At 37.2% G+C, this 72,089-nt stretch overlaps 5 protein-coding genes and 1 pseudogene across 5 annotated transcripts; 3 read left to right on the forward strand and 3 right to left on the reverse strand.

Moving 5' to 3' along the window:
- Positions 1–25,096: 25,096 nt before the first annotated feature.
- On the reverse strand, positions 25,097–25,692 carry LOC113275962 ((-)-alpha-terpineol synthase-like). Its single transcript, XM_026525551.1, has 2 exons — positions 25,465–25,692; positions 25,097–25,384 (listed from the first exon to the last, which is right to left on the reverse strand). The coding sequence occupies exons 1-2, from the start codon at positions 25,690–25,692 to the stop codon at positions 25,097–25,099; spliced, it is 516 nt and encodes a 171-aa protein (XP_026381336.1).
- Positions 25,693–26,335: 643 nt separating this feature from the next.
- LOC113275971 (myrcene synthase, chloroplastic-like) lies at positions 26,336–28,070 on the reverse strand. Its single transcript, XM_026525562.1, has 3 exons — positions 28,059–28,070; positions 26,810–27,074; positions 26,336–26,721 (listed from the first exon to the last, which is right to left on the reverse strand). The coding sequence occupies exons 1-3, from the start codon at positions 28,068–28,070 to the stop codon at positions 26,336–26,338; spliced, it is 663 nt and encodes a 220-aa protein (XP_026381347.1).
- A 7,537-nt stretch (positions 28,071–35,607) lies between these two features.
- LOC113340049 lies at positions 35,608–36,432 on the forward strand. Its single transcript, XM_026585264.1, has 2 exons — positions 35,608–35,805; positions 35,926–36,432. The coding sequence occupies exons 1-2, from the start codon at positions 35,729–35,731 to the stop codon at positions 36,197–36,199; spliced, it is 351 nt and encodes a 116-aa protein (XP_026441049.1). The 5' UTR covers positions 35,608–35,728; the 3' UTR covers positions 36,200–36,432.
- Positions 36,433–38,326: 1,894 nt separating this feature from the next.
- On the reverse strand, positions 38,327–46,282 carry LOC113275976 (annotated as a pseudogene).
- Positions 46,283–48,716: 2,434 nt separating this feature from the next.
- LOC113275983 lies at positions 48,717–50,814 on the forward strand. The gene is made up of 2 exons (XM_026525579.1): positions 48,717–50,307; positions 50,489–50,814. The coding sequence occupies exons 1-2, from the start codon at positions 48,717–48,719 to the stop codon at positions 50,812–50,814; spliced, it is 1,917 nt and encodes a 638-aa protein (XP_026381364.1).
- Positions 50,815–61,735: 10,921 nt separating this feature from the next.
- On the forward strand, positions 61,736–63,834 carry LOC113340057 (E3 ubiquitin-protein ligase WAVH1-like). Its single transcript, XM_026585276.1, has 4 exons — positions 61,736–61,913; positions 62,051–62,589; positions 62,702–63,048; positions 63,138–63,834. Exons 1-4 carry the CDS (start codon positions 61,877–61,879, stop codon positions 63,631–63,633), a joined length of 1,419 nt encoding a protein of 472 aa, XP_026441061.1. The 5' UTR covers positions 61,736–61,876; the 3' UTR covers positions 63,634–63,834.
- Positions 63,835–72,089: the final 8,255 nt, after the last annotated feature.

Here is a 72,089-nt window from a genome sequence, read left to right on the forward strand (position 1 = left end):
GTGAATACCTATACGAATACCAAATTATCTCAAATGGAGTATTATAGTTACCGCATATTTGAACGTCGTTCAGAATATTCCACCATATTAAGAGCCGGAAAACTATTTCAAGAATTTTTGGTTGATGCATGGGACGCTACAGAACAGAGTAAACTTGCATGGCTCAGATTCCACCAACCGATTTTGCGTTCGAATTGTTACAGTTGCATCGCAGATATGACAAATGATGATTTGAATCCAGGGGATAGAGGTAATCCTTTTATTTTACCATCTTCACATACTGGGAGCGGAAGGCATATGCATGAGATATATCAGGATTCATGGCGATTACACGTTTTCATCACCATCCCGATATTTTTCTTACAATGAGCTAATCCTAATTGGCCGGAAATAAGAAATGCACTTTTTCCACGTCAAACTGCACTTGATCGTCCTGATCTGGTGGCTCGAGTTTTTTAGCTTAAAAGAAAAGCTCTAATGAAAGAAATAAAGGAAAAAAAGGTTTTCGGTACAGTTGTTGCCCATGTTTATACCATCGAGTTTCAGAAACGAGGATTACCGCACACGCATTGTCTTATATTTTTAAAAGATTCCGAAAAAATTCGTACGTCAGACATGGTTGATAAATTTATTTCCGCTGAATTTCCGGATGAGAAAAATGACCCCATATTATTTGACACGGTCAGCAAGTGTATGGTTCACGGTCCATGTGGAGATCGAGATCCGGATGCACCTTGTATGGCAAAAGGAAAATGTACCAAAGGATATCCAAAGAATTACACAGACACAACAACTTTGGATAAGGGTGGGTATCCAAGTTATCGTCGGCGTCGGGGTGGAAGAGAAGTAACGGTCAGAAATAACAAAAGATGTTGTTCCCTGTAATCCACATCTATCAAGAATGTTCAATTGCCACATCAATGTGGAAATATGTGCGGGCATAAGAGCGGTTAAATATATTAACAAATATATTTTCAAAGGTGGTGATCGAACTACGATGGTATTGGGAGAACATGACGAGATTCAACAGTACATTGATGCGAGGTACATTGGACCAGCCGAGGCAGTATGGAGTTTATTGGAGTACCAGTTACATGATGATAATCCTAGTGTACAGCGGTTATCCGTGCATCTACCAAATAAGCAACGAGTTGTGTATAATTCAAAGCGATCAATGAGCTCTGTTATACAAACAACACAGGAACATAAGACCACTTTGATGGGTTATTTTGAGTATTATGCTAAAAATCCAACAGCTCCGGCCTATACTTATCAAGAGTTCCCGCAGCACTTTGTATGGAAAAAAGAAACTAAAGAGTGGAAAATCAGACAACAATTTTTTTTAATTGGAAGAATGTATTTTTTTAGCCCTAATGCTGGCGAGTTGTACTACTTACGTATGTTACTCACAAATGTAAGAGGTGCCCAGTCTTTTGACGGGTTAAGGACTGTAACTAATGGAGAAGCGTGCACGGTCCATGATACGTTCAAAGAAGTATGCATTGCACTGAGAATATTAGCAAATGATGGAGAATCGAAAAAATGCCTTCAAGAAGCGGTGGTTATGCAAACTGGAAATCAGCTGAGGAAACTGTTCTACATTATCCTATCAGAATGCAATCCAACAAAACCGGAGCTTTTATGGGCGAAATATGGAATGAACATATGTGATGATCTTCAACATAGATTACGATCGATGTTTAATATCCCAAATCCAACTGATGAACATGCTATGGATTACGGATTATACCTGTTGGATCAACTGCTTCGACAATCTAGAAAAAAACTAGAGAACTATATGTCAATGCCACGAACAAGACATGATTGGGGTCAAATAACGGGTAACAAATATATTTGGGACCATCGACAACTTCAATTTGCAGTAAGGGAATCTGTGCTCAATACGGATATTGAGAGATTGAATGTCGAACAACGGACGGCGTACAATACAATAGTGGATTCTGTGAATAACCGCGATGGTCGAATGTTTTTTCTGAATGGAAGTGCGGGTACGGGGAAAACTTTTTTGTACAACACAATAGCAAGAAGTTTTCGTAGAGATGGAAACATAGTTTAACTGTTGCTTCATCGGGTATTGCTTCATTACTTCTTGATGGAGGTCGCACAGCCCATTCGACTTTTAAGATACCATTTAATGTCCAAGAAGATAGTAATATTGGGATTAGTAAGGACTCCGAGTACGCCCAACTACTTAAAGAAGTCAGATTGGTCATATGGGATGAAGTTTCAATGCAACATAGATTTTTTATGGAGGCGGTTGACCGTCTACTACGAGATATTCGTAGTGATGACAGACATTTTGAAGGTGTAACAGTTGTTTTGGGTGGAGATTTTCGACAGACTTTACCGGTGGTCTCGAACGCAGGTCGTGAACAAACTGTTGGAGCATCTATAAGAAGTTCATTTATTTGGGATTATATTAATGTCTTGACACTAAACCAAAATATGCGATTGGAACAACAACCAGAAAATTTGGAATTTGCTAACTTCTTACTAGAGGTAATAAACCAACTATATCTTTTTAACGTTTATACAAAGTAAAAATATACATATCGTAGGTGTAATAATTTTAATTTTGTTTCGTTCATATGGTAGATCAGGACGAACTCTAAAGAAGTTGTTAACCTACCATCGACAATGAACAAATGTCAAAACATGCATGAGATGATATCTTCAGTGTACCTGCTCCTGGGAAAGGATGGACCAATGTCAACAGAACACTTAACCGAGAGAATTATTTTATCTTCAAGTAATGAAGATGTCCATAAGATTAATCTGGAGGCATTAGTAAATTTGCAGGGTGAGGCTTATACATATCTTGCTGCTGACAAGATGATTCTGGATGACCACGGAAGGGATTCAAGGTTCACAACCGAATTTCTCAACAATTTGAATCCACCAGCATCAACTCCATTTAAGCTAGACATTAAAGTTGGATGTCCGGTTATGTTATTGAGAAATCTTGCACCAAAAGAAGGTCTGTGTAATGGTACTAGACTGGTGGTCACGAGGTGTGGACGATATGTGATTGAAGCTAAAATCATAACAGGGGAAAAGGTTGGTGAGATAGTATTCATCCCAAGAATAACTTTTCAACCTTCACCTTCGGAGCTAGACATACAAATGGAAAGACGCAATTTCCCATACGTGTTGCATATGCAATGACGATTAACAAATCACAGGGACAATCGGTGAAGTATATGGGCACCGATTTACGCACTCCAGTATTTAGCCATGATCAACTTTATGTGGCATTGTCTAGGTGTACTGCTGCTAGGAGAATAACTTTATTGATGCCAAATGAGTCGAATGAGTGTTTTAATCTGGAAACCAAAAATGTAGTGTATCCCGAAATTTTATTGTAATATCAAATTACTTCCTACTTCTTAAATATTTCAAAGTATGATACATGTAATTTTTAGTATTGTTTAATATTTCGCATCATCAACAATATCCCACCAGCCAAATGGAATTGGATATGAAAAAACGTGATCGACTCATTAAGTCCAAAGCGCCGAAGGCGCACGAGAGGTTAAGCCCATGCCGAAATCAGACAAACTTACACCAAGATTAAAATGTAACCACGAATTATATCATGTTAGGTGGAAACTGCTACGAATAAAATGTAATGGTTACCAAACTGCTATACTATATCGATGGATTAAAATGTAACCACAAACTGGATAATTTCAAGTATCGAAGGAATTGACCTTTATTGTTACCAAACGTTTACACTTTCTTGGTTTTGTAAAGTACCCAGCGTGATGTATTATGTATCCTTTGGCACTATCGCATACCACATGAGTATTTATAGTTTTCTATTGCCAATCCAATACCTTCAATACAACCGTGCATTACATTTCACTTCGCAAATGGTTCTATGCATGAGTATGCATGCAATGAGAGGTTGAGCCCATGCCAAAACTCTATATCAATATATGTCGCTATGAACTTATAAAGCCAAAAGCGCGGCCAAATCTTAAAATACGCAGCGCCGAAGGAGCACGAGAGGTTGAGCCCAGGCCGAAGGCCTGGGTGATACCCTGGTTTCTGATATGGAGCAGTTGACAGCTTTTGAATGTGAGGATTTGGTGTAACAAGAATCATCGACTTGAATATGAGACCAACATCATAAAAAGACACGTTGCTACACCGGGTCCCATTGAAGATTGAGCCAATCGTGGATTGTGCTGCGTCTGTTAAAATTACTCGTGTAACACCGTAGCAGCACCTTTTAATCTCCCAACTGATTTTGTGCTCGTTTCTCAAATACGCGTTAGAAGATAAAAATGCTTTTATGCAGACGATATACTCTCCCAAGATACGTGGCGCAGTTCCACTTGACCTTCCACTTTTATTGCCTGTGAAATTTGCATGCGAACGAAGAAAGAGAGGCGTCTAGAGTCTTTAAAAGCGATAAAAAGCGATATGACACTTCTCCACTATTGTTGGAGGATTCGAAGGCTATAAAAAGCGATATGACACTTCTCCTTCGAAAGTACTCTTCTTTTTGATTAATTTCCAAGGAGGAGAAACATCTTCTTCCAGCAAGTTTTCATTTGTTGCGAGAGTAGAAAAATATAGATAGAGCTAGCTTTTTACTGCGAGGTTTATTTTAAATTCATCTTCTTTATTTATTTCCAGTACTCTTTAATCATGAGTAGTTAAACTTTTAATTGATTAGGGATGATTTCAAAGTCATGAACCATGAAGCATTATTTTCTTGAACCACGTTTATTTCAAGTTTTATTTTATTGTTGATTATCTTTATTATTATTGATATCTAAGAATATTGAGAGGTTATTTAAAGTGATCAATTAAATTAACCAATCAATATTTCTTCTACTAGTTTAGGATTGTGTGATACGTGTAATTGTCACATTAATTCTTTACACAAGTTGTAAATCGCAAGAGCTGACAGAGGAATTTTGTTAAGCAATTGTGTGTAAAGATAACACTAGTAAGCAGGCCGAGCCTATGCGTCTGATGCTAGGATCAACCTGATTCACAGAGTGTAAAGCATTCAACTAATTTACACCTTGAGAGCTTATTCTTGGTGGGTTGGTTGGATATAATCTGGTAGTCGAGCGCTTCCGTATCCAGTGGCAGTAGGAATCCGGGGAATAGCAGAGCTTATTGTTATTCTACGGTTGGTAAAAAATATAAATTTAATAAGAGATAAAATTGCATTTAATTAAGCTTCGGTTCAGTGACAGCGAATGATTCCCTAATCATCTTTCTCTTTATTAATATAAACCAATATTTATTATTTTCGTTTTATAAGTTACTTTTATTAAAATCTAAAACCCCCCTTTTCAGTTACCTTTAACAGCTAAAAGCTCCCTGCTCTTCGTGGGAACGAACTCCTTGCCATTATATTACCAGTTAATTGTGTGGAAAGTTTGAATTAATTTGTTGCGTAAACGACGCACACCATACGATATTTAGAAGTTTACTTGGGTTGCAAGTATAACTGGTTTTAGAGTTTGTTTACGTGAGTATTTTCTAGAAGAGTCTTTGTTAGAGTTTGAATATGTTAGTAAAGTGTTTATTACTTGAGAGTCAAGTTTGTAAACATATATATAGGCTGTTAAGCCGTGAGTCTTTTACACATCAATTAAGAGAAATTTGTCTGAGTTTAGTTTCGTGTTCTTTCATTAAGTCTTTGATATCAGATTTTCTACATCTGGTATCAGAGCACTGGTATCAAATTCCAGGACTGTGGGTATGAGTTATTGAGTTTAAGAAGATGACAAGTTTAAGTTCAACTAAGGTACTTGTGTTTGAAGGTAAAAACTTTGAACACTCGAGATTGCAGATAGAGAATATTTTCATATACCAAGAAGTATGGGATATCGTGAAAGATGGTTATGCAGAACCAGCAGAAGGAGTTGTAGTTGAAGGAGTTGCGCTGACTCTATTAACTGAAAACAGGAAGAAGAATTCTAAAGCTACCTATATTCTTCATCAAGGTATTCATGAATCTCTCATGGATAGAGTTATTTACATTAAAGATGTGAAAAGAGCATGGGATAGATTGATAATCTATTAAACAGGATCTGACAAGGTCAAGAAGGTTAGATTGCAAACTTTGAAAAGAAAATATGAATTATTGCAGATGGAGACAACTGAAACAATATCAGAGTTTTTCTCAAAGACACTGAATCTTGTCAATGAGATGAAATCTAATGGTGATACTGTAGAGGATTCATCCATTGTAGAAAAAATATTAAGAAGCTTGCCTGAGAAGTTTGAATCAAAGGTTACTGCTATAGAGGAATGCAACACAGTTGCAACCATGACTCTTAATGAGTTGTTGAGTTCATTACAAGCTTATGAACAAAGATTGTTAGAGAAAACAACAGCTGCAAAACAAGTTGAAGAGGCACTTCAGAGTCAAGTTAGTTGGAGAAACAATAAAGGAAAATCTAATGCTGGAGGTTCTCAAGGAGGATACAATAGAGGAAGATCAAATAATGGGAGTTGTAGGAATCCATTTGATAGATCAAAGATACATTGTTATAATTGTGGATATTTTGGAAACATGGCTACTGAGTGTCCAAAACCAAGAAAGACAGTTGCTGATAACTATAAAGCGAATTTCAAAGCTAATATTGCTGAGAGTCAAGAAGAAGAAGAAACAGAAGAGCATAAGACTGAAAACATGTTACTAGCATGTCATACAGCAGAAAAACAACCTCAATGGTACTTGGATACAGGTTCCAGCAATCATATGTGTGGTAGGAAATATTTTTTTGAAAGCTCAGATGAGTCTGTAAGATCCACAGTGAAGTTTGGAAATAGTTCAACAATTCCAGTTATGGGAAAATGAAGAATAAGAATTTTTCTCAAGAATGGTTCTAAAGCATACATCATGGATGTATTTTATGTTCCAGGTTTACATCAAAATTTGCTAATTATGGGTCAATTGTCTGAAAGAGGATATTCTATGAATATTTACAATGGTTTATGCTTCATCAGAGACAGAAGAAGAAGATTGATAGCAAGGGTAAAGATGACTAAAAACATACTATTTCCTTTGAACATTCAACATCAAAAGGAAATATGTTACAGTAGCAGTGTTCATAATGATACTTGGTTATGGCACAAGAGAATGGGACATGTGAACTTTAACAGTTTGCAAATTTTAGCAAAGAAGGAGATGGTGTCAGAATTACCTTTCATTAAAATTCCAGAATCAAGATGTGAGAATTGTATCTTTGGCAAAAAACATAGAGATCAATTTCCAGTTAACAAAGAAAGAAGAGCTGAACAACAGTTAGAGATCATTCATAGTGATTTGTGTGATCCTATAGAAGTTACATCACAGGTAATAACTAATTCATAACTTTCATTGATGACTTTAGTAGGAAAGCATGGGCATATTTACTTAAACAAAAGAGTGATGCTTTTCATGCATTTAGAAGTTTCAAAGCATATGCTGAGAAACAAATTGGTAAAAACATCAAGATATTAAGAACTGATAGAGCAACATAATATACTGTTGTTGATAGTTTCATGGAAGCACATGGTATTCTACATCAGCTAACAACAAGATATACACCTCAACAGAATGGTGTAGCTGAAAGAAAGAACAGAACCATAATGGAGATGGCAAGAACTATAAGAAGAACAAAAGATTTACCAAAGAATTTCTGGGGTTATGCAGTTGATACAGCAGTGTATCTACTTAACAGATGTCCTACAAATAGTTTGAATAACAAGACACCAGAAGAAACATGGAGAGGAGTAAGACCAAGTGTAAGACATCTAAGAATTTTTGGGTGCGTTCCATATGAACATGTGCCAAAAGAATTGAGAAAGAAGTTGGATGATAAGAGTGAAAAATGTATTCTTGTTGGTTACAGTTCAGTGACTAAAGGATACAAGCTATATAACCCAGAAACTAGAAAGATAGTTATAAGTAGAGATGTGATATTTGATGAAGATTCACAATGGAATTGGAATAATGGATCAACAAATAATGTTGATCCTCATAACAATGGATAAACAAGGGATGTTGATCCACATAATAGTGGATCAACAAGGAATGTTGATCCACCTGCTACTGTCAGAACAATTCTAATTGTAGTTGAGGAAGAAGTGCAAGTTCAAGACAATATTGAAGAAGCAAGAACTGAAGCAATAACACAATAAGAAAATACAATACCAAGAAGAAAATATATCATACCTTCAGGTTGAATGATTATGTTATATCAACAGATGATGAAGATATTGACGATGAAGTGGTGAATTTTGCTTATGGAGAAGCTTCTAAAGAACAAGGTTGTATTCAATCCATGAATAAAGAATTGAATTCAATTGAGAAGAATAACACTTTGGAATTGACAACACTCCCGCCAGGAAAGAAACCTATTGGTGTTAAGTGGGTTTACAAAACAAAATACAAGTCAAATGGTGAAATAGAAAGACTGAAAGCAAGGTTAGTTGCTAAGGGTTATAGACAGAGACAAGGACTTGATTATTCAGAAGTATTTGCACCAGTTGCAAGACTTGATACATTAAGGATGATCATTGCTTTAGCTGCACAAAAGCATTGGAAGATGTTTCAGATGGATGTGAAGTCAGCAGTCTTGAATGGAGTATTGGAAGAAGAAGTTTATGTAGAGCAACCAGCTAGCTACATTATGAAGGGGAATGAGAATGAAGTATACAAGATAAACAAAGCTTTGTATGGTTTAAAACAAGCACCAAGAGCTTGGTATACAAGAATAGATTTTTATTTCCTCAAGAAAGGTTTTACAAGATGTCCACATGATCATACTTTGTATTTGAAAGATGATGGTCTTGGAAATCATTTTATAGTGTGTTTATATGTGGATGATCTCATATTTACTGGAAATAGTTCTGATATGATCAATGAATTCAGGGAGGATATGGTGAAGGAGTTTGAGATGACAGATCTTGGTTTGATGTCTTACTTTCTTGGTATTGAAGTACAACAAACAGAGAGAGGAATTTTTATTAATCAACAAAGGTATGCTGAAGGAATTTTGAAGCGTTTCAAGATGTATAATTGTAATCCAATTTTAACACCAGTAGAAGAGAGACTGAAGTTGACAAAAGATAGATCAGGAGAGCTTGTGAATTCAACAGACTTTAAATGTCTTGTTGGATGTTTAAGATATTTGACTGCTACAAGACCTGATATCATGTATGCAGTTGGGTTGGTTAGCAGGTTTACGGAATCTCCTAGACAATCACATTTACAAGCTGCAAAACGTATTCTGAAGTATGTAAAAGGAACAACAAGTATGGTAATCTTTTATGCCGTCTTAGAAGATCCAAAGTTGGTTGGTTTCACTGATAGTGATTGGGATGGAGATACAGAAGGTAGAAAAAGTACATCAGGTTATGGTTTTCAGTTGGGAACTGGTTTTTTCTCTTGGTCATCTAAGAAGCAGCAAGTTGTTGCATTATCTACAACAGAAGCTGAGTATATAGATGCCAGCAACTGTGCTACACAGGCTGTATGGTTGATAATGATGCTGAAGTCATTATTTCAAGAACAAAAGACACCAACAACAATAGTTTGTGATAACAAGTCTACAAGACTAAGAATCCAGTACTTCATGGAAGAAGTAAGCATATTATATCAAATATCATTACATCAGAGAGCTTGTAAGCAATAAGGAGATATCTGTTGAGTTTGTCGAGAGTGAAAAGCAAGTGACAGATATTTTCACCAAGTCTTTGAAGTCTAACACTTTCATTTACTTGCGTGGAAAGTTGGGGATGATTAGCAAAGAGTATCTTAGTTTAAGGGAGGATGTTGAAGAATAAACCAAGATACTATGAAGAAGACAGAAAGGATCAACAAGAGTTGTTGATACAGTAGTGTGGATCAACTATGAGAGTTGACATAGTATGGTTGGATCAACTGGTACAATTGATATGAAGTAAATGGATCAACAAGAGTTGTTGACGCATGGTACGATATTTAGAAGTTTACTTGGGTTGCAAGTATAACTGGTTTTAGAGTTTGTTTACGTGAGTATTTTCTTGAAAAGTCTTTGTTAGAGTTTGAATATGTTAGGAAAGTGTTTATTACTTGAGAGTCAAGTTTGTAAACATATAAACAGGTTGTTTAGCCGTGAGTCTTTTACACATCAATTAAGAAAAGTTTGTTTGAGTTTAGTTTTGTGTTCTTTCATTAAGTCTTTGATATCAGATTTTCTACATCACTCAAAAATACCATTTCATTTCTTTCTAAATCACGAGAAGAGAGTATCATCATCGTTTTTTTTATTTATTGTCAACTTGTCACCACCGCAATTTATTTTTCTCACGGACAAAAAAACCCTCCATAAGCAGAGCAGAGCCTAAGAATTCGCAAGGCCGTTGCCGAGTCACGGGCCTATCAATATGATTGAAGGGTGATTTTTGCTTTGTCTCTTGATAATCTTCTACGGAGTTTAGTAATTCACATTTCCGAGAAATAGAGGAAAACCAGATAATACCCATGACGATCACAACGATAGCTATGTGCGAGCAACTCTTGAACCGATTGAAGGCTCATTTACAGAAGTCTTAAAATTCTAATATTTATTTCATCGTATACAACAAACAACCTCTTTACTCAATTATTGGATGCATGACCTCTAAATAATTCATTTTTGGATCCAAGTTGGTTATTAATTTTCTTTAAAATAATATCATATGATGCTATAAATTGATGTTGGATTATTGTAGTCGCAGGAAATCTTACAACTACATCCTTAGAATAATCTACAGAACAATCTAAGTAATCATCATAAGAATCATAAGAACATTCATTAAGATCTTCCAACTGAATACATGGTAATGAGTAAACCCTAACTTGCTCTCCAAATAAACTTTCTCTCTCCTAAATTTCTTGGCTAAGCCTTCCAAAAGATCTCTGCCTTATACAAGGTCGCTTGGTCCCTTATATAGGGGTTTACATAGTGGCTGACAGCTAATAAAGCCCTTATTTTCGGATCTAGCGTGCGTTATTAACGCACGTTTACATTCGACTCTTCTCACACGTACTCTTAACAACGCATAGCTCCTCACACTTTACTCGTGATTAAGCTGACGTCATCCGGTGCGTCATTCGGGATAGGCTGCATGCGATTGTCTTCGCTCGGTCTTAATGATCATCACTTCACATACTTGATTGGTGTGCGGTATTTTGTATCTACTGACATATTTTGTAACTGCCTCTTCTCATGTCGTTCTCTTGATAAAGAAAGCAACGTTAGAAATTCTTAATTCATTTTGCCGCACCCGTTCATCTTTTCGTATTCTTATCTGCCGACATATTACCGTGATTTTAGTTTAACCATGTACACATGTCATTTCCCTTTCTTCTCTACCGGCACATCCTGATTTAACCGGCCATCTCTTTATTTATTAACTGAGTTTGAGGAGAGATAATCTTTTCTCTTTTTACTTCGTCTTCTCTTCTCGTCCCTGCGAGCCCTCTGCAAATCTTCATCTTCTCCATTTTCTCGAAGTTTCTTCATCCTCGTCTTCTCGAAGTCTCGATCTTGATTTTGCTGCTGTTCCTATGCATTCTCACCCAAGGTTCGTATACTCTGTTGAAGTTGATCTTGTCTCTCTTCTTTTCTTTTGAATTTTCAGTTGTCGTTGCTGATCTGTTGTTACTTTCATTCCCATACTGGCATTTGCAACAAAAGATCTTCCTCCGGCAATACCAAGATTACGGTTTCTAACCCTAGATCTTCTTCAAACTTGAAGGATAGAGAGTCTCTCAAGAGGAAGCCTTCGCATGACAAAGGAGTAAGAAATACTTTCTTTTTTGTAAAACAATATTGTTGCATCTATTTCTTATCTGCGTTGTCCATCGAAGGATTCCGATCACCAGATTGATGGTGGGAAAAAGTTAAATATTAAGTTCGCAAACCCCCATCGCTCAGCACTGGTATTGTTGTTCCCTATTTTTATTATGAAAAGATCGATGTTCATCCCCGCGTTAATGTCGATACCCCCATACAGGGCTTGATTGCCTCTTCCCCATTGAATATTTTTATTCCATTAATCGAACATGTTACAAAGGAAGTCTCTGATTCTACAACTGTAACTGCATCAACAATGAATCATATTGTCTCTACTTTTGTGAATGTTCCGTTTTCTGCGAATATTCCGCGTTTGTTGAGAACGTTAGCATTTCTGTACCTGTGGAAAACATTACCCCTCCCTCTTCTGTGGGCCTCGCTTCATATGTAGCCACTCCTTCTTCTTCTACACTCGCTTCATTTTCTTTGGAGTCCCTCTCTGTCGACAAGGGGGTCTTGGAGGGAGTAAACTCTGCCTTTCAAGCTTTATCTGATATCATTAGTGCTACTCATTCGTACGTTGAAGATCCTTTTAAACTTCGTATCTGTAATGCTCTGAGTAAGCTATTATGCAATTTTTCACCAAACAAGGCTACAAGGAGTGAGATCTTCTCCCAAATTGATCCGAGTATCCATATCGCTCTTGATATCTTGGTAAGTATTCTTTCGCATATTCTTTTCTATTCAAAATATCGTTTTGCATATTCATTCTTATCCAATTTCCCTTTTAGGAATCTCGTCGCCGCATGATCTTGGATGAAGGATATTTCGAATCTAGTGATTCCATGCTATAACTTTCTCGTCAGAATACCGCCTTAGAAAAATAAGTTAATATGTTGAAAGGAGAACTCGAAACTGTAACTCTTGAATCTGGGGATCTTCGCTCCAGAAACCAAGAAATCAGAAGTGATTTTCTCTTTGCTTTTACAACTCCTTTTAGGAATAATTTTCCTTTTATATCCGTGTTTTTTGAATTTCTTCATGCATACATAAAGATTTAAACCAGAAGCGCGTTATGGAGAGGTATAACTTTCAATTCTTCGCTGAAGACGCTCGCACGGATAATGAGAAGTTGCAGATCCAGATAAATCAATTAGATAATGAGCATTCATACTCGCTTTATCAAATTGAAAATCTATCACATGAGAATGTTGATTTAACCCAACAAAATGAGATACTTGGCTCCCAAATCTGTCTAAACTATTGTATAGTGCTGATTTAAGACACCAAACCTTGTCAGATGAGAATCAGGTTCTATCCAGGGAGAAGCGATCTTTCTTAAAGAAAGAAGCAATGTTTTTGCGTCAGTATCTAATTGTCTAGAAAATTTGTAATGACCAAGAGGAAACTCTTCGTACTTTAAGGTATCAGCATGATGAATCAACAAAGGAATTGACCGATGAGAACGAAAAGATTATTCAAAGTAAGATAAACTTGACTGTGAAGATGAACCAACTTCAATAACAACACACTCAGTTAAAAGAATCTCATGATGCCCTTATGAAGGAGAAATTTTCTCTTTCTTTAGATGAGAATAAGATTAGATCTCGTCTTAAGGGTTTGGTTGGTGATGATTTTGATAAGGCTATTGAAAACATGAAGAGTATTGGTTTCGCTTTACCCCAAAATCTCCTTTCGCAGAAGGAAGGTAGTCACATGGAGATGGCTTCCTCAATTTTCTTTTCCTTTTTGATTATTGCTTAAATCTTGATGTTGCGAAAATTCCGCCCCTTTTATAATTTTATACTTATTTTGCAGACTCTGAGAAGTTTCACCAGTCCACCATCTCTCAATTGAGATCTAATTTGGCTAAAGTCGGTAAAGAACGTGCAAAACTCTCAGTTTCACTTACCTCTTCTCGGGACCGAGCAGATAGGAGATTTTCGTATCTTCAAAACTTCATGGAGGTTGGCACACGGAATGCTGAGAAGAGTGTCACTCGTGGAGCTCACATTAAGGATCAAGCTCTGGTAAACAAAGTTCTCCTAGACAATTCTCTTCCTTTGGTGAACGTGGCGCCTCTTGATATAAGCAGTGACGAGAAGCTTCCTGAGCCTGATAGTGATTATGAACATATAAGCGAGGATGAGTAAGATCTTGAGGTCCCCTTCAAGAAGATCAGTCTGAAAAGGAAAAATCTGGTGATGACTTCCCTAAAGATCCAAATTCTGGTATCAATCCCGGCAATGAAGTTGATGCTGAATGTTCTTTGATTAACCAAGATGTGCCTTCCAATGATGCTTAGCTTTTCCCTTTCCTTGGTCTTTTGTGTATTTTAAAATGTATTTTGGTACATTTGAAACATATTCTTGTTCTTAACACTCGTTTCTTGACAAGGGATATAATATAACCTTTTGTTTTAATTCCCATACTTGCCTCTTATTATATCCTTTGTAAGAAACATGTGGGTAATTCTGTGCGGCCTTTTCGCTTGTCCAAATCTCCTACAAAACAATGTTAGTGCGAAATTTATTTTTCTCATGAGGTCTTTTTGGGTCTTCCTAAGTAAAGGTATTATTTTTCCTAGTATGTGACTTTGCTGCGCGACGAGATCGCAGGCGGTCTTTACATTTTAGTGTAACAACCCATTGATCTTTCCTTATCGTATTCTTGTATTATTGCCCCTGCAGGTTTTATTGGTGCGCAAATATGACAAGCATTAATACTCCCTTGAGTAAAAAGCCTCATGATATTTTCGTCTTTTGACACAATTTAGCTCCCTAATGGAGGGTGTCGTCCTTTTATTCCCCCTGATTTCCCGTTCAAGGAGGCTTACTCCTACCAGGTAATAGTGGGCTCCTCCCATCCATTGATGCAACAATCAGTTGTTTTCGCGCCCTCTTATCCCTCCACTGATATGGTTTGTGGTTACAAGACCGCACTCTAAGTAGGGTTTCTTCGGACCGAGTGCATCATAGTCAAGACTTGTCAAGAGTGTCCAGGTACGATCCATAATCCCCAGGCACTCTTGACTCAACCGTGTACCTCGGAGCCCTTATCGAGTTTCTGCGCTCCTTAGGAGAGACCTTGTCACCTTAGTCTTCCAATCTAGGCGGCAAGCTTAGATTGAAAATTTAAGGCGCCTCTCCTTGATGGGCTTTCGTTTCACCCCAAATATCCATGACTTAGGATTCAGGGTCTGTGTAGCTTTCACCTGAGTCATGCTAATAGGTTTTCCCCAACTATGACGTGCGTTAGGTCTTATTATTTCCTCTTGTTGTTTATGCGAACTAGGGTGCACGCCACAGTTGGATTCCTTTCTTTTGTGGTTATAAGTTTTGCTGCCTTTTATTAAGGTCTTATTACAAGGTCTTATTTTTTCCTTTTTGTTAATATGATAATCACTCAGAAGAAGAGCGAAGTCTTCAATTTTATTCATATGTGTTTGAATAGTACATTTTTGTTGAACGCTGGTAAATTCTCATCCTCCGTCGTGCACGCTTCTTCTTCATTTTCACAAGAATACTTTTGCATACGTGCGATTACTATCGCATGTTTCATGGATAGTACTTCTTAAAATACAATATATTCCATGGGTGTTCTAGCTTGCGACCTGTGTTTCTTCCCTCAGGATCCATCAACTTGTATTCTCCATTTCCAACTACCCTCTTTATTATGTATGGTCCATCCCATCTTTTCTCCAACTTTCCATCTCCTCCTTTCTGATAAGGCGGTATTTCTCTCAACACTAGTTCCCATGGATGAAATTCTCTTTCTTTGACGCGCTTGTTATATTCTCGAGCTATTCTTTGGTGGTAATTCTCCATATGTTGTAGAGCGATTTCTCTGTTTTCTTCTAAATCGTAAAGTTTTGTTAAAATTAACTTCGCGCTTAAATTCTTTTCCCATGCTTTCTTCTTAGTTGTAGGAATGATAACCTCAGTTAGAAGTACCGCTTCTACCCCATATGTTAGACAAAAAGGTGACATTCATGTAGCTTCTCTCCTAGTTGTTCTGTATGCCCATATTGGATTGTGCACTTGTACGCACCACCCTTTTTTGTATCCTTCCAACTTCTTTTTCAGTATATCTGCAACTGTCTTATTAGTTTCCTCTGCTTGTCCATTACTCTATGGATACAAGGGAGTAGACTTTCTACTTTGAATTCTGAATGCGTTAAGCAACATTTCTATATTTTCTCCTTCAAATTGCTTTCCATTATCAGAAACTAATTGCGCAGGGATTCCAAATCTGCAAATGATGTTCTTAAAATGTGAACGTGAACACGTTTTTGTCTCGAATATGTTGTACCGCTTTCACTTCTTCCCATTTTGTAAAATAATCAGTTGTTACTATTAAGTATCTCCTTTTCCATGTTCCTGGTATAAATGGACCCACAATGTCTAATCCCCACTTTCCAAATGTCCATACGCTTGTTGATAAGTTCAACGTCGCTCCAGGGGCATGTATCGTTTTTCCATGACGTTGACATTCTTCACATCGTCTCGATACTTCTTTCGCGTCTTCATGCATGTAGGGCCAATAATACCCTTGTATCTTTGTTCTGTACGCTAAAGACCTTCCTCCACTATGGTTTCCTGCATCTCCATAGTGTAATGCCTTCAAGATTTACATTCCTTCTTTTCGCGTTAAACATCTAAGAGACGGCCCCAGGAATGATCTTCGATAGAGTACACCATTTCTTAGTTCATAAATTTGTCGCTCTACTCTTTAACTTGTGTGCTTCTAACCTATTTCTTGGGATCGCTCCTTTCTCTAAGTATGAATGGAGTTGGGTTCTCCAATCTGCGTCTCTGTTCGCTTGCTGTTCTTATGCGTTTTCTACCATCATTACATCTGCGTCTTCCTCTTCTTCCTTCTTGATAGAGGGAAAAAAGAGCGTTTGTATCTTTATACACCTTGCAGTTGGATCCACCATCATAGACGGAATAAAAGCAAATGTGTCTGCTAACTGATTATCTTTCCTTGATATGTGCCTCCAACTTATTATTGGAATTTGTGTCGATAGCTCTGCGACAATCTTCTTGTATTTCTTTAAAGATGGCTCATTTGTGGTATATGTCCCTTCTATTTTCCTGATAACCAATTGTGAGTCACTAGTTATTCGCGCATCTTCTAACTTCATTTCAATTGCCAATTGAAACGCGTGTATCACTGCTTCATATTCAGTTTCGTTATTTGTTGATACGAATTCCAATCTGAATGAATAAGCCATTCTTTCCCCTACTGGTGAAATAAAAACTATTCCAATTCCATTGCCTTCTACATTTGATGATCCATACACCAGTATATCCCATCTGTTAAAATTATGATCTGTGAATAAATATTTAGGATTCCCATGTTTTTCATCCACATCCATCATTTCTACAACATGTTCATCTTCTTCCAATGGAAATTCTGCCAAGAACTCTGCGATAACTTGCGAATTTGGTGAAGATAATATTTCATACTTGATGTCAAAGTGCCCTACTTGTGCATTCCATCTTTCGATTCTTCCTGATCATTTTTAATTTTTCATTACAGACTCAATTGGTACTTTTGCTAGTACCTTAATCTTGTGTGCTTGAAAATAAATACGGAGTTTTTGTGTTGCATAGACCATCGAGATAATTAGCTTTTCAATATTTGAGTAATTTTTCTCTGCGGCATTGTATGTTTTGCTTATGTAATATATTGGCTTTTCTACTCCTTGATCCAAACGTAGCAAAACAGCACTTAATGCATGCAATATTGTTGCCAAATATATTAATAATTCTTCTCCTGGTTCCGCTTTCTGTAGAATAGATAAATTCATCAAATAATTCTTGATATTTTGCAATGCTTATTTTCATTCTTCTGTCCATTCGAATTTGGCTCCCTTCTTTAGGATGTTAAAGAAGTGCTTGCACTTGTCTGACGAACGCGAAATAAACCGCCCCAATGAAGCTAACAACCCATTCAATTTATGTACATATTTTACAGTCGCAAGTGATGGCATGTCACGAACCGCTTGTACCTTTTCTGGGTCGACTTCTATTCCCTCCTTGGATACAATATAACCTAAGAATTTTCCTGATGCAACTCCGAAAATGCACTTTTCTGGATTTATCTTGATGTTGAATTGCCGCATCTGTTCAAAGATTTCCCTCAAGTTGTCAACATGATCTTCAGCTTTTTTACTTTTCACCAACATATCATCAACATATACCTCTAATGTTGGATGTATCCATTTTGCAAATACCTTTTCTGCCATCCTTTGATATGTCGCTCATGCATTTTTCAGACCGAAAGGCATTTTTGTATAACAATATAATCCTCTAGGGGTGAAGAAAGCATTATTTTCTTGGTCTTCTTCAGCCAAAGGAATTTGATTGTAACCTTTATATCCGTCCATCAGTGAGAGCCTAACATTTCCTGATGGTGCTTCAACCATTTGCGGTATGTCTGGTAATGGAAAGCTGTCCTTTGAACATGCCTTATTTTAAGTCACTGAAGTCGATGCAAATCCTTATTCCATTATTCTTCTTTGTAACTACCACCATATTTGCTATCCACTCTGGGTACTTCGCTGGTCTTATAATTGCTGCCTCAAGCATCTTCTGTAACTCTGCTTCTATTTGAGGATGGTATGTGGTAGCTATCTTCCTTATTATTTGCTTGAATGGTCGTGCGTTCTTGTTGATATCCAATTTGTGGCATGCGACTGAAGGATCTATTCCTGGCATTTCTTCCATGCTCCATGCGAAAATTCCTTTGTATTCGCGTAAGCTGTTGATCGTTCGCTCCTCTTCTTCTTTACCAATTTTGGTTCCAATTTTTAACATCTTTGGTTCGTCTTTTGCTCCAACATTTATTTATTTTTTGGCTACCCTGCGGTGAAATTCGCTCTTGGTTCTCCTATTGGTGTCGCCTCATTTATTTTGTGTATCGTTTCGCCCTCTTTTCTGGTATTTCGCTTGGTATTCCCCTTCCTTCTTATGCTCTGATCATGTATATCCTTAATTCTTCTTCCTTCCTTCCTTAGCTCTTTTGCTCTTTTCCGGCGATCTTTTCGCTTCTTTGCACGTCCTTCATAGTTTCTTACATTTATCTGGCTGCAGACTTTCGCACTCATAGTATCTCCTTTGATTTCTCCTATTCCACTAGGTATCGGGAACCGTATACACTGGTGTAGTATTGACGCTACATCTTTAATTGCATGTATCCATGGTCTTACCAAGAGCATGTTGTACGATGATTTTATATCAATTACACACAATGTTACTTGTGTTTCTATTTCTCCCAGTAGTATTCCCATGGTTATCTCTCCTTTTGGTTTTGTTGTTGCTTTATTAAAACCATGAATGTTGTACGTTGTGCTGGACATATCCGCGTCTTTGTATTCTCTACCTTTAAATGCGTGATAGAACAAAATATCTACCGAACTACCCGTATGTACCAAAGTTCTGTCTATCGCCAACTCTTATGATTTTTTCACTCCTTCATTTTTTTCTTTTCGCTCTGCAGTTATCGTAATCACCAAGGGATCTGTTTGTCTTCAGTTTTCTTCCGGGATCTAATCCACCGTAAACGTTATCTTCCTCTTTTCCCATTCCTTTAAGGGTGATATCTTATCCACCGTCATGATTTTCCTTCCTTCATAATCGCGCTTTTATATTCTTCCTGTTACTCCTGCATGGAAATCTGCATCTGAGATGTCCGTTTTTGTTATTGAATTACATTGTATACTTCTGCCTCCTCCTTTCGCTCTGATTATCCTTATTTCCTTCCTAGATGTTTCCAGTTCCATCTTTGTTCTCTTGTTAACAAATTAAGGAAATTTGTCCCTTAAAGAACTGAAAATTTGAACACTGAAGGTTGTTTTTCTGAGATTAAAACTTTTAGTTGAATTTTTTAGATCTAAGCTTCAAAAACTTTCAAAGAATCACAAACAGACATGATATATCATTCCCGATCTGGTTTCTAGTGCCAAAATGTAGTTGCAGGATATCCTACAACTACACCCTTAGAATAATCTACAGAACAATCTAAGTAATCATCAAAAGAATCACAAGAACATTCATTAAGATCTTCCAATTGAATACAGAGTCATGAGTAAACCCTAACTTGCTCTCTCCTAAATTTCTTGGCTAAGCTTTCCAAAAGATCTCTCCTTTATACAAGGTCGCTTGGTCCCTTATATAGGGGTTTACATAGTGGCTGACAGCTAATAAAGCCCTTATTTTCGATCTGGCGTGCGTTATTAATGCACGTTTACATTCGACTCTTCTCGCACGTACTCTTAACAACGTATAGCTCCTCACACTTTACTCGTGATTAAGTTGACGTGATATGGTGCGTCATTCGGGATAGGCTGTATGCGATTGTCTTCGCTCGGTCTTAATGATCATCAATTCGCATACTTGATTGGTGTGTTGTATTTTGTATCTACAATTATTCTCTAAATCCTCACAAATCAAACTAGCATTACAAATCAAACTAGCATTACAAATCAAAACATTAAAAGAGAAACAAAACCTGGGAAAAATTTTCTTCCACCTTTCTTCATTAGATTCTTGCTTGTTGCAACAATTTTGAACTTTTCCGGGTTGGTAGTTATTTCGTAGTTTTTCTTTCCCACTTGTTATTCTGTATATATTTTGTATGGTTGGTTCATTCTAATCTATATGTTTTAGGATTATATGCGTATACGGTCAAGAGGGTGGTCTTCCCGCGCCATTAATTTGTCAAGGGCGGGAACTATATATTACCGCCGCTTGTGACGCGTGTGTGGGGCTATGCAGAAGCATTCAAGGCATTGTTTGTGTTACTTGCAACGCTAACGCTGCCGGGGATTCGTACTGTACTTGTGCTTTTCTTTAAGTTGAACCCTGATGTCTTCAACAATTATAGATAAGCTGTTAAATGAAAATTCTACAACGAGATCGCTTGTTTGAACTCCTGATATATATGAATAAATATTTCAATTTTTAGTATATCTTTTTCCTTTTTTTGGTAAAAAAATTCAAACTTACTCAGAATATTAAATCAAATATGAAATTCATAACGGAGCCGGCATGTAACACCATCATTTCTATATTTGTAGGTACACGAATTAGGCTCGCCAGGTGTCGGACATAAAGAGAAGAAATAGGGATAGAAAATCTTACTAAAAGATCCCAGTCAGAAACTTGTCAATTGAAATGTCAGAATTATCTCGTCATCAATTGCCCCTGCGAAGTACGAAGAGAGTGAGTGCGGAAGCGAAGAAACTCGCAGCAAGTTGAAGTATCCAACAAGATATCAAGGATGAAGTCGTAAGGGACGAAGTAGGATTACTTGGCCGAAAAGATAATCCACGAGATAGATAAATTATGGAGCAAGAAAGAGACAGGTGTCCCGACAAGCCCATGTGAAATAAGCGAAAGAAGGGTAAAAACTTTATGGAAAACGGTCTGGGCAAAGTGTAAAGCGTTACTGCGAGAACACGACGAGATACAATGAGTTGTGTTTCGTTAGGGTTAGGTGGCCTATAAATAGAGGTCTTTGGACAATGTATGGAACGGGGATTTTAGAAGAGTGGGAGAGCTTAACTTAGGGGAGATATTAGGGTTTCCTTGTATTCAAGAACTTGTATCTTTATTACTTTGAATGATTCATCAATAAGAATTCCCGGTGTTTACTTTACTTAATATGTCTTAGATCTTGGTTACTATCACTTTGGGCGTGCTACTGGATTTCCAGTAGTTACATTTTGGCGCTAGAAACAGGGACTTAGATTGGGGATTCATCCTCATCTAAGGAGTGGAGAGAAGCTAGAGTTTTAGGAGTAATAGATCTTAGAGAGGCATCTTAGCTAAAGTTGTAGGAGTAAGAGATTTTAGCAAACATCCCTTTTAAGATTAAGTTTCAGAGAAAAACCAATATTAAAATTAGGATAAGTCGATGACTAGAACACCAGATCGAGCGGCACACATGGTGGCAACGAGGAGAAGCAAGCGACTGGAGGCAAAAATAGGAGTAAGAATGGAAAAATTAGGAACTTCAGCTGCAGGGGAAAGGCAACGCGTGAACCAACGGCAGACTGAGAAGGCCAATGAAGATCGTTTTCGAGAGGGTTCTGTACACACTTCTGAAACGGACACCGTTGCAGAAGAAGAAACGACTCGTGAGGAATTAGAGGAGAATATCGGTGAAGAAGACATGACGTTGGAACAGCTGTGGGAGACGCTCCGTCTAGAAAGGGAAAGAGATAGAGATCTAGCGGAACAGCATGCCTGATTGACGAGGCAAAATACCAGGTTAATGTTGCAGAATCGTCAACTGAACGAAGGAGAGGAAGCTGACGTCACGGATTCGGATATGAATGTGATATCATCAGGCGAAGAAGAGTTACGACGAGGGAGATACACTCACGAAGACGACAGAAGAGAGCGAAGAAACAAGCGACAAAGAGAAAACAGTGAAGAGAGAAGATTAAGAAGAGCATTGGAGATATCAAGCTGGGAAGATCAAAGGAGAAGATATGAAGAAGAGCATAAGCATGAGGAAAATGAGAGGAGAAGAGATGAAAGACAGCTTGAATTCAACCGGAAGGATCAGGAAGAAAGGAAACGTGGTGAAGGAAGGCTCACTGTGATGGGAGGAGATCGATGGGAGAGAAACGGAGGGAACCTGAACCAAGAAGTCTTGGACGAGCTGCGAGATATGAGAACACTGATAAACAATTCGCGAAGAGGAAGCAGAGTGCAGCTGGCGGAAGCAATAGAAGAGGCCGATAAATATCCATTTACCTATGAAATAATATACGCGGATATCCTGGAGAAATGCGTTTTACCAACGCTACCAAGCATATTCAGCGGGTCTGAAAGTGTTGTGCATCACTTGAAGCAATACACCTTTTATTTGATGCAATGGGGATGAAATGATGCAGTACTTTGTCGATACTTCCCCGCGATCTTGGTCGGGGAAGCTTTGGCCTGGTTTGATGGGCTACCAGAAAGATCAATTTCGTCGTTTAAAGACTCACAAAGGATATTCCTGACCACTTATACAACTAACAACATGTTGAAACCGGGGATTGAGACTCTATTCAATTTGAGAAGGAGACCCACAGAAAGCCTGTGAGGATTGGTGACGAGGTGGAGAACGGTATGTAGCGAGATTGCACGGAGAGTTGACGAGAAAAATTTCATCTTAGATTTCGTGAACGCTTTAATCCCAACTCACCTGCTGTACACTCAAATTTCATTATTCAAAACTTTTTGACTATGAATTAATTGAGAGAATACCAAGAGGAGTACATAGCCTTGGAAGAAAAGAAGAGGCAAGTTAGCGAAGTGTCACCAATTCCAGCAAAAGAAGGAAATTCAAGGCTATTACCAAGGACAGTGCATGTCGTGGAGAATAATTCGAAACATGAGAAAGGAGAGCCTTCAACTCCAGTCCCAGCGAAGCTTGTAGCTGTATCAAGTGGAGATCAAGAATGGATTGATCAAAAAACATATGAGGAGTCAAGGCGAAGGAATTACGAGCCACGAAATTACAATGCAGGGTATCAACAAAGGAATAATCAAGGACCACCTAGATTTGGAGAGGGTCGACCAAATGTGGCAGATTTTGAAGATCTGAAGCTCCCAAGTCTTAACACGACTGTGGAAAAGGTATGAGAGGAAATAGTATTAACAGAGGAGATCCCACCACCACCCAATTTGGGATGAGCACCACCCACAGGGACCAGGAGTCATGATTTCTGTAGATATCATCGTTTCCACGAGCACCACACAAGGGACTGTCGAAACATTCGACGAATTATACTTCGTCTGTTAGAACAGGGAAAACACGCACATTTTCTGGAAGGCTATGTGCCACCGCCACCGTCACCACTTCGTGACTATCTAAAGATATATTGAATTGAAATAGATCGGGGAGCATAAAAGACGAATTGTAATACAATAATACATGGTGCGAAGAGCATCCAAATTTCCATGAACACATACTTAAAGGAGTACATAAGAGGGACTTCGAAAGGCAATGAGATATTCAGCGTTACAACAAGAGAACCATTTAGAGGAAAGGTAGAAAAGATAAATAACGTTCCCAGCAAAGGATGCGCCCGAAGGAGGAAATTCTCACATGAATCCCTTGGTTGTAACCCTGAATTTTGGGAAATACTCAAAGTGGGAGGAAGATCAAGCTGAAAAGAAGAGAATCTGGGAAATTGACAGGATCTTGGTGGATACGGGGAGCTCGGTCGATATACTCTTTTATCATACCTTTAAAACCATGGGGTACAAAGACTCGTACCTCGTGACATCAACGTACAACATATATGGGTTTAATGGAATTACATCTAAGCCAAAAGGAGAACTGGTTGTAAAAAATTTTGCTGGCGAGCTGGAAACGAAAGTCACAGTCTGCGTGATAGACATAGACTCACCATACAATGATCTCATAGAGAGACCATGGATACACGGGATAAAAGGGATTGCATCTACATATCATAAAGCAGTACGATTTCCCATGCCAAGTGCGATTGGCGAAATAAGAGGAGATCTCCTTGACGCGCAAGATTGCATCAAGAAGGAAGTCTCGAAATAAGAGGAGATCTCCTTGGCGAAATAAGAGGAGATCTCCTTGACGCGCAAGATTCTCGTATGACTCGAATAAAATAAGAAAAGAAAAAATGTAGGTACACGAATTAGGCTCGCCACGTGTCGGACATAAGAAAAGAAATAGGGATAGAAAATCTCAGTAAAAGATCCCAGTCAGAAACTTGTCAATTCAAACGTCATAATTATCTCATCATCGATCGCCCCTGCGAAGTACGAAGAGAGTAAGTGGCGAAAGCGAAAAAACTCGCACCAAGTTGAAGTATCCAACAAGATATCAAGGACGAAGTAGGATTACTTGGCCGAAAAGATAATCCACGAGATAGATAAATTATGGAGCAAGAAAGAGACAGGTGTCCCGACAAGCCCATGTAAAATAAGCGAAAGAAGGGGAAATTTTTTATGGAAAACGGTCTGGGCGAAGTGTAAAGCGTTACTGCGAGAACGTGACGAGATAAAATGAGATGTTTCCATTAGGGTTAGATGGCCTATAAATAGAGGTCCTTGGACAATGTATGGAAGGGGGATTTTAGAAGAGTGGGAGAGCTTAACTTAGGAGAGATATTAGGGTTTCCTTGTATTCAAGAACTTGTATCTTTGTTACTTTGAATGATGCATCAATAAGAATTCTCGGTGTTTACTTTACTTAATATATCTTAGATCTTGGTTACTATCATTTTGGGTGTGCTACTGGATTTCCGGTAGTTACAATATTGGTTTAACAATTAAAGATAAAACATGATCTTTAGCTATATCGTCTTCAATTCCAATCCCATCCCCGTATTGATAGAAAAACATGGCTGCTCGTGCAAGATTTAAAGCAACGTTAGTAAAAGTAAGATCAAATGTCGTATCGGTGATGGACTCGTTCATTTTCTTCCATGTATCCATGATAAGGCTTCTAATATATTTACGTGCTTCCTCTTCAGAACTGCCCATTTCACGCATGTAACAATGTACTGATGAGGCTACATCGCCTCTCTCTAGCTCCGCCTACAGACCATTCCAAACATACTAAGATCACAGATACAGCATAAATGTAGTAAAAAAAAAACGTTTGGCTTATTTCTTACCGATGAAGTTGCAAGATCATTGGAAAGTCGAGAAATCATGGACGAGCAGTACAAAAGATTATGATCGTCTTCTAGAGCTCGTAGAACATCAGTTGTGATTGGTTGGTTGGTAGCGAAAAACGCATGAACTAGAAACACGGAACCAGAGGATGAAAGCCAGTTGTTTGACAAACACTCCTCGACCGATGGTGTATATCCCTTGTTACACCACCTCGCCTCTACTAGCATAGCTTTTATAAAATTGCCCACTAAAATGTCACAATAGTTTTGTTGTAATCACTGTTTCTACAGTCTTTCAAAAAGTGATGTTTTTGCTATTTGGAAGTTGTGACATTGAGAATTTACTTACTGATTTGGTTAGATAAGGTAAGATATCGTGGCCTCGCTCTTTAAGTTGTATTGTGAAGCGCCAAGAAACATATTTTCATATAGTATGGTAGCTTTTCCATGTCCTTGGTGTTCCACCTGCATGCGAAATAAATTGAGGATAAATTGGGGCGTATGATTAAGCTAAACATAGTTGCGTGTTAATATTAGTCCTTCAAAACCTATTATAATTACCTTTCAACGACATCGGCCAATAACTCGAGTTCTGGAAATGAACCATGGATGTCATATATATCATCAATGATCAGCACAAAATTCATGACTTTTGTGAGCCATTCTCTGCAACGTTGTCCCCTTGGCTCTGGAAAAATCCCCACACTGCATAAGAAACTCCCAACCAGCCTGTCTCTTGCAAATTTCAATTTTGTCGCAACACCAAGACTCCTCCACCACCTAAATGATCACAATATCAATTGGGTAAAAACGAAGCAGTGGGCTATCTTGCTGAAACCCTCTTCGTACAAGCAATTAATGTCCGGTTGAGTTATATATGTCTATAATACCTCGACAAATCTCGAAGATCTTCCTGGTGTATGGCTTGATACATATTGAAAACTAATTTAGCCAATTCAAGAAAAACATGGTTCACATCTTGTCCATCTTTATATTCATTGATGTACCACCTAGCCTCTGATCTCTCCATCCCCCAATGCAATGGGATCTCCAGGGAGCGGTTCACTTGATTCTGAAGTTCTATATTGTTGTAAGTCCTTTCAACAAGATGTCTTTTTGTAAATATTATGGCCTGCTCTAGTATACTTTCGCCTTCGAAAAGAAAATGTGCAGCTTCATATAAGCTCAACATTCCCTGAACGTCCTCACTCAGGTGTTCCATAAACCCATTTTTGTCCCTGTAGACGGTAAATACATCTGCTATCAATGAATCCAAGAACTCAATGTTACTTATTATGATCAATTAATAAATGTTGCAAAATCTATATTATAGAAGTTGCATTACCTTGAGAGACCCTAAAACCATACTGCCTGAGGAGCATAAATCTGAGAGCACTAGCATGTAAGTTATATCCCAGCCCATCGGGGTTCGGTTTGTTGTGGTATATGTTTACTAGCAATCTCTTGATCTCCTTCTCAAAGAGATACTTCATTCCTAGCCTTGGAATTGCATTTATCAGCTCAAGCTGCGTTAATGGTGTCGTAGCCTTTTCAAGCATAATGGTTGCCTCTTTCTTCAACTTCTCTATTTGGTTCACACATCTCTCTCCCTGCACAATTAAAATTTAGTGTCTTTGAAATTATGGTAAAACCACAATGTGATATTATGAGCACCTTGTAGTTGCTTTGAAGCGACTCCACGAAATTATAATCCCAAATAGTGGGTTGATAATGAGAGTATTCCGGTAGCTTAATGACCACTGAAGCAGACATCGGAGAGATTAGACTCTACAATTGATTAGCAAGCTTTCCAAGAAAATCCATTTCGGACTGGTATAACTATTAGTCCATTTTAGAGGGATCTAAAGTTCTTCTCACTGTGAAATCTGTCTTTGCAACAGCGTCTATCCAATGGTCAAGTCCTCTCACACCTTTGTGCGGAACAGCCAATGTGGACTAGATAAATGATCAACCGTGCTCCACGTCCGGTACTCTTTTTTTTCACCCGCTTTTTGCCATTTGGTGATATTGGACAGCTACCTTTGTCATGACTCATGACAGATGTTGATCTGAAATTCTTATATCTACCCAAAGCAGTGGATAGGGGGCACCGTTGCTATCTTTTAATTATTGGTCGAGATTTGTTTTGGACCCTCCTCAGCCTAATAGTCGCATCCTATAGCTCATTCATAGGCCATTCTATCCAGAGAATAAAATCAACGAAATATTGGGATGACCAAAGTAGGTTCCATTTTCTATTTCATGGGGTGTCTTTTAACATAACTACACTTGGGCACTATTACTTACGGTATGGTCCATGATTGAATCTATTGACAAATCTCATCTTCACCAGCTAATGGTCATCCAAGTTTCATTGGTTAGTTGATTAATCACGTTCTTGTAGCTCAGAAAAAATCTCAATATTGTTCTCAAAAGAGGAAAAACAGATGATGACTCGGTATGGCTCACTGTGCTGAGTCAGTAGACTTACTGAATCTGTGACTCAGCTCAGTCATGAGTGAGATAGCTAGATAAAAACTTACAAACTTTAATTACTTTGAAATACAGAGTATTCGCTATAGAGAAGAACTTACCTTAAAATCCATAATTAGTTACAAAAGGTTTCTATTCCTTAATTCAAAACAGAGAAAAACACATCAAGACTCTGACTCGAGCTAGCCCTGTAAGCATTACTTGTATAGTGACTGACATACTCATCCCAATTCCCAACTAGGTTTGGCACCCAAGCCACCACCAACCATTTGCAAAAGAGAATAAGAGTGACAGAACGAGAATTAGGAAAATACACAAAAGAGTAAAACGAATCCTCAGCTGTAGCAGAGTATCCTTTACAGTTCCAGAGAGCCAACTCATTGGAAAAAGCCTGTGTGCATATACATGCCATTCTTTTCATCTCCTGGTTATGTACCTGCCCAGCAAGAAAAACTTGCTTATGTTGTCGATATCATTTTTGTTCACAATCTCTTGATTTTGGGGTCACTGCAGATTTTTATTGTAAGACCATCAGATAAATCTGATACCTGAATACGAACAAACAAAACGACTATTAAATCTCTGTCCTTAAATACATTCAGCAATAGGTACCACAATAAGGGAGATGACTATGCTCACTTGTCTTAGCTGCACGTCAGAACATTCCAAATGAAACCCACAGAAGAAAAAGAAGTACAGCTCCAATTAGGCCCAAACCTACAGTAATCAGAACAAAATGATATTGCAACAAGATATATGAAACATATGTAAAGTAGTAATGAAACGACAGATAGATAGATTGGGAGAGAGATAACTGACCTGCTGTTGCCGCTCCTGATTTAAAAATAGAAGAGACCTAGATCTGCGTGATCAAAAGAAAGTTTTTCAATGAAGTCGAGGGACTCCAAATCATAGGGTAAAGACTCCACCAATTCATCGCAGCCCATGATGCCTCGTTTCCGCAGAGAAGTCCAAGATCGTAAATCCGGCAGTACTATTAACTCAGGGCATCTATCCAAAAGCAATGAGCGGAGAGAGTTGTTGCCCATGGTGCAGTAATTTTCTGGGAATTCTGATAATGATTCATATTCATTCATATCATCATCCTTGTCTAGAAGAATGAAACCTCGAAAATTGTCGCAGCATTGCATCTTCAGAGATTGAATAATATTATTGTTCAGGAGTACATCCAGTGGAAGATATTGTACTTCCAGAGAATCTTTAAGATAAATGGAAGTGAGAGAAGACATCAAGTCTCTACTAGCCATAGAGATTACCAACTGGAAAGTGGCAGCTTCTAAAGTCAGTTTCTTCAGAGAAGGAAATGAGTCAGGCGTGCTTCCCAATTTATCACATTCGATACTCAGAGTCTCAAGTACAGGGAAGAAAATATAAGGTGGAGGAGGAGCAATCCACTCTTCTAAGTTTTCCATGCACTACAGGTGCAATTCAGTTAAGGAAACAATGTTATCATTCTAGAACTTCCAACACTACTGCGGCTTTCTTCTCCGTTTTCTTCTGTTTCATCTTCATGGTGATAAAACTCATGACCCAAACACTCCACAGCATTCATTCTCCAAAGTTTAAGTTCCCTAAGACTTGGGAGACTACCTAGCGCTGGAAACTTCTCAGAACTCTTGCAATTCATCAAATCTAATGTTACCAAATTCGGAAGGCAATCAGATAACCACCTTGGAAACTCCAAACCCTTAAATTCTTTTACTTCCAATTTCCTCAAGTTAGGGTGAGGTTGGAGACCTTCCAAAACTTTGCTGTCACTGATACCCCTGTAATCCCAACAAAGCAGCAAATCTTGAATATTTTGCTTGTCCTTTAACTTTGCTCTTTCGGCATCTTCTTTCCACCTCTCACATTCTCTAGATTGTGTATCCACAACAACGGAAGGAATTTCAGGCCTGCTAACTATTATATCCCACTATAATTATTCATTCTCAAGACCTCTTCTTTCCTAACCTTGTATGACCTTTATACTTCAAGGAGAGTCGGTGTTTCTATACCTCTAGGCATTTCATCCTTCCATTTGTTGTGCGTAAGACGTCTCAGCTTTGACCAATTCTTAATCTCTTTTGGAAGCTTACATTCAGATCCTAGTTCCACAATCTCCAAACTGCAGAGACTGCTAATGCAAGATTCAGGCAATACTTCAATGTTAGAACCTTCCAAATCAAGGCATCTTATCTTGTCAGCTTGCCAAAGTCTCTAGGTAATGCTTTTAATCTTTTGCAGTAAGTGAAATTCAACTTTCTTAAATTCACAGCCCCTGTGATTGCATCTAAATTTGTGATATTTTTGCATGAAACATCAAGGTGACTTAAATGTTTTAAACACTCAAAATTTAGGGGTAAACCGTCTAAATTGCATCTTCTGAGATTTAGTGTCTGCAGATTACTTAAGGAAATGATGGAATTAGGTAGTACACTAATATCCGAGTATGAGAGATCTAAGTGCCTCAAATTTTTCAAAGCTCCAACGTCTTTCAGAATCTTTTCAACATTAATGCCTCTATGAAGTACAAACGTCTGTAAATTGCAAAGTTGACTAATGGACACATCTTCTACTTCTTCAACTTCAGAATGCGAAAGGTCGAGGTACCTCAAATGTTTAAACTTGAATGCCGAAGATGGAATTTTCATACTGTGTACACCAAGCAAACATAGGACCCTCAAATACTTATTACTGAGCAAATCCTTAACTCCCAAAAAATTGTTTTCAGGAGAAATATTGACCGCAATTTGCTAGAGTTACGCAAGACCTTCACAATTTTTTTTGATGAAGTCTCATCTAGAACTAATTAGAGACGCCTAATCTCAGAAATATTTTCCAATTCACTTGCGTTTACACTAATGAATTCATGACTGCCAAATGCACTTTGTGCAAGATCATGTACTAAATCATGCATCTTGCACAATCTTATTTCACCTAATTCATCTTTTTCTATATCTTGAAAGAAAGAACTGGAGGAAAAATCTTGGAAAGGATCATTTCCAATATCTTCAGTGGATCTTTTACAGTCCCTATGAGATGCCATAATTGGATTAAAGTTTCCCTCTTAATCCCCAAACCCTTGGGAAATACACAACAATAGGAAAAGCACTGCTTTAAATGGGAGGATAAATTATCTATAATTAACCGTATTTGCCATTGTCTACCAGTTAGACGCCAGCGATTGCGGGATCACATATAGGGTTTGCTTAAATCCTATGAGCGACTGGTGGTCTACTTAGTGCCCTCTCCTTTTTCAAGGATTTTGAATTTCTTTCCAAAATTCTTTGGGGATCCCCTGTTGTGTAAGCTGCACAGAAACTAGACCTTACCCGTGAAATCAAACCAGAACCGATAAACCTAGGCCGGAACCGAATGAGAATCCAATTAGGGGTATAGATAATGCGACTCAAATGAAAAAACGGTAGATTATGCGCTACAGGTACCGGTTCTAGTCCCTAGGGCTGTCAACGGATGAATATCCATCGGATATTTAGAAATCCGTATCCGATAGGTTAAGCGCTATCGTATATCAGATATCCGATAATATCCTGTAGGATATCCAAATCAAATATCGATTCTGATAGGCTAAGCTATCGGATTCCGATAAATATCCCATAATATCCGGTTATAATAAAAAGAGCTTAAAAACCCTTATAAAGCATGTTCATAATTTATATTTATCGGATATTTATCCGACAATATCCGATACTAGACTCTAAATTAGGATAAATTACAAATAAGTTGTTATACTATAGGATATTAACAATTCGGATGGGGTCTAATCCATTTCCGATATGTTAAGGAAAAAAGATCTGATCCGATATCCGATAAAGCGGATAAAATCCTATAAGAACTCGAATACTCGGAAACGGATTCCGGACTTCGGACAAATATTGACAGGCCTACTGGTCCCTATCCTGACGATTCCCTTACCCAAAAACCGGTCAATCTTGTTCATTGGTTTACACTAATCCTAAACGTCTTAGGGGTTAAATTTTACTTGCTCCTCATCTTCCAATCATTCTCTTCTTTTTTTTGTTTATTTCTTCTTCTTCTTTTTCCTTTTCAACATCACTCACCTGCAATACCATAAGGTTCATCACCAACACTTAGACTCTTCGACTAACTCAGGTAAACTAATGCTCTTTACTTCTTATTTTTTTTTATTTTTACAGATAAATAAAATTTGGGGATTTTGAAATTGAAATCCATCCTATTATTCTTATTAATGCTTAATATATCTTAATTTGAATTAGTGCTAATTAGGATGATTAACCAAAATAACTGCAATTAGGTATAGATTAGAATTAATCAAAAGAATATTTTTTTGGAAATCAAACCTTTCTTCCCCTTTTCTCGTTATTTTGTTTGATTCATTAGAAAATTTTGAAGATTTTTTTAGAATTTGATAAAAATCTACCACCTAATATGATATCCTTAAAGTTCTCAAGGGAAGAATATTTTTAGAGGATTTCCTACGTTCAATTCGTTTAAATCCATCATAAATCTTGTTTTTTTTGCAGTTATGGCTTGGAAATATTGTTAACTGAATCATAATTGTTACTTTACGGCTCAGAATACAGAACTGCCAGCCGAAATTGCTTTTCCTTCTTCTTAGAAAATACCATAAATAGTTTCGGCTAGGTTTTCGAAGCCGAAAATACGAGTTACGGCTGAGAAACCTAGCCTGAAAAAACCCTCTATTTTGTTTATCAGAATTTCTTACGGTTAGGAAATCTTAACCGTGGACACATATTTACGGCTGAGCTTATTTTCCAAACCGTATAGGTGGGTTACAGTTAGGAATTCGTATTTTCCCATCCGTAATCTATCATTTATAGCGGGGAGCCTAGCCGTATACAGTTTCAAAAACTGTTTTTTTACTCTACTTAATCGAATCGAATTGTTTAGCCAATTAAAAACAAATAAATAGTGATTTTTTTTAGTTTTGTTGTGTTTTTTTATAACACGACACGATGGAAAAGATGAAAAAAGGAAATGTAGAATTTTTTTTTTTTATGATCATCATCTCCATCACAATGTGATGGAGAATCAGGATGTGATGGAGAAGAAAAGAAATAAGAGAAGACTAATAGATTTAAATATTTTTAATAATCATCATGATAAAATCATCGTCTTGAAAAAATTCAATAAATAATTATATTATAATTTATTCATGGAGTAAAGTTAAATTTGATTTTCCATATGAATTAGGGCCCTATACCTATATTTAGGATGTTAGAAACGATTTCCCTAAACTCGGAAGGATTTCACTATAAAACAAGTAGCTTCTAGGGACGGCTGTTTTGAAAAAACCGTCCCTAAAGAAGGATATTTGGGACGGTGATGGCCTGACCGTCCCTAATAGTCATAAAATATTTAAATCAAGGCTAAAATATGTCCGTCCCAAAAAGAAAACATGGCCAAATAGTATTAGTGACAGTGGAACAGGGGACGGTACATAAACCGTCCCTAATACCTTTTGGGACGGTTTTTTGTCCTCTTGGGACGTTTTTTGGCTGTCCCAAGAGGCCTTCTGTTTTGTAGTGTTTGAAGCCCTAGTATATAAGATTCTTAAATTTGTACACAATTAAAAACTGATGATTAATCCATCCATCCTTGCCCATCATACCGTCGGTTGTGCAACATTTGGGCAAGCCGGCGTAAAAACTATGTCCGATTTTGGGAGTTAACGTTGTCTCCTACCCTACATGGTACTTGATATTGGAAAAAGATTTCGGTTCTCGGTTCTCGATTGATACATCCGTCCTTCCTAGAGCTGCACAAGACCCGGTCCATTTTACCTGTACCGGTACGGAACCGAAAAAACCGGTCTTGAACCAAACCGGACCCGGAGTTGCCGGTACGTGTACAGGTTCTGAAAGTTGAGACCCGGAGTAGGTCGGTACATGTATTGGTTCTGGGGGAGTCCCGGCCTGTACCGGACCAAATGTCCCGGTTAATTAGAGCCGTTGATATCTTTGTTATTTTTAGATCTTATCCGTCCCTCCTAGGTATAGGAATCCCATCTATCGAGAGTCGAGACCATTCGTTTCAGTTTACTTATTCTTCGTTTTCTCTGAAGTGAAGAGCAGCAGCCACTCTGGTTCAATTTGTTAAGGATTCACTTCTTCTTCTTCTTTACCAACTCTGATTGAGATTTGTTCTTCTTCTTGTGAGATTTATTTCAATCTATTGTAAGTTGTAACTCGTCTCCTTTTCTCTCAACTGAAAGAAAAACAGCTGCACCATTCTTAATGTTAAATTGAGTTAGGGTTTTCGCTTTTTTTATGCGTGTTAGTAATCAGAAGATGGATCTTGCTTTAAATTCGAAGTTGGCAGTGAATAAATGAAAAAATTGATATATTATGGTTTGAGTGGAGAATAAATTGAGTGGAAATGGGAACTAGGGTTTGTATCAGAATCTGAAATTGAAGAAAGGGTTCTGGTTGATTGAAGAGATTAATTGATTCCATGATGGGTATTAGGTTGATTCAAGAATTAGGGTTGATGTTTTTGGGAGTTGACTGATAATGGTGATATAATGGTGGAGTTGGTGTTGAAGTGAATCAATCACAGAGAAAGAATTGATCTGGGTTTAGAATGTTGAGTTGGGTACTTACCCTATTTGATTTTGCATGGTTCGAATACTTTCTAATTTGTGTTAATGAAAAATCCTTGTGATTTTTATTGCAGAGTGTTTGATGTTCTCTATTTTTACTTGTTTAATTTGTAATCTATACAATCAATAATGTGAAGCGAGTTTCTGCACACAACCTGTTTGTGTTAATGCCTCAAGCAAAATTTGGGTGTTGTCTAATGTTGGTATTACTACTTTCAGTGTCATTGATTATGTTGTGCAACAAATATTGGAGGTAAAAACCCGGTCCCAGTCAGTACCAGACTGGTCTTATAGGTACAGGTACAACTCCAGGTACATGTACAGGTACCGGTCCTCAAAATGAAGACATGGTCAACTCCAGGTACAGGTACCGGGTTCATAAGAAACCCTGACTGTACCGTCCCATGTGCAGCCCTAGTCCTTCCTTGATTAATGTCAGAATACGGGCATCCAACTCAAAACCAATTGGCAATGAGTGGAGAGGCCCTAAGGGATTATAAACCGCAGGATCTTAGATTGCCCAACAATGTGGGACTAATAATCTCAACACGCCCCCTCACGTGTAGCCTCGTTGGGTCTAACACGTGGACAATTAAATCGGGTGACGCGGAATAAAGGCGCGGTCTAATGACTCGTCGCAAATAGCCTGCTCTGATACCATGTCAGAATACGGGCATCCAACTCAAAACCAATTGGCAATGAGTGGAGAGGCCCTAAGAAATTATAAACCGCAGGATCTTAGATTACCCAACAATGTGGGACTAATAATCTCAACAATTAATATATAAAACACAAGAGGCACGAATCTTCATGCATGATTATCTTATACTTCCTCCGCAACTGATTGATGAAAGTCAATGGTTCTTCAGAATTATTCTAAACGGTATCATGTGGGCAGTACGTGTTTTCCTCAATTAATTAGACAAGTTAAATGCTGACATATGCAAACTAAATTAAGCAAATATTAGAGTTGCATTAATTAAAACACAATGAAAGGTTCTCTTAATTAAAGCATTTGCTTAATTCAGATGCTCTTTTTAGTAAACGCCGACTGTTCAGACTATGCAATGGGTGTACTTGTATATCTATAAATATTTGAAGTGAATTCATAAATCTTTAACAAATACTGTTAATAAGTTTATCATGGCAAACATTTCTTCTTCTCGTTTGTCGACTCTCGGTTTGTTTTTGCTGGTTTTAGTTGGGTTCAATTCTCAACAGTAAGTTGTTCATCTTCTTTCTTCTTCATTTTATTGACGTTTTTAATTATATAGACTGTATCGTATATGTCTGTGGCTAACAAAATCTTTTTTATGTTGGTAATTATACTAAATTTACAGAGGAGAGGGTTCGGTCACCAAGGCCTTTCAATGTGTAGCCGGTTATCAATGCACCGAGAAAACTCTTCTTGGTGATGATGTGGCCCCTGATTTCCAGGGATGCGGCTTGGGCTTCTGGAATCAGATCGGCTGCAACGGTGATCCGATCCCCAATTTTGGGTGTGTAGATTACTGCGCAGAAACATATGGCGCCGACAACGTTGTTGATGTGGACATCTGCAGTAACTATATGAATGGTAGTGGTCTTAATTGGTGCTTCTGCTGCGGTGCTTGACTGGAATTATAACAGAGGAATAAGAACAAACTACTTCTATCGATCTACTGTGTGATATTTGATGCTTTTGTGTTTCTTTATTTGCTTCCGTTTCTTTTCTTTTCCTGTGTTTGTGGTTTGCTTAATTATTAGTAGTTGTAATTGTTGTCATTTCATGATCATTAGTACTACTATGTGAAAAATCTTATGCTTACTTTCTCAACATGAATAAATAAATGTTACAAGTTGGAGTATATCGATCGTTTCTGAGAGCCTTGTATTTCTTTTATTTGTAGTCTCTCGTGATTTGTGTCAATAGAAGTATGCAGGTGAGATCACAGTAGATCCATACAAACCGCTCAAAAAAGATCACGTAAGGACCGCTTTTGGGATTAGCAGGGGTTTTCGTGGAGTTTTTTTTAAGAGGTTCGTGAAGAATTTTTGTTTGTTTCATTCATTTCTCTTATGAAATTCTGTGAATTTTGTACACATCACACACGTACAATTATGTGTTGAAATTGACTAATGTTTTAGTAACAATCACATATGAACATAAAATTGATCTAAGCATGTATTTTTAGTGTTTTCGAATGAGAAACATAAAATTATTGAATGCACAATGAACATGCACATCTAGGTAGTCAAATTGGCTACTCTAACATAAATGGTTAGAGAAAGTTTGATGATCAAGGGATGCATACTACATATTTTAAAAAATTCATGCGTAAACACTGATTTGAAAACTCTAATACGGGTAAATCTCCGGGATTTTTTAAAGAAAAGTGAACCTCTGAAGGACAAACCCTATAAAGTTTTGATGGATGTGGAATTTATTTCACACCATACAATATATTTCTAAAACCAGCAATTTAGCCATTATTGCTACGGTCATAAGTTTTAGAAATTTGTTGGCCGTATATTATACTGATTCTTCAGTGAATATGCTCTTTGTAATTAGCCATTACTTGTTGTATGTATACGTACATAAGGCACCCACATACTCAATTCAGATACAAAAATGGGTAACAGAAGCCGCTGCAATATAAGTTTATCATTGTTGCTGTTATTATCAGTTCTAGTTTCCGAATGTTCATCGATTCCGTTTTGTCCGGTGATGGTACACATAAAGAACGATATCGAAGGTTATGAAGCAGCGTTGGATTACCAATGCTTTTCCGATAACGACGATTTAGGTCAACGTACGCCACATCAAGGGGAGGAATGGCACTGGAAGTTTGGTGTAACACCTGGTTTTACATTATTTACTTTTGATATGCGTTGGTAAGAAAACTTGAATTATCGGCGGTATGACGGCAAGTTTGAAGTTTACTATGCAAATGGGTTAATAGGGAACAAATATAACGGGTTCTGCGGTGGTAATGGTCAGTGATCTATTCGACGAGATGGAGCGTATCTGTATCGCAAGGATAGAAAGGAGTGGCAGAGAAGAGGGGAGTGGCACTGACGCAGCTTGATTCAATCCATATAATCATCATAATTTATTGTCTAACTCGCTAGCTAGTATATTCAGTTAGTATTCTTAATGATGAAAATAACACAAACTATTGATAAATTGGCCTCCAAAATATTTCATTCAAAATTCAAGTAACATCATTCGAAGGAAGAAGTTGGTACCGCAAATGTTCTGTATAAACTGATCCAATTGATATATTCTTGCTTAGAAAGTGAAAAAGAATTAACTTATTCCAGAAAGGAAAAGGAAAAATAAATAAAGTAAACCATGTTTAGCAAATGGCCCGATGAGCCTATTATGTCCTGTATGGGGAATTCTAGTGCTAAAGGATTGATTAAGCTTTGTGAGGTGTGGAAAATGCATTAACTAACTCAGGTTTCCAGCTCTTAGCATCAATAAATTCAGACACATAAAAATTAGGATTAAGGATCCAATTGTCCCTAAAAGCAAGAATATCCAAACCATTTGTTACTTCCCAGTGGGAGTTTTTAGATATGAAATCAAGAAGGAACGATGTAGCGATATAGACGGGAGTAGCATTGAAGCAAGTTTTTAGAACTGTGTTCAGATCCAGAAATGCATTACGCTCATTATGGAACATGGATACTCACAAACTATTGTTTGCATACGCATCATATAGAAACTGCCATGAAGAATCCAATATCTGAGTGTAATTAAGAGCTAATGAAGCAAGTTGATAACAAGTTTAGGAATGTGAGATATTATCTTTATGTATCGAATAAGTTTTATACTACAACAAGAGTTCAAGTCGGTATTGAGCACCTTTGTTTTACAGAACAACATCAAGGACTCCAATTGGGCAGATCAAAATGTCGGCTCTAATTACATTTTCTCAGTTCCAGGGAGCTAAATTAACCACTACAGAGACTAGATTCTACCCCACCACTTGTTAAATTTCGACGTAAACCTTCAACAATTCAGGAACTTCTTTCTCAAACTTACAAACAATTCCATAAACACCTTGTCAGACTTCGCTACTATCGTATTCATGTTATACTCCTGCTTAAGCGAACCCTTAGATCGCAGAATGCGAATACCCAAACACCTCGGAACAATCTTCCTCTCCAAATTATAAGTAAATAGTTCAGCACGTTGATCAATAGATTGCGCATCATACCCATTTCATTCACCAAAAAACACAAAAATGGTTGAATTTCAAGATACGTCTGCAGAGTTCATATGTGAAAAAACAGTTGTATAAGAAATATGATAACCCAAGAGAAGTTGAGAGCAATTGACCTTCTTGGTATCAATTTGTAGCCAGAAGGGAGATTTTTCTGTTCCTCCGATAAAGTTAAATAGGGGTTGATTTTAGCTGGAGAGAATATTATAACTCTCAGCAACAGGAAGAAGATCAGCAGCCATGTTTTTGACATTATTACTGTTCTCTGCAACAGGAAGAAGATCAGCAGCCGTGGGATTGATATTATCACTCTCAGCAGCCGGAAGAATATCAGCAGCCGAGGGATCAATTGCTTCTGGCACAGACAGAGATTCTCCTTGTGTGCCTGGGGACATGGGTTCTTCCAGAGCAGGAGCTTCTTTATCAGGCCCTAAAGTCTGTCATTTGGTGTTTTCTCCATTTGACTTCTCAACTCTATCAGGGTAACGGTTGCGACTTCGGCTACGACTCCTACTATGGCTACGAGTCCAGCTGCGGCTACTGCTCCTGCTCCTGCTTTGGCTTTTTCGCCTATGAATTCTATCAGGACTTGGACTGTAACTCCTGCTGTAACTTCTTCCCCTACTCCTACCATCTGAAATTCCCCTCCTGTTGTTAAAGCGCCCTCGCCCATCCATATTGTCATATCGATCATGTCCACGGTCATTTCGTCCACCACCAGGACCAGAGAATCCCTGACCACCGCGGTTTCCACGCCCACCAAAGAAATCGTTTCTTCCACCACCATGACTACCAAAACCACCATCTCTCATGCCACCACGGCATTAAAACCACCTCTCATGCCGGCACCTCGGCCACCAAAACCACCATCTCTCATGCCACCACGATCTCCAGAGTCGAAACGGCCACCACCTCCACCATTACCACCAGAATCCCAATGATTCATCCCGGGGCGTGCATTGCCAAAACTCAGATCCACCACCGGCCATGTTGCGCACTTCTGGTGGCACTTCTTGGTTGGCCCCCTCCAACAATTTCACAAGATCAGCTGCATACTGGCGATCTTGATCACAGAAGAAGGTATATGCTAACCCAGTTGCACCAGCTCGTCCTGTTCTTCCCGTACGGTGAACATAATCCTCAATTCCCGTTGGAAAATCATAGTTAACCACCACCCTGGGGAATACCAAGTTGTTATTTTTTAGAAGCTAAAGACCATTGAATACCTAAGTGAATTGGAACCTAGTAAAGAAGATAGATATAGCACCAAAATCCAATATATAGAATAAGAAGTAACCTAATATCTTTAATGTCAAGTCCCCGAGCAGCAACATCAGTGGCAACCAAAATCGGGGATTTTCCACTCCTAAACTGGTTCAGAACATAATCCCTTTCCCCCTGAGATTTATCTCCATGAATTGCAGCAGCGCCAAAGCTACGGCCAATACTGCGTGCAAGTTGGTCACACGTCCTCTGGGTCGCACAGAAGATAATGACCCTGGAACCACGTTCATGGGATCGTAGAATCTGCTCCAAGAGCCTCTACTTGTTCATTTGTGGGACTACCTCAACATACTGCAAATTAAAAATAAAATGATATTTTTAGAGAACCGAGGAACTATATGTAAGCTAGTTGAAATCGAAATGAAAAGAGGAACTTCATAATATCCGGTGAGACGGATAATGGAACCCTTAACAAATGAATAGAGAAGTCCACAACGAACCATGAAACTTTGTGCAGTTTAGTTGCAATTTAAACTGCTAAATTAGATTTCTAATCATCGATAGAAGATTTCAAAACTTGACAAGTGGAAACCAAGGTAGGGTAAAGGAAGATCGAACAAACTGGTAACCAGAAAGTAAGAAAGTGGAAGCATGAAGTAATATTCTGAACTCAGGATAGTGCAGATTGATTCGCTTAGCCTATGTAAGTATTGTGAAGAGTCTATATAAATTACCTGTGTGATAGCTTTGTTTGCGGCAAGCTCATCAACATTGCCAATGTTGACCTGAACAGGATTCACAAGAAGATCCCCTGCTATTCTTTTGACTTCCTTAGGCCAGGTTGCTGTGTACATAGGAGTCTGCCGGCGTGGAGGAATCTCATTCACAATCTTGCGGATTTGAGGTTCAAAACACATGTCAAGCATTCGATCAGCCTCGTCAAGCACAAGGAGAGAGATTTGACAGAAGTCAATCTTTCTCATTTCAAGGATATCATTTAGCCGACCAGGGGTTGCAACAACAATGTCAACCCCGCGCTCTAAGTCCCTAAGCTGGGGACCCTTTGGAACTACACCATATAAACACTGAACAGGAACGTGAAGCATACAACAACATTAACATTCTCATAATACTAAAAGATAAAATCACACTAACATAAGGATCAAAATAACTCACTGTGCAAATGACCCTGGAAGATCGGCCAAACTTGACAGCTTCATCCTGTATCTGTGTGGCAAGCTCACGTGTGGGGGCAATAACTAACACTGTTGGGCCATTTTGGGTACGATTTCGGCACCTCCTCAGATGCATAAAGGCAGGCATTAGATAGCCCAAGGTTTTACCAGAACCTGTTTTAGAACCTGTTTCAGACTAATTGGACGAAGGCCAACCACCCTCTCAAAAAAATGTCGAAAAGAAAGGAACCGAACATACATTCTTCTGTCCTAAAAGACAAAGCAGTTACTTTGTATTGGGTCCATATAGCAGTGCAGCGTACGATATATGATCCTCTTCTGGAGCAAATATCGCACCTGCCAAGCGACAATAGATGAGTTTAAACTTTATATTGCAAAAAGAAGGGGTGGGGGTGGGGTTGGGGGGGGGGGGGGTGGGGGGGGGGGGGGGGGGTGGGGTGGGGGTGGGTGGGGTGGGGGAACATAACCCAAGAAGAAGGGAAATACTGTTTAAACAGAAAGAGTATACCTTACCTCTCTAAGTATCTCCGGAGGGAAACCAGTGGCTTCAAAGCTTATGAAGGGGGCAGGAACATTGTCACCCTAAGCAATTAATCAAAGTTATAAACCATTGGATATTATCAAATTGCAATTAAATCCAAGACCCATCCAAGCAGGAATCGCCAGGATTAGCATGATAGCAAGGGAAGGTTTCTAGATATCACATTAGTAAGAGTAGCAATGCAAAAGTAAAGATTAACAAGATACGGAACAGAAAACAGCACTAGAGGTATAGCAACCGATAAATATCAATCTGAGTTACAGTACCAAGGAAGCGATGAGAAAGTGACGATAAATCATAACCACTCTACGTAAAAAGGCATGGATGAAATTATCAGGAAAAAAAATAAATATAAAAAACCTACAATTAATGGTCGACATAGACAAAGAAATCATGTTGAAAGTGACAATGAACCATAGGGAACTCCAGGCACTACTTCCAAGAAAATATATCAGCAAGTACCAATCGTGTTCCTAGGGTGATAAGGGACTTTTGATATTAGGATGACTCCGACTTCATATGTAAACTAGGCCCTACGGGATCATGGCACAAAATTGTGTTTTCAGCAAATTAAAGCTTAGGTGTCCCTTTTAGCGTCCTAATAAAGGAACACTGTTATTTATGAAAAAATGCTCGTAAAGAACAAGCAGTGTGAAATATGTCATGGTTTAGACTTTAGTTTCTACTGAATAAGTCTTCCTTGTGCATACACTCATAACTTAAGGAAAACCCATAGGATGCCCTTCTCTAGGTTCAACAGGCATTTGACTAGAAGAAAGGTCCCTGACTCAGCGTCATATCTGTATCCATGGTTTCTCCAGGCAAAGCCTGCACATGGCCATTTTCGGCTGAGGTCGTAACTAACTATGATTCAAACAGGCAAGTATAGCAGCATAAAACATGAAATTAAATAGAAGATATGCAGTTCTAAATTCTACTATGCAGAACCCTGACACTTGAATACATCCACGCAACTGTTACATGAAAAAGCTAAAATTTTCCGGGAAATTAAACAATTTAATCGATTAAGTGGCTTACAGACCGTAGCAGTAACTTCATGTTGTCGTAAGTATGCATCTACCGGTGACAGATTTGTGGCATCTGTCATGCCAAGCATATTTGGAGGTGGTCATGTAGGTGTACTATTAGGAAATGCATTACCACACCAGCATGGTTATACATGTGAGAGACCGCGGGGCCAACTCCATTATTCAGTCCACCAGCACGAATGGGTGCAACGTTTTGAGAAATCCTCGGATCCTGGTGAAAAAAGAGAAAAGCAGTAACGTTAGTTAAGATTAGCAGAAAATCTTAAGAATGCATCCATTAATTAGTTAACAGTTTCTTCCCTACAATGAAAAACGTGAAATATTTATAGTAGCTTGCCATTTTCAAGGTCAGTAACTTGCTTCGAAGGATAAGAGCCTACCACATCCTTTAGTAACAGATGATGGGTTCCTCTAAAATTATGATAACGCAACAAGTTGACAATCATTTCCAGTAAGCAGATGCTACTGATCAAGTCTTGTCTTATTGGTCTCATACATAAGGAGGATCAAAATCAACAAAGTTGATGAGAACATTATGTTTGCACTTTCCTGTAATCCTAAACAACTATTGTCCAAGTAAACAACGTAACAGAGGTAGAAGATTAGAACAAAGAAAAAATTGTAAACCACTACCGGTTGATTCCTGGTCATTGGGATTGAAGCAATCTTTGGCTGTTGAGAAACCATCATGAAACCTTCCTTGTCAGCATTAAAATATGACCCATTTCCATCTCTTCCACGTGGGTCTTCTCCATAACTCATCTTCATCCCACTAGGATTCCCACTTGGTTGCTGATTATGCAAATTTGATGGCGCCATATGATTATGAACCATGTGTCCACCCATTTGTTGCCAATGCAATGAATCTGTTCCAGTTTGCTGAGCTTGAGCTCAGGAAGAATTAGTTTGTGGTACATTAACAGAAGAGCCACTAAATTGATGCTGGTTTATCGCATGATAACTCATATTTGGAGTCTGAGTAGAATGGATTTCAGCCTGAGGGTTGTTAAGGGATGACCCACCCTGTTGTGTTTGAGACCCAGACAAACCAATTTGATTTCCTTGTTGGTGTTGAAACTCAGCTTGCTCCCTCCCAGGATGCCCTGAGTGCTTCCCTTGTTGAGACAGAAACTGCTGCCCTTGTTGAGACGGAAATTGCTGCCCTTGATGAGGAGGAAATTGCTCCCGCTGTTGAGGCGGATATTGCTGTCCTTGCTGATTTGCGATGTGCTGGAGCTGCGACTGTGGAAATGGCTGCCCGTAGAGACTTTGATGATACATCATCTGCTGTGGCTGTTGATTCAGAAATTGGTGTTGAGACACCTGCTGTGTTTGCTGCTGTGCGTGTTGCTGTGATGCTTGCTGTTGTGGCATGTTATGCATTGGCTGATGTGCCATTTGCTGCCTTATCTGTTGTTGCATCATCTGTGCATCGTGTTGCATTCTTTGAGCTTGACCCAATTGTGGACCTTGCTGTGCTATTGGCATTCCTTGTTGCTGGACATATAGTGAGTCTGCTGCTGCGGGTCATTCGATACTTGTTGTCATTGCTGTTGCTGTGTATGCCCCATTTGATGAACTTGCTGAACCATCATGCCACTAGACTGCACTGTCTGAGTCATGGGTATAGCAGCAATTTGTGGTACAGAAACGGATGGAGGTTGACTAGACGGTAATGGAGGAGCCACGCCCACAGAAGCTGGCTTCTCATACTGAGTAATATTTGTCTCAGGATTCCGATCATACAAAAATCCAGTACTTCCATCAATCAATCCTTTCCATGGTTTTGGAAGACTCGAATCTTCGGGTGCATATCGAGGTCCCAACGAAGCTGAAGTCGCTTCGGTGGTTGACATACCTGAAAATTTGAATAGTTTATTGAACGGTACAAATACTTCTATAGTTAAACTGGCATAATAACTATGCTTCCGAAGTTGAATTGTTCAGAAAGGAAAAACTAAATTGACCTCCCAAAAATATCAATCTCTCAGTGTTAGCAACAGCATCCTAAGGGATAGGAGTTGAAGTTCAGAAAATTCATAAACATATATATCCCCAGCTTCAACAAAATAAATCATGGAGAAATAACAAAACAGTCACAGAACGCACTCACAAACAATATACTACAGAAGGATGATGAGAAAAACAAACTTAACAAAAGTCTTAGAATTGTTTGTGCAATCTTGGGTAGTCATTACGCTCACACTAAACAAAAAGTTTCACTAGAAGATATTATACAGCAACAAATCGCTACAATACCGTTCAATGTGAAATAAAGAATCAAAGATACTCTCGATATAAACAAACTAAGTATCACATGCATATGCAATACACAAATACTTAAATTAAAATCAATATCTGAGAATACCAGGAGCTTATGAAGCAGTTTCTTACGAGTTCGGTCGATATAACAGGTTTAAGAAGTTTGAGCATAGTTTTTTATAATTCCTAATGCTATGAGGCCAAATAAGCTACATGGCACAAGGCGGAAAGTGCCGAGTGGAAAAAAAAGAAGAGTGAGTAGAATTCAATACCTGTACAGTTATTAGCTTACAGATACTAGGGGTGTGGCACGCACACTCCGCGTGCGTCCAAAAGCTTTCCTCCTCCTTTTTCTCCTTGTAATAGGATCTCTTCCCTAAACTGATTTAGAAGATATTGGGGATAGTGTTGTGTGCCTCCTCACAGTGTCAATCTTGTTTCGTTTCCAGCTGCAGGCTAACTTTATTCCAATATATGTGACCTGCTCAGAACAAAACGAATAAATTATCCAACCAATTCATCAGAATGCAATTCAATGTATCACAAAGCAATTACTAACTAACTAGTTGGTGCAGTGACCCATAATTCCACAAAGATTATCGATAAACCGCACAATCTCTGCTCATATAATGGTATAAGCAGCGAATATTGATGAAATTCTTCACTAATTTTAACCCGAAAGCATAAATCTAGAATGGTGTGTCCCTGTACTAGAATAGCTAAGTTAGGGTTTAGCAGAAAATGCAATCGAGTTAGGGTTTGAGAAAATCTAAAGCAAACTAGGTGATTACAGTTCGAAATTTATATAGATTAAACTACAGAATCAGCTCTATATACACAGAAGATTTTATCTTAAAACTGAGCTTAAAAAAATTCATGAATAGATAGAGAAAATTCGTAAAACTGGATAAGTAATTATACCTTTTTGTTGATAAATCCTTTGAGATATTGAAACGAAGAAGAAGACAAAATTAAACCCCGAATTTTTGAGGCCCTAAATTTCTTATTTATTGTTTCTGAGAAAGTTGGGTGCGAGAGAATTCGAATCTTTTTTGAGGCATTCTCCAACCCTCTCTTAGGAAAGAAGAAGAAGAAGAAGAAGAAGAAGAAGACTATTACGAGGCATTTTATCTGATTATTGGATTACTTATTTAATTGACTTTGAGTGTATACATTGATTGAATCGCTTATTTTGCAGTTTTTATAATTTTAATTGAGTTGATTAGTAAATTACCGTAGATTGATTGAATTAATTTTTGATTTCATACCTATTTGAGAAAGGAGTTAGTGAAATCAAACCCAGATTTGAGTTATAATTCCTAAACGTAATGGTCCCAATGGATTAGATTCTTTATTCTTGAATTTTTTGGGGAAGTTACAAGACGATTTTGAATATACTACCTTAACAAACACTGCTTTTGTGTACCTTAGAGTTAACATCTTGTGTGTGTTGCGTGTAAAGTTTTTACTCCCTCCGTCACAATAATAAGTGACCTAGTAACTTTTAGATTTTGTCCCACCATTAAGTGACCTCCATCACTAAACAAGGAGATATTTTTAAAATTATCCTTTAATTGATTATAAGAAATATAAGAAATATGCATAATTCGATAGTCATGTTTATATAATTATATTTGTTACCTAGGTGTTTTAAAATGTTATTCAATGGTACGAAGTTTGCGAACATCCGTAGTGTAGTTTGAGAGATAAACCATTTCAAAATTTCACTATTAATTATCCATAAGGGTATAACTGTAAAAAATGATTAAAAATACTTTTTTCCTTACTTGTCTTAAAAATTGTGCAAAGGAGTATTTTTTAATTGATTATTGGGCAATTTACGCCCGTTCATTTTATGGTTTACAAAATTAAGCAAGTTTTTTTATTTTTTATGAAACTAGGTCTTATTTGACCAAAAATGGTGGATAGAAAGTGAGCTCAACAGTCCTTTGAATCGCTGATTCAAGTCGGTGTCACTATTTTTCTCAAATCAGACCAAGCCAGCTAGTCTGACTCGACTGATTGGCCCCACTTCCAACAGTTCATTTTCTCCCTGTTAATTGGTTTAAAAACTTTCTACAAACATCCTGTGTGCAGTTTACTGGTGCTTCAAAGATAAACCACATCTTGATTTCTAAGATCATTTATATCTCTTTTCATGCACAATACAAGTATATCTCAAACCCATATCTTTGAAGCATTCATAAATCTTCATAGTTAACTACCAAACCTTGATGGCAGTAGCTTGAATTCTCTGGTTGGTATCTCTTGATCAAATCTTCATTAAATCTTATCATAACTCGTTGTATACTCGAATCCAGTGAGAACCCAACTCATAATTCCTCACAGACTCTTCAAAAACCTCCTTCATTTCTACCATTCAGCCATAAATTCGATGGTAACAAAGCTTGTTTCTTCCCTGTTTTTCTTTCAAAGATAACTCTTCCAGACTGGCACAAATCTCTTATCCAAATCATTAAATAACCTAGACCCATACTCCATACCTTTGATTAGAAATCGAGTTTGTGTAGTTATGCTCAGGATTCAAGCTGATTAGAGATTCGAAGATGGTGGAATTCGTCCTTCAGTGGATATTTTAGCTTATGCCATCGAATTACAGGGAAGAAGGATAGTCTATTTCCACAATTTTTCGAGAAGAAACTGAGATTAATCGAGATTGTTAAATCATTTTTAGTCAAACAATTGCAGATGATTTTGGGTTCATTTGAATTCGAGAAACAAGATTTAGAAGCTGAGAAGAAGTGGTGAGATGTTGTTGTTTATGCGAGGAAAAGGGTGAGATTGATTATGTGGATCTAGCGATGTAGAAGAACACAGCACCGATCAAGAACAAGGAAGGAGGGAATGGATGGGTTTTGAGAGGATTTGAAGACGAAGAGAATAATTGTAATATCTGCTCCCACCCTAGTTAGCAATTCGGCGAATAATTCGCGAATTATGCCGTATCAATCGTTAACGAATCATACGGGCGACCCACTGAAAGACCGACCCAGGTACGCATGTTATATGAAGATCCCGAATTATTCGCGTTTTTTACGTCCCGAATCAACGTTTATTCGTTCGGACGGGAAAAATAGGGTTAGGAAATGGATCCGTATAAATAGAAAATTTGGAGAGAGACTTCTAACCTAACTCCTTCAGTCCTTCTTCTAAGTTCTACCTTCTCAGTCACTGCTCACTGAACAGATCGCACCCAAATTCGTTTTCTGATTTCCTATCTTCAAATCCTTCAATATCTGCTTCTAAGGCTGGCGACGAGGTATGGCATGATTCCATCAACATATTATGTGTTGTATTTTTATGTTTGATTCTGAATTTTTGGTTTTCAATATGATTCAATTGATTCAATTGAATCAACAGTACATCTATTTATGTTTAATTTATATTGGATTGTATTGAATCCATGATTGGTTATATCCTTAGGTTAGATATTTTGTTGCTGCAATTTTAGTTGATATCAATATTATGAATAATGAATAATGAATTAGGCTATAGATTTATGAATAATATTGTGAGCTTAATTTGGATTCATATGTTTATAAATTAATATCGTTATTCGTTCAAGAAATTCTCTTTCTCTAGTTTTGTTGATACTTAAAACTAGTTTCAGTGTGTATTTGGTAGGAGATGACGAAGATAAAAGACAAATTTTGGGAATATGCCGAGAAACTGAATAACCGTTTCAAATGTAAGTACTGCAAAAGAGATTTTCCTGGAGGAGTAGCAAGAGTGAAGTCTCATTTATCGGGTATTAAAGGCCGTGACATTGCTGTTTGTGCACAAGTACCTGAGGAAGTACAAGCATCTGCTGTTATTGCAGTTGGGGAGGCCGGTGTTAATGTTAGTGGGACTAAAAGAGCTAAATCATCTACTGGGAGTGTTGGGGAGAGCAGCGTTAGTGTCTGTGAAGAACCAAGATTGCAACAAACTTCAATACCTGCAATGCTCAGCAAAAAGGATAAAGATGCGGTGGACATGAAAGTAGCTCTTTGTTTCTTCTTGAATAACATTGCTTTTAATGTTATACAGACAACAGGGTTTATTGAGATGATTAAGGCTGTGTCGGAATATGGTATTGGATATTCATTACCTAGTTATTCTACTCTTCGAACTAAGCTGGTTGTTAATACTAAAGCAGATGTGGAACGTTATGTAAATGAAGTCAAAGAATCTTGGAGTTTAACTGGATGCACCATCATGTCAGACATATGGACAGATATGAAAAAATGGTCGTTTATAAATGTGATTGCTTACTCACCAAAAGGGGCAGTATTCTTAAAATCAGTTGAAAGATCCGGAGAATCGAACACAGGTTTATTTATAAGGGAGGTACTTTTACCAGTTATTGAAGAGATTGGTGCTGAAAATGTAGTGCAAATTGTGACCGACAATGCTTCAAACTATGGACTTGCTTGTAACCTGATCATGGAAGAGTATCCCCACATAATCAAATCAAAGTGTGCTGCTCATGGAGTTCAATTGGTATTTGAGGATATATATGATTCTGTTGATTGGGTTAAAGATATTTTTCTCAAAGTAAGAAAGATATATGACCATTTCTATAGGCATATCATTCTTTTGGACTTAATGAGAGAGCATACCAAGAAAGATTTGAGAAAGTATTCTAAAACCAGGTTTGCGTCTCACTTTCTTATGCTTCAATCTATTTTAGATGTTGAAGATGGTTTGAGAAACTTGGTCGCATCGGTTGAATATAGAAACATGTTGTACGACAAAGGAGCTGTTGCTGACATAGTCAAAGAGCTTATACAAGGAACACCATTTTGGGAGGATGGGAAAGATCTAATTTCAGCAATGGAGCCATTGGTAAAGGTATTACGGTTAGTCGATGGTGATGGGTCAACTTCAGGCTACATTTATGAAGCAACAGATAGAGCACGAAAGGCAATTAAAGAACGATGTGAAGAGGATCCTGTTAAGTATATGCATATATGGGAATTGTTTGAATTCAGAGCGAAATCTAACCTGCTTCATGAGGTTCATGCTGCTGCCATGTATTTGAACCCTCCTTTCATGTTTGATGGAAAGATTTCATATACTAATGAAGCTGTGCAAGCTGCCTTGTCATATATTTATGACAAACTGATTGATACCACTGAAAGAACCAAGTTTTCGCAAGAGCTTTTACTCTATAATGGAAAACATCCAAAGATATTTACAAGCATCTCAATAGATCAAATCAGTAATTGTCATCCAAGTAAGTTTTTTTTTAATGAATTTTCTTTTTTCTTTTTGGATAATTAGTCGTATCTAGGTTGTATTGTTTATCTAAGTTTATGGCCTTATTATAGGGGTGTAGTGGGAAGCAAATGGAGGCTCTGTTCCTATACTAAGAAAGGTTGCCATTCGTTTATTAAGTCAGCCGTGTAGTGCTTCAGCATGTGAACGTAACTGGAATGCTTTCGATGCCGCACAAACAAAAAAGAGAAACAGATTGGCTCCACAGATGTTGGAAGATCTGGTGTACATAAGGATGAACTCGTTAATGCTGAAAAATTCCGTGAACTTTGAGTTAAAAGATAGAGACCCAATTAATCTTGAAAATCTCGCAGAGTGGGACACTGAACTTGTTGATGGCAATCTGGATGAAGCTATTGATGAAGGTTTTGTAGCCGATGCTCGAAGTGACCTGAATGCTGCTTGGATGGATAGAATGTGTAGCGGCATTGGGACATCTTCGAGAATGAATTATCGTCATCAGTAGGTATTTAATACTTGGAACAAATTAGGCTCTAACTGACACATCTAATTGCTTAATCTGTGTCTATATTTTGATTTTTTGTGGAGTTAAAACATTACTCCAGTAACTTAACTTGTTATATATGCACAGGGACAGGGTATAAATCGACTGTAATGTATCTATGTCTGCCAGAATCTAAGATATATATTATATATATGTATAAATATTTTGTATTTCGAAGTTCGAACTATGTATTTGCAGGATTATATATAAATTCTGAATATCTGTTATTATACGTGTGCCGAATTTTCGGTGACGAACTCATATTTGTAAATCGAATTATATACGTACGTATGCCGTTACGTATTACTCCCGTATCACGAACCGTTGACCGGATTCTTGACCGAATTCAATTTTTACAAATCCGTATAATACGCGTACGTATCCCGTATTGCGAATTGCTAACTAGGCTCCCCACTAGAAGACTAGATATCGTTGTACGAGAATTTGAAGATATATTAACCAATCAACACGACATATTGACCGAGTAACATATTTGGATGGAATCCGATTAATTGATTTGGCGTGGATTTATAAAAATGAAAAAAGTGACCTAAGTTTGAAAAGCAGGTACCAGAAGAGACCTATATTTGTATATAATTCTTGATTATTTTCATTTTAACTTCTCTCTCAAAATCTAAGTTTTTTCTTTGGTTTCCTGTACAGTTTTGCTTCACTTATAAAAATGCGTAAGAAAACAGTCATTCCGGATGAAAGTCAATATGCTAGACTTAAACGGGAAAAAAAAAGTGATGCAGTAGTACACTCTCAATTAGGATCGCTCGATAAATTTGTTGTTAAAGGGACACACAATTTTGTTGGAAGCTCATCAGCCGAAAATTAAGGGGTTCAAGATGTAGGTCATGAGAATATTATAAATGAAAATGTAGATATTCACGATGATATACTATATGGAAAATGATGTTGATAATTTTGGAAATGTAGGAACATAAAGAACTACCAAGTAAAAATAGTCCTTCCTTGGTGAACATTCATGATCCAGAAATTTGGGATAACATTGACACAAAATCAAAGGGCGTTCTAGTAGAGAAAGGTCCGTATAGAAATCACTTGTTGAATAAAGGTCCTCGAACAAGCATCGTAGATGTTTTTATGCAATATTTTACTATCGATATTTGACGAATGGTGAAATATAAGATAGAAAATGGTTATTATATTCTGAACCTGGCTTCCGCTTCTTCTTCTTTGAAAGATAAAAAAAAAAGAATAAGAAAAGATCTTCGGAGATTTGGAACAACATTAATTTTAGTGTTCTGATATACTTAAACAAGATAATTCATAAAGGTACTTTAGGGAAAACACAAGTGTTTCTGAACAAAAAATTTAAAAATTATATTTGTCCACGCTCATAGGTATTTTTATGAAACCATACCCTTATATTTAGTTACAACTACAACAATACCTAGTTAATATCTACTTTATTTCTTAAGGATTCATAATATCATGAAAATACGCGCTGAAATGCACTTAAAATATCTTAGTGTATTTACGTTGTGTATTAATATTAATTTAATTTAGTGACAATCACTAATTAAGCTATGATAATATAATTCGTTGGAAAGTAGATTTGTACTAAGGTACTGATTCTCGGTTATACAATAGAGTAGATGCCAATTACCTCATCAGGAAATTGACAATCACTAATTAAGCTACACTAGGTATGATATCTAATTTATTGGAAAGCAGATTTGTACCTCACATCACCAAGTATAAACTACAAACATGAATTCAATTATTTGACAGCAATATCAGGTAAAGCTAGTTTATGATTATGTTTGTTATCTTGAACTATGGAAAGGTAGGCAATGAAAATGAAGTTAAGAAAAATATTAGCATTTATTCATACTTATACAGTAAACGAAGAAGATTTATGCCTTCAAATCATCAAATCTAAGATGATCATTAACAAGAACAAGCTTAATTTCCTCGATATGATACTCAAATCAAAGAACTAATTATTAAACAACATTTTCCAACAACCAAACAATAAATAAACATAAATTATAATCAAATTTCAACAATCACTCACTTCAACTCAAGAAAATTAAAGAAACAAAACCCTTCAATATCACTCGCTTCAATTCAAGAAACTGAAAGAACCAAAACCCTTCAAAATCACTCAAAAACGAAACCCAAGTAATTTAGTTTTATTACTTACCCTGATAGACTAATACCAAAAGGGGTTGGTTGGAAGCCGTCAACAAGATGAAATTGTCTGTGCGTTTGATGTTTCCTTATATGGTCTTGGAGACTCATGTCATAATATACAAATATCTCGTAATCCGATTTGGTAGGTTTCGCCTTGGTTGTCACACTATGCTCTGCTGGTAGTGGATAACCGGCGACTCCGATATAGTTCGGTAAGTTAGCGAGGCGCAACCGACATCCAAAAGTAGACTTGTGAATCAATGAGGCCATTGAAGTTGATTTTTCAATTAAATCGAAAGTTTTTTTTTCATCTTCTGAAGTAGAAGAAGAAGCCATCTTCTTTTTCTGATAAATCATTGAGTATGTATGATTATATATATATAATCGATTAGAAAACCAGGTTAATCCTGTTTACTCTCAATTAGGAAACCAGGTTTATTCCTCAATTAGGAAACCAGGGTATTCCTATTTATTCTCAATTAAGAATCCATAGGGTATTACTGTTTATTCTCAATTATGAATCCAGGGTTATTCCTCAATTAGGAAACCAAGAATTGGAGATTGAGTCATTAAGTTGTAGTTTTTATTTTAATGACATTGAATTAGGTTGAAGTTTGTTAATTGACTTATGTCCTTGTGAATAGTGTATTATGAATGGGAGCGATGTTATCATCAGCGGGAGTTGTGATGAAAACATTGTTCGTATTTGTTGTGCTCAAACTGGCTGGCGTCTCAGGGATATAAATTTCTTTAGAGGTAAATATCAATATTTATGTTTTTTTTTCTGTTCAATGTATATTTTGGAGGACATGTGAAATTCGACTTGAGAGGTAAGTTGCATCTTAATAAGGAAGAATTCTCTTCTAAGGTCATGTATAGTAGCACCGATGTAAACTTTGGTGGAATTTTAGTTTTTCAAGTAACTTAAAGCTGCCTTTTAGGGATTAGGGAACTGCTGTTAACATAATACTTAATTCAATTATCTTAAAACATTTCAATTATCCATGAAGGCACGGAAAAACAAACTATGGGATGAAAGCACAAACAAATGTTGTTTCAACCGTTATTTAGGATATTCTGAGGATTTGGAATGTTACCAACTTCTTAATACTTTTTATCATACGTTCTTCTTAAGTTGTGCAACATAAATTATTTGGTTTCAATGTTATAAGGTAGATTTTATTTGGAAAACATATAATACATACATGTAAAAAACTGGATAAAAGGGCGTTCAGATCTCTTTCGCACAAGGTCATCAAAACTTCAGAGACGGTCCTGGTTATAACCAGATTTTACAGTTGAGTCGTACGACTCTTACCACACAAGAAAAACCTTATAATAAAGTACCTAATTGTTATTATGTGAGAAATAGCTATTCGACGCACTGTCGATCCAGATTATATTATCAGATTTATTTCCCTTTTTCGCTATAAGTGGTCTGAACTCATAATTTCATTACATTCTACGATCTATTTCTTTTTTTCTCATCTATCGACTATTAGATTTGGAACTTTTATAAGTTTTCTTTTGTGTTAAATTTTGAATCAATCTTTATCTCTTGTGATATTTTTTATTTGCTAAACTTTTTCAAAGTAGTATTCAATTTTGGAAAGTGGTTATTTTCTATCAATCAAAGACTGTTGGTAGAATTTTAAAGTTTCATTTAGTTTTTCAACATCAGAAGTTTTGTAAAATGTATTTACAAAATTCCCGCAACTACACCCTTATTATGATTACTCTTTATTTCTGAAGATATTATGAAGAACACGAAATTTACTGAAGCATCTAGTGAAAAATTCACAAACTCTTTCTATCTTAACATTTCTTTCTTTTCACAAAAATTTCAACCCTGTTTCACATATTCTTTTTTTCCCTTATATAGTCAAATATAAAGTGGATGAAAAGTATTTACAGTTATTTACATCTAATTACACCTAATAAAGTCTTTTTTTCTTCACTTATTTCGGTTATCCTTACACAATCTTATCCTTTGCTATCACATCAATGTTAATAAGTCAAACTTCTTCTCGGAAGTGATATCACGCTTTCCCGTGAACCTTATCTTTTTTCCAATGTGATGTCACACTTTTCATGTGAACCTTATTTGCTTTCGTGTGAGATATCCTCAGGATTTCCGTCTTTCTTTATTTTAAGATCTTCTCCTAATTAAAGGGCTATCACACTTTTACTCTTTTAACCGCATTCCTTCTTTATTCGCATAAAGCATCATGGAGTGTAATTCATGCATCCACATATTTTATCTTCTCGCACTCATATGACAGGGTAAGAATGGTGCGAGAACTATGATCATTTCTTTTCTTTTTTTGTCTTTTTGGTATCTTTATGATTATCAACACAATTCCTTATTTTTTTCGTAACCGTCTGGACATGTTGTGACCCGCTCTTTTTGACCGATACATCTTTACTTTCTCCTGCTTTTGACTGGTAATTTCCTTAACCGTTTCGATGTGCTGATGAACCTTCAATGCTTGTTGAGGAATCTTGATTCTTCACAGAAGAATCCTTGGTGGTACGCTTCAAAGGGGAAAAATTTGTGACAATGGTAGATTCCTTAGCATGAATCTCAATATTTGGAGTCACCTTGTATGTGCTTCATTGGTATCGGTGAAAAATACGGGCAATTCATCGATGGGGCGATGAGGAACGCTTGGAATATGCGTTTTCCCTTCGTATTTCGTCAAGGATACTTGACCACTCGATGCACGCTTTATAGAGACACGAGTTGGATTAATACTTGCATCAATCTCGGGAGTGCGACGCTGCCTTTTGGATTTATGTGAAGTCCTCTTGTAGACTCCTCCCTTCAAAAATCAAAGCAGATAAGAAACAAAGACAACAATGTTATTTAAAGGGAATCATGCGAGATGGTATTTTTTACCTCTTTTGTTTTTGAAGATGTCTTGTGAGAAACCTTCTTTTCCTTAGATTAATCTTCATCATCAGAACCCTGAAAAGCGATAAGATTAGAACTGCGAAAAAAGAAATGCAAAGAAGAAAGTATAAATACGAAGATGAAGAAGAAGAAAATACCGAGGCAGGAGCTTTCGTATAGCAAAAAGACCAAGGTTGGTAGACTGATAGACGCATTTATGTGTCTAATATATCTCAATTGTATATATTGTATATATTGGAAAAATAAGCTTTTGCGGCGAAATTGGCTCAAAATGTGGCATTTGAACTTCCATAGATAACGTACCAGAAGCACCCCAAAAGTATGTTGGAGACACCCCAGAAATACCCCGGAGGAACCCCGAAAAAGTGCTGAAAACATCCCAGAAGAATTGCTAAAGGAACCCCATTCTGGCATGTACTAAAGGGACACCAGAACTGGATTAGGGGGAGGTCAGTTTCTTCCTCAAATTTGAAACAAAAATTGGCGGGAAAGTGTGTGCAGCGTCTGGCAGATTTTGAACTCGAGTTTTGGACGAGTTTTATGGAGATTCAACTTCCATATAATCATTGATTTTATATCGTTAATATATTTGGACTTTTTACCTTCTCCAATTGACGTTGTACTTGTTTCTAAAAACTAGATGCATGTTGATGGAAAATTTATTCACTGAAACTGATATCACTGGTGTATCAGTAAAACCGATATATCGGTCTCTACCGGCGTATACAACCGTTAATATCTTTCCGTCATTGTATCGCCGATATTTTCAAAATCGTACAGGTATTTTCCGATACACGATAAAAACCTGTAATATCGACTTGTACAACCGATATTGACTACCTTGGTTACGGGTACAAAATCTAAAAATGTGAGTATACGGACACATTATATGCATTACAAACACCATTAAAATGAGATTCTACAACACTTCACTAAAAGAAATAATATTTTCAGAAAATATGTGATAGCAATTAAATTTTCGTATCGGTCGGGTCCGATACATTTATACAAAATATAATATCGATTTTTATCGGTGATACATCATTAGAACTAGAATTTCAAATATTTATAAAACCATAGTAAAAAATAATAAGAATCATGCATATATATAAAATTTCCAAAATACAAGGTGGTTTATTAGCCAACATTGTGATTGTTGTCCCATTATGCCGGTAATTTTTTTTTTATTATCCTTCACTTTTATCTTTTACATTTCCCTGCCTTGCAATCGAAATATGGTTACCATCTTATATCCTACCATATAATCATTGATTTTATATCGTTAATATATTTGGACTTTTTACCTTCTCCAATTGACGTTGTACTTGTTTCCAAAAACTAGATGCATGTTGATGGAAAATTTATTCACTGAAACTGATATCACCGGTGTATCAGTAAAACCGATATATCGGTCTCTACCGGCGTATACAACCGTTAGTACCTTTCCGTCATTGTATCGCCGATATTTTCAAAATCGTACAGGTATTTTCCGATACACGATAAAAACCTGTAATATCGGCTTGTACAACCGATATTGACTACCTTGGTTACAGGTACAAAATCTAAAAATGCGAGTTATACGGACACGTTATATGCATTACAAACACCATTAAAATGAAATTCTACAACACTCCACTAAAAGAAATAATCTTTTCAGAAAATATGTGATAGCAATTCAATAAAATTAATAATAGTGAAATAATGATCAAGTTTTTCATAAATAATGTTTGGATTTGATTAAAAAAATAATAAATTAGTCACATTAAGTTTATATTGATTTTCCAAATTTATGTCGTGTCCACTAAGTGTCGGGTATCAATTTTTACAAGTGGCGTGTCCATTGCGTGTCGGGAAAGTGTCGTAATCGTATCGTATCCGGTCGTATGTATGTACTCTTACAATATCTTTCTAGGCGTGTCCGTACAACATAGGTTGTCATGAAAACAGGTGGACTTAATTGGTACATATCTATCTCTCCTTTTTATACTCGTAAAAAATGCAAATGAGACTAATATAGAGAAGAATAAGTTTTGGTAAAGGAATGCACCAATAAGTTATAAAGCTTATCCAATGGACCATATTTCATTTCCACACTTGAGTTGCAGTTCAATCATTGGATTCTCATATTACTTATCAAACTACGTGATATGGGCTATGCATCAATTGCGGATTAGGCATATAACAAGGAAAGAAAGCTATCCAGTATGCAAGTTAGGGAGCTTTAATAAACCACTTGCATCACAAGAACGACCCAAGGCAAGTAGGACAACGGAAAAAGTCTGGTTGATGCATCCTTGGTACGAGCAAGATCAGTATATGCATCCAGCTCAGTACCAAATCGAAGCAAATAAGCATAAATTGTTTTGTAATGGTCCATGTGTAAGTCCAAGATATTGCCCTGTGTCTGAATAGGATTCGGAAGTCAGTGATGAATGCAAGACGCATCAACTTTAGACTTTATGGCCTTGCATCCTTAGCAGAACAAGGATAAGTTTTGGAAAAGTGTGAAAGATACATTTAAGACACCCATGCATCACAAGAACGACCCAAGGCAAGTAGGATAATGGTAAAAGCCTGGTTGATGCATCCTTGGTACGAGCAAGATCAGTATATGCATCCAGCTCAGTACCAAATCGAAGCAAATAAGCATAAATTGTTTTGTAATGGTCCATGTGTAAGTCCAAGATATTGGCCTGTGTCTGAATAGGATTCCGAAATCAGTGATGAACGCAAGACGCATCAACTTTAGACTTTATGGCCTTGCATCCTTTGCTGAACAAGGATAAGTTTTGGAAAAGTGTGAAAGATACATTTAAGACACCCATGCTCGCAAAGTGCTTGGGAAGGAAAACCTACGTATATCTACCTCACGAAAAGTAAAGCCTTATATCCTGATCACGGCGTTACAAATGACACTTCGATAAGTATTGACCCGCAAAATATTTTTCCGGAGACGTAATTTTTCGGTTCGTCTCTGATTATTTTATCTTTATACCAGAGAAAGAGACGTTCTTATATGTAGAAGAACAAGAACATGACTTATTCTAACACGTCTAGCCCTTAACTAAATACAGACATTTATGAGTAACTACACCCCAAAATAACTGACTCAGTCAACACGAAAGTCAGCTAGGTGAATTGATGCAAGTACTCTAAAATGATCACAGAAAGGAGGAGGAAAAGAAAAAGGTCAAAGACACAAAGTGGGGTAATCACTGTGCTGAGTCAGTGGACTCACTGATTCCATGAAGAATAGAGGATCATCAACAACCTCCGCAAACAACACCCAGCTGGTAAATTTGTTCACTTATTCGATTGCAGAGTATTTTCATTTCAACTGTTATTGGTAGTTCTGGATAGATATACTCTAATTATGTGAACTTTATGGTTAATTCAAAACTTGTTATCACTACCACCAAGTGTTTGTTTAATTGCTTATTAAAGACAAGGTTAAGGTTAAGCTATCCGATATCCGATAACATCCGACGGATATCAAAAAATCCAATTCGATAAGGTTAAGGTTAAGCTATCGGATATCGGATTTTTATCCGTTAAAATCTGGTTTTGTGGGAACAGAAGCAAATGCTGAAAATTTAAACATTTAACAGAGTATAAAACCCAACAGTTCAGTTCTTCATCTGCAACAGCTCATACATGCCTTAACTCATTCATTTAAACCTTGCCTATTCAAATTGAATCTCCATCACTTCAACATTATATAACTATTACTCTAACACCCTGCAACTTCAGTCTAGACATCATAGAAACTACACAGTTCCTCAACTCAAACCACCAGCACCAACAACGAATTATAATTCCATCTGCACTACTACAGTTCACCAATAATTTAACCCCCAACACATGCAGTCACCCATTACAACATCTTCATCTGGTACATGAACCCTAGTAATTCAGTTCATATCCAATCCCAAAAACCCCTAATTACATCTATAGAGTAATTCACCCCCTTATTCAATTTTTTAAAATACTTCAACCAAAACAGGAACCCTAATTTCCAAATTCATTTCCTATAGAAACTGAAATTAAACCCAAAACATGTAACTAATTTTCACTTGAGAACAAACCCAAACTAATTACTCAGTTAACAATCAAAATACGCATGAATTAAACATTTGACATAAACCCTAATTTACCTTTGTTTTGATTCATATTCAGAACGGCTTCGTCTCAATAATTCATCAACCCTTTAGTTCTATATTCATCAGCAACCCAATCATCTTATCAATTTCTCACGAACATCAATCGACTCCTGAAAACCCTAACTTTAATTTGCAGCTACAACACTTGTTCTCCTCCCGAGTTCAAACAACCATAGAAACATCTCCATCACCTTTGGATCAACATACTATCGAGCTTCTAAGAATCTCTCACAAAAACTAGATCAATTCTCACGGATTGAGATCGACAGAGAAAAGGAAGGAACAAAAGAAAAAAAAAATAGAGAAAAGAGAAATAAGAGAAAAGATATTCTCTTGGATCTGGTTTTTGAGATAATACCTAGGGATGTGAAATTACAAGTACACCCCTAACCTATCACATATCGGAAATTTACTTAACGGAAGCAATCTAATCCGATAGCGATATCGTTAAGAGGTAAAACCGATAAAATATCCGGTTCCGATATCCGATATGTCGGATTAAATCCTATAGGATGTCGGATTTCGAAAATGGATATCGGATATCGGTTATCCGTTGCCAGCCCTACAAAGTGGTTTTATAAGTTTCTCAAAGTTATGCAAACCCCTTGATGTCTTCTTTGATTACTACTCTTTAGTCCGACACGGTTGCGGCGCTTTTCACGGCGTGATATCGGCAACCCAAACGGCCTGCCAAGCATGTGGTCACACTGGCTTTAACTTAATTAATAGTGTTTATTTAATTAATTATTTCTACTCTGCTCTATAATTAAGTTTGTTTTGAATATATGCTGAAATTTGCAAATTAAAGCTCCTCGGATGAGCATGAAGACTTTATTCTCACCACAGAAGAAGAAGATTTACGAGCCAAAAATGGTTTATATCGACGACGAAGAGCTAGGGTTACACTGTCTATTGGCTTAACTTAATTTTTCTATTCTCTATGTTAAATTTCTCATCTTAAATCTTTTATCAGATTCATATTGATTATAATTGTTTCTGATGGCATTTTTTAAAAGCACTGATCGCTTATAACAGGACCATCTTATAGTTTCGGAGTGTTCTAGATGAATTTAATTTTTGAGGTATTTTTATGAAATATTAAGTTAAAAATTGAGAGATAAATTCATATACTATTAAAGTTTGGCGGCCGAAGGCCATCGATTTTTTTTTTCTAGTTTTTTAGGTTATTTTTCGGGTTGTAAACTTTTAATTTTACATCAAATATCCCAAAATCAGTAACTCAACATTTATAATTGTCACATATATATTAGTAATGTGACAATATCATTTAATAATATTATAACTACTGTAATTTACGTATACACAAAACTTTTATGGGCCCCAAAATTGGAGGCCTTAAACAGCGCCTAGCTCGCCTGCCCCTTCAGACGGCTCTGGCTTATTGGCCAGAAGAGAGGCATAACAAACGATCTGAGATAAGTGTTCCGGATTTGAGATAAGGGTTCCATTTGAATCAATTGATTAATTAATTATAATCATCTTAATCATCATTTGGACTTTTGTGCAAATGATAAAATATGATAATAATAGTATATCGGCAACCCAAAGCTAAGCCATGTGATCATTCTGGGCCATCCAACATGATCACGTATTACAAAACAGTCGTGTAGCTAACTACTACCTTGAAAAAAAAACTCTTCTTGGAATCTTAAATTAATTAAGTTTAGTGGTTAAACAATTTTCCTCTCTGCTCTAATCAAGTCTCCCTAGATTTCGATTAGAACACAAAGACTTTACTAGAGAAGAAGATACAACTGCAAAGATGATCTACAACGATGATGAACCGCCAAGGCAGACAGGTTTTTAATTAGCACTTGTCTCTGTTTAATTATTTAACTTAATTTAGTTTTTCCCTCTGATCAGCTTCTTCTTCCTTAGGTTTACATGTATCTATTGGTAATTGTTGAATTAACTTCAGTAGATCTTATTTCATCAGAAGGATTAGATGGAAACTTGGAGACGAGAATCATCCACAAGCAGGAGGCACCGATGGAGGAAAGCCAATTTAAGGTGTTGTTGGAGCTCAAGGGAGTTGGATCAAAGCATGGCAGATTAGGGGTGGATCTTGTGACCGTCTTGGATATCAGCGGAAGCATGAGGGGATCCAAATTGGCAAAAATGAAACTTGCAATGCAATTCTTGGTCAAGAAACTTAGCCCAAGCGATCGTTTATCTGTCGTCACTTTCAACAGGAAGGCCGATAGGTTGTGCCCGTTGTGCCAGATAAATGATGAATCTCGAACGGACATTATACAAAAGGTCAACGAGATAGTATCCCGGAGTTCCACAAACACAGAGTCTGGTCTTAAACTAGCCTTAAAAATACTTGGGGACCGCGTTCACACAGAAAGGCGTCGTGTCGCCATCATGCTTATATCGGACGGGATGGAAGATGCAGAGAGTAAGGCTGTCTGTGTTTCAGTCCGCGATGTGCCCGTGTACACATTCGCTTGTGGTAGTGATTGTGATCCAGAGGTAGTTTGAATATAGAAATTGAAAAAAAGTTACTCATCTTTACTATAAATTCACTTAATTCATTAGGTACATCGATATCTTTATCACGTATGATGTATGCTCTGTTCCATAGGTGCTCAGCCGCATTTCCAAAAATAGCAATGGCGGAATGTTTGCAGCTGTCCCAGATTTTGATGACTTGAATGTTGCATTCTCTACGGCTTTGGCTGGGCTTCTGCATGTAGCTATCGAGGACCTCACTCTTACTATTAAACCGCTGAATAGTTCTCAATTGGATGAGGTGAATGCCGGATCTTACCCACAAACGAAATATGACACTGTATTGAAGGAGCCTGTAATCATTACATTCAGGACATTATACGACAGAGAGACCCGCAGGGTCCTTTTGCTACTTACTCTCCCAAAGGTCGTTGAAGATGAGTCGGCTATCAAAATCTTGGATATTGTATACAAGTACAGGTATATCCGATTTCGATTACTTGATGATATAAATAATTTATGTCGATTGTCATGTAATTTTTTGTATATGAACATGTTTGTCTGCACAGAGTTGGTGGGAAGGATACACTTGAGTCTGGTACCAAAAGCATACATGTGACCCGCAATGATTTGTCAACAGAGGCAGAGAATGAGGAGGTGCTAGCCGAGGAGAGACGTATCAGTGTTGTAAGCAACATTAAAGAAGCAAGAATTTTGGCTGACCGGAAAAATCTGGAGGAGGCCAGGATTAATCTGGTTGTTGCTAAAAAATTACTGTCGGAGGTTGATGCTATTCTGACTGCTCAACTGGACCAACTCTTTCTACTCATGGTATCCCCAAAAACATACGACGAACAAGGATTTGTTTTTGCGCTAGCTCTTGAGGCATCTCATGAAGCCCAACGTGCCACAACTGTCCCAGGTGCTGATCACTTTCAGGCAGGTATGTTTAACACTCCCCATATGGACTTATTCATTGAACAAGCCAGGTCATTTGACATGGATCCCGTATATAAAATACCCACGGAGGATGAGGATATGAAAATCGTCGCACTTGTGCACTGAAATTACCAAGGGATTTGAAGAACCGACCAAACTGGGCTTAAAAATTATACTCATGACTTATTCATGTTTTTATCTTTGGTGAAGTGCTATTATTTTTACACAATGTAAAACAGAAATGAATGTGATAAGAGTGAAAGTCTTGTTGTGTGTAAACTCCGTTTCTATTTTCCCAATTTATTTTTGATCGGTCTATTTTCCCAATTTACCTCGTACATGTTATCAGTTTTATACATTAACTTCCATGTAATCTTAACTTGGGAAATCAGCGTAGTTCCATCCGCGTACTGGCAACTCGGAAATTCACCAAGCTGAGATCCTTACTGAATACCGTTTTACTGAGTTCTAGAAAATATAAATCATTGAGTAACTCTAAATCAATGTGTACACATATATCTCACTATCAGACACGTGTATATAAAGAGGTACGTGGAAAGCATGCAGGCCAAAAACATCAAAACATGATGGGTCACGAAACACCAAATAAACCCCGAGGAGTCACTTTATCTCATCCCCAAAAGAGGAGCTAAGATCAACGGTGGAGAGAAAGTTAGCTGACACGGACTGACAGGGGCAGAAGACACTTGTCTGACACGAGCAGACCCCTCAACTACCCACATTAAACACTCTGAGCAGTGTACGTGTCGACCAACCTGTGGAACGAGCGAGGATGCCTCTGCGGGATCAAGGGGGAAACGCAGACCTCCGCGTGATGGACGCAAGGACACAAGAAGATAAGGTTCCAACGGTCTTCAGAGATGGGTCCCACGTTCTAACCTTATAAATACCCAATCTCCACCAAGAGGAAAGGGGGGGAAAAAACATCAGGAAGGGAAGGAGAGAGAGAGAGAGAGAAATAGCAAAGGTAAGTTAATCCCTGAGAGGAGAGAAACATGTAAACCCCAAAAATCATTCAACTATTCGTGTAACCGTGAAGAACATAGTAGAACAACAAATCCCGTGGATGTAGGCCTTAGTGTTGAACCACGTAAACCTTGGTCTTATTTACATTTCAGCACTTTACATTCATTTAGCTCCGCACGTGTTTGCTTATATGTTTTGTTTTCCTTAATACTTATATCCCATGCACAAACGCCACGCCTGGAGTGGTTGGAGGAGGCCATGATAAACCCGAAGGTTTTGAGCCAATGAATCAACACCAGGGTACCATCATCATAATCTCCTTAGATGTTAAAGATTGATTGTAAGCGTTCGGACACGCACGTGGTTCGTGTGCTCACACTCAACTTGGTAACCATTATGGTTTTGTGGTAGATGAAGGGTATGGAAGTAGACGGTGAAAGAAATTTTTGTCAAACCATCGGGGGTTAGCCTAGTTGGTCAAGAGTCTGACTCTCAAGTAGGAAGCGGATCGACTTTCTTCTCAAGAATTTGAAGATCTCATGAAATACTCCTCTTATGTATATAGTTACACAAAAAAAAATTTTTTTTGGAAATTATTTGTTTTTTGAAAAAGAATGTTTTATTAAAAGAAAAATATATAAAAAATTACAACCATTGAATCAAATCTAAAACATACATGACATGTGTAAGATTGAGTTCCTATTGAATAAAACTGAATTTACATGAATGTTATCAAAAACAGCAGTCTCTGACAACCAAAGAACTATTGTCTTTCTTATAACTAAGCACAACTCATCCACGGTCTTAACTCCGCCTCCATAAACTCTAGAACTCCTCTCCTTCCAAATATGCCATAGAACAACATAGACGAATTTCCACCATATCTCCCTACCCCTTCCTTGCACATTGTTTAATTTCCAAGCATCAAAATGTCTCCACACAGTACCAGAAGCTACTCAATCAATTCCAAAGCCCTCTAAGAATTTAGACCAAACTTTGTAAGCATAATCACAATGCAACATCATATGACATGCTGTCTCAACTTCAGTATTCCAGAAGACACAATTCACAGACTGCAAATCAATTCCTCTATGCCTTAACATTGTAAGTGTAGGTAGAGAATTATGAAAATAAGCCCATATTATAAAACTTACCTTTGATGGAACATGTTTCTTCCATAGAAACTTGTTAAAATCTCCAACCGGATCACCCTGCACTTGTAACTCATAACATTTCTTAACTGAAAAACATCTAAAGAACTCCACAGTATCTTCCTCTTCATTCAAACCATGCACATGTCCCATTTACGGTTCGGAAATTATTGTCATTTACTGTCTAATCAATGTAATCTTTAATTTTATTTTCAGGAAGGAAAATGTTTGTAATCGTTTTAATAAAAAAGAAATATGTAAGTGCTGGTTTTCATAGTTATTACATCCATCCTAAATTAGTTGAGCTAGTAGTGCAATTTAGAAATGATTTATATCCCTAACTATACCACAGATATTCAAAAATATTGTATCATTAAAAAATATTTTAAAACATCTGCATAACTAATATAAACATGACTATCAAATGATATAGAGTCGAATATTAATGGGATTGTAGGTACAGAAAATATCTTCGCCATGTATAAGTATATTAAGAAACGAAATAACGGTCAGATCCCATCAGATAATATTATTACCAAATATTGATATAAAGCATTTATTAAGATGAACAATAGGTCAAATCAACTGACAAAAGAGTATAACAGAACACCTATGAAAATGGGAGTCACGAAGTGAAGGGATTATGAAGTAGTTGTAACAAGAGGAACAAAGATATCTAACGAAGAAGATAATTCGTTGAATCCAACCAGCGAAGAAGGAATGATTCCTAGCGAAAGAAGATTGTAGGACAAGAAATGATGACAGTTGTACAGACAGGATACCGGGTTTATTTACCGAAATAATAGTAGGTTTTGTAATGAATATTGAAGAAGCGAAGTAAAAAGTAGAGTCACAGTAATTGTGTGATTATTAGCGAAGTAATTATGAGCTGTAATCCACTTCATTGAGTGCTATAAAAGGAGGCCTTGGGGCATTGTTGAGGGGGTTGAGTAATTTGGTATAGTGAGGGATATGTTTTGAGAGCTATTCTTTGACTTTCATATTAGGGTTTTGGCTGTAATCTTAAGAAAATATTAATAAGATCATTAATAAACTTTCACTTGGTCTTTGAATATCATACAATGTCTTATATTAGTTTCTGTTTAGATAATTTGGGTGCGCTGTAGGATTTCCTGCAGTTACATTTTGGTGCTAGGAATAGGGATTTGAGTAAGAGGGTTTATCCCCACCTGAAATCTACATATAAAATCAGTTTAAATTTATACCTTATGATTTCATGGTAAGCTATTTACTCTTTGGTTTTGACGGTTTTCTTCATAAAACTTTTATTTCTATGTCATTTTTTTAAGTTTCATAAAGTTTAAAGAGTTTGTTTCATCCGCTAGTTGTCAGATCTAGGGTATAACAACATTTTTATAGTACTTCGAAAGTTTTATTGTGATTTTCATTATTGAGAGGTGTCGGATTTGAGAAATGAGTTTATTTAAAGTATTATAGAAAATGCGGTTTATCGCTCTTCGTTAGTGAGTTTTCTAAGTAACTCGGTGAATTGGATAAATCGAAGTTGGTATTATTAGTCATACTGTGGTTAAAATGTGATAGTAGAATCTTCGAATGATAAGAGATGCAAGAAGATCTCAATGTATGATAACCTTGAGAAGAAGTAAATGTGATGAACAAGGGAAGAGAGGAAGAATGGAAACGGGAGAAACACTAGAAAGAGGGGAAGTAAGGTTGGATATGGGAGAAACTTTGACTGCAGGAGAAAAGTGTGGTACATTTCAACAACAAAATATCAACTATTATAAAGATACTTATCGAGCAGGGTCATTTCATATAACTGATACCGACACCTAAGAAGATGAATGGAAAACCCGCGAAGAGATGAAGAGAAATATTGATGAAGAGTATATGACAGTTGAGCAGTTAAGAGAGGGACTTCGTCAAGAAGAGAAATAGAAGAAGACTTGGTTAAGGAGCTAATAAATCTCGTAAGACAAAACAACCGACTTATGGAGAAAAGATTCAACACCGAGTTAAGAGAGAGTTGGATCATGAATTAATTAAGAGTAGGAGTTCACTGAGAAAAGGGAAATCACATCTAGGCGAAGGTGATGAAGAAAACAAGCGAAGGAGAATAAGAATACATAGGGAAGATATTGGAGAACGAAATCTCCGAAAAGCGATAGAAGCGAGTAAGAGGGAGACAAAAGGGAAGTAGCAAAGAAAATTGAAACACCAAAGATTAAGAGAAATAAAGGCTTTCTCTCACCAAAGAGCAACCGGCTAAAAAAGGTATCCAATTATAAAGAGGTATTTAAACCGGAATGTATAAGTAATAAAAGGAAATGAGCACTGTAAGGACCCTAGAGCTCGTCAACGGGATTAGACTGGTCAAGAGACGATTTAACCGATAATTACTCTAATAATTCAACATGAATGTTAATTAATAGAAACTAATCTAACAACGATCTAGATACAAAATTAGTATCAATGAACAGGTCTCGAAAAGTTATGCGAGATGGACTACTCGAATGTGTCATTCGGATAGCAGACAAAGAAGATGTTATCAGATAAGTATGAAGAGCAAAATAGTAACTTCATATCTTAACCATATGGCTGCCCTTATTTTCAACGGGTGTCATATAATTTTGATGTACCCGTGTCAATACCAAACCCAGATGATAAACTCTCATTCTCTTTCTTTTCTTCTTCTTCATTCTTCTTTCTTTTCCTTCGTTCTTTCTTCTTTTTCTTCTTCTTCTTCTTCTATTTTCTTCTTCTCATGTTCTTCTCTGGCGATTTTGAGGAATCGATTTGAGAGAATCGATCAATCATATTGTTATTTAATCACTAAAGAAGGTTCGTTAGTGGTGTTGATGTTAGTCGATGTTCTGAAGCTGTTGTACTGATGAATTGATGAAGATATGGTTTCTGAAGTTAGGGTTGGTGTAGATTTAATGATGATATAGTATTGTTGAAGGATAAAAAACGAAAGGGTTATGGTTGAATCAAGGTCTGAAGTTGTATTGATGATGAATCGAAGAATTTAAGAGTTAGGGTTTCATGAGGAGAGCTCTGAGGAGATTTAGAAAGTGAATATGATGATATAGATATATGATTAGAAGTGGGTTTCGTCGATTGAGAAACGGGGTGAAGTTAATTAGATGTTGGAGATGTTGTGAGGAATAATTGATGAATTAGGGTTCATGTGTTCTTCCCCAAATTGGAACTTAGGGTTTCAGTAGATATGAAGTGGGAAATTTTCTATTCAGGGGATGTTGATGCTTGGGTAAGATTCCAATTTCATTTAAGTTTAGTGTTTTTGTTTCAATCATTATATTATTGATTCTTTTGAGTGTATATGAATGTATGTGAATCTGTGAGTTATAGTTAAGATTTTTGTTTGGTATAACTTGCTCTAGTTGTCAGAGTTGAAGATGATTGAATTGGTTGTGTTTGAGGAGTTAAAGTTGTATTAGGTGTAGTGATTTACTGGATTGCTGGAGGTAATGAAATTGTTGAGATGAAATGTTGAACTAGTAGTGTTGGTGGTCTAGATGAGTTGTACATGATCTTAGATTTCTAGCTGAGGATTTGAGTCATGAGATAGACCTGCTGGTGGTGATTTCTGAGAAAGGGTGAAATTAGTTACATATGCGGCTGTTGAGGTTGGATTGAGGATTTATACATGGAGTTGAAGTTACAAGAATTAAGTAAGTGTCCTTATGTGTATGTAAGAGTCTGAGTTAGTTTAGAATTGGTATGGTGATGTTGTTCTGATTAGTTGTGTTGGGATGAGTTGCGGATGTAGCTGTTGGTGCTGATAAAGAAGGTTGCAGGTGGTTGACTGTGTTGTTTATGATTTTGTGTAAGATATTGAAATGGAGAACAACTGTAGGTACAAGTGGGTTATGCCCATATTATGAAGTTATGTATAGATCTGAAAAATATGTTACTTAGAGTTAGGAATCAGAGTATAGTGTTTGATGAAAACATGACTTTGGAGATGGAAGTTAATTTGTAACTTAGAGAACTGTGTATGGTTAGAATGTTATTAAATTGTATGTTTGCTTTTGGTGTTTTGATTATGCTTTAGAAGTTTGGCTTAGGCATTGACCTTGTGTTTTAGACTTATTAGTCATCCTAGTCAGATCGTCTGATTGACTATGTGCTTAGCTGACTCTGTCCATCTGACTGAGTCGAATCAGTTTGACTCACTGAGTCATTAGACCTGAGTCAATAACCAGATGACTCGTTTGACCTTGGACTTTGACCCAACTTTGGACGTTGACCGTTTGTTGAATATCATTGACCGTTAGAGACTGTTAATTGACCAAGATTTTGTAATGGGCCGGTTTAGTGGGCCGTGATGTATCAGGCACATGGGCTTGGGCTTAGAATCAGTTTCTCTTAATTAGACATTTTGGACCTCTTTTGGCATGAGTTGATCTTTAGGTTCTTCTTCAAAGTTGTAGATATTCATAAGACATATCTAATGGACTATAGAACCAATTCAATGGGAAATAGTAAACCTTATATGTGCTAAAGATAGATAATGAAATGATGTGGAACCATAAATGGGCTTAGAACTATTAGATAGAATTGTATGATTCTTGTGTGAGACATCTTGGCTAGATTCTTAGAGTGCTTTGTGATTAACAGTTACTCTGTATTAACAACGATCGATTCAAAGGATGAACCAGTGGATTATGGATCGCAAGGTAAGCGAGGCTTGTCATCAAAAGAGGTGGGAATCGATAACGAACTTTCTTGTATTCATTATTGTTTTACAAACCAATATTTTTGTTGTGAAATTCATGCATATATTTGTGTGCTTGGTGTGGTATAAGATATGTACCGACAATATCAGTATTCTATGGTTAGGGCGATACACCGTAATATTACTTAATCAGATTGGAAGTGGGCTTCAATATTATTATTCCTTATGTCGGGCTACACACATCTTATACATGGCTGTTTACTGTTATGTTGAATTGTTGTGTGTCTGCACAATATCCAGTATTCTATGGCTAGGGCGATACACCGTAATATTATTCTTCCTTTATATCGAATTCTATGGCTAGGGTGATACACCACAATAATACTTAATCGGAGTGGAAGTGGGCTTCACTATTATTCTTCCTTATGTGCGGCAAGACACACATTTCATACATGGACATTTATTTATTGTTATTCATGGGTGTTTAATGTTCTTTTAAATTACTTTGAAAAGTTAAGTTTCTACAATATGTTTTACTGTCTTTCCGTACATTATCGTCTTTCCATAAAACCTGCATTTTCTTCAGATCATATTAATGACTACTTGAAAGCTAGTTGTTATTCCTACTGGGCACCCCTTTTAGGGATGATGTGCTCACCCATTCCCACTTTCAGTTTCAGTGGCAGATCAGGACGTGCATATGACGAGGAAATCTTCGAAGAATTATTTACGTTAGTTTGTTAGATTCTGCTATGATTAGTTTGTGTTTGTATACCTTTTGTAAATCAACTCACTATTGAATATGTATAATTTGAGAGGATATCTTGTATAGGTAATTCATAGCGGACTAGTTTTTGGGATAAGTTTCGTAACAGTTTTCTTAATTGAAGGTTTAAGTGAATGATTTAGATTTTAGTGCCTCTGTATTTAGTTGATCTCATAGTTTAGTCAGCTGCTAGCTTAGGGGGCGCTACAAGCACGTGAGTATAAAAAGCTATAACGAAATTTCCGGGGACGTGGCAACCGTATTGACTGCTTGGAATTTTCTTTTCTCTCTTATTTCATTTGAGCGAAAAGAGAAAAGACAAAATGTAGGTACATAAAATATCTACGCCACATATAGGTTTACGAAGAAATGTAATCAACGGTTAGATCCCGTCAGAGGTAATTATTACCAAATATGGAGATTAAACATTTATTAAGATGACCGATAGGTAAAATCAAATGACAAAAAAGTGTAACAGAATACCTATGAAAATGGGAGTTACGAAGTATTAGTCACGAAGTGAAGGGATTGATGAAGTAGTGGTAACTAGAGGATCGAAGATATCTAACGAATAAGATAATTCGTCCAATCCAACCAGCAAAGAGTATCAAAGCGAAGAATGAATGATTCCTAGCGAAAGAAGATTGTTGGTCAAGAAATGATGACAGTTGTACAAAGAGGAGACTGGAGTTATTGCTGAGATAATAGTAGGTTTTTTAATGAATATTGAGGAAACAAAGTAAAAAAATAGAGTCACAGAAATTGTGTGATTATTAGCGAAGTAATTATGAGCTTTAATCCACTTCACTGAGTGCCTATAAAAGGATGCCTTAGGGCATCTTAGAGGGGTTGAGCAATTTTGTACGGTGAGGGAGGGTTATGTTTTGAGAGATATTCCTCGACTTTCATATTAGGGTTTGGGCTGTAAATTTAAGAATATATTAATAAGATCATCAATAAAATTTCACTCCGTCATTGAAATTCATACAAGCTC

The sequence above is a fragment of the Papaver somniferum genome, chromosome 1 (genome assembly GCF_003573695.1).
Source record: "Papaver somniferum cultivar HN1 chromosome 1, ASM357369v1, whole genome shotgun sequence".
Classification (NCBI taxonomy): Eukaryota; Viridiplantae; Streptophyta; class Magnoliopsida; order Ranunculales; family Papaveraceae; genus Papaver; species Papaver somniferum.

Coding starts and splice junctions, on each gene's coding strand:
- LOC113275962 (XM_026525551.1), bottom strand. CDS start 25,692: ATGCTAGTAGAGGCGAGGTGGTGTAACAAGGGATATACACCATCGGTC. Junction 25,385..25,464: donor ATGATCTTGCAACTTCATCG/GTAAGAAATAAG, acceptor AATGGTCTGTAG/GCGGAGCTAGAGAGAGGCGA.
- LOC113275971 (XM_026525562.1), bottom strand. Junction 26,722..26,809: donor TGGTTTTAGGGTCTCTCAAG/GTAATGCAACTT, acceptor CATTGATAGCAG/ATGTATTTACCGTCTACAGG.
- LOC113340049 (XM_026585264.1), top strand. CDS start 35,729: ATGGCAAACATTTCTTCTTCTCGTTTGTCGACTCTCGGTTTGTTTTTG. Junction 35,806..35,925: donor GTTGGGTTCAATTCTCAACA/GTAAGTTGTTCA, acceptor CTAAATTTACAG/AGGAGAGGGTTCGGTCACCA.
- LOC113275983 (XM_026525579.1), top strand. CDS start 48,717: ATGACGAAGATAAAAGACAAATTTTGGGAATATGCCGAGAAACTGAAT. Junction 50,308..50,488: donor AATCAGTAATTGTCATCCAA/GTAAGTTTTTTT, acceptor GTAGTGCTTCAG/CATGTGAACGTAACTGGAAT.
- LOC113340057 (XM_026585276.1), top strand. CDS start 61,877: ATGATCTACAACGATGATGAACCGCCAAGGCAGACAG. Junction 61,914..62,050: donor TGAACCGCCAAGGCAGACAG/GTTTTTAATTAG, acceptor TTATTTCATCAG/AAGGATTAGATGGAAACTTG. Junction 62,590..62,701: donor GTAGTGATTGTGATCCAGAG/GTAGTTTGAATA, acceptor TCTGTTCCATAG/GTGCTCAGCCGCATTTCCAA.